The following is a 72,089-nucleotide window of genomic DNA, read 5'->3' as shown; positions in this document are numbered from 1 at the left end:
ATAAAAATAAGCCGAAAAACATTATTTAATTTGTGTTAAATAGTGGAATTTTGACGTTGTTTTTTTTTTTTCTTTTTAAGTGTTGACAAAAAATCATAAAGTGCGTTTCGAAATATAAATTGATAATTACGTGGGATACAGTAAGTATTATTAATTTATAGTAGTCTATAATCTAAAAATAAGTCTATAGGCTCGTTAAATATTTTAATTCTTCTATAATTTCAAGGTTGTTAGATATTTCATACTTTGGACTTTGGCACTTTAACTTACATCTTAAGTGTGTAATTATATTGCGTAAAAAAAGTAAACATACGCATCGAACAAAAAAAAAAAATTATTAAAGAACAGATTTGATTTTGAATAAAGAATATAATAGTCATGTCACACGGTTTTACCAAAATAATTTCCAATTCCTTTGAGAATTCGGGACACTCAAAATTTTACCCGATCTCTAATGTGAACCGAACTTAACCATAATAGTAAAATATTAACGCAATGAGTAACAAATACATTCATTTTACACTAACAATATAAAACTAAATAACCTTTATATTTAAAAAGTTAACAATTGATAACTTTACCTAATTAGGTATTACACGAAATTGTTTTGTAAGCCACTGCATGTTATCTTTAATGTGTAATAAACACATTTGTGATAAGAATTTCATTTAACTTAACAGTATTGAATGAATTTTTGGATGTCTAAGTTATTTGGACGGTTTCCAATTCGTGTTATTTGTGAAGCAATTATGTAATTTTTTATTTTCAATGCCAGAGCATAATAATTATTCTATAGGTCTGTTTCAACGGTTTACATCAAAACTATCTAACTTATGATAGTATCCAAGAGACAAAATTTTATTGTAGGTATTATATTGAATTCTAATTTATTTCTGGGATATTGTTATTTGCTGCCTTTGAATCTAAAAATAGTACTTTATTGTTGTGAAAGAGCCTCTGTCAGCCTATTTAACCTCCAGCTGTTAACCGACGATCGCTCTGGTGTAGTGGTGTGAATAGAGGCCTTAAAAACCGATGGTTAACTTGTTTGACTCCTGCTCGATATGGATTCGTACAAATATTTCTTTCCGGTTTTAATGTCTGGCCTGTGGATCTCCCCACCGTACTTTTAAGCAAGTTAAGTCATCAGTCCCGGTTGTTATCATAAATACCTATTAGCGATTGTTACTCATGGTAGGGAACATATCTGCCGAACCGCAAGGGGGCAGGTGGTGGATTAAGCTCTGATCCGTCTCTTACATGGCAAAGGAGGCTTATGCCCAGCTGTGGGATCTTACAGACTGAAGCAAAGACGTTTTTTTTTTACAAGTAGTTGCCGTATTGGATCCTCATCCGGTGACTGTAAAAATCAAAAGAATCAACCGCATTTAGACACACCGAGAAAAATAATTGTCTATTTAATTTTGTTGATTTCAATTGTTAATATGCTAATGATTGACTATAAAAGATTAACGGGAACATTCTATTTCTAGTCATTCAATTCCAATTAAAATTTCTTTCAGTTGCCCTCAATCAATTATTGAGTAAGATAGGGACATATCTTGTTTGAATTGTGTTTATGGCTTAACTGGGCAAGTATGTTAACCTTGAAAATCAGAGACAATGAAGTTCTCAAGTAATGGTACGTTCCTGTCGTTTGTAAGTTGTTGTAAGCTCCTGTAAATGCTGTGTCAACAGCAGATTTAGGGTTGATTATAATTTGCAATACCATCTGCATTATAATTTATATATTCCAGTAGTGGACTGCGAAAGACTGATGTGATGTGATGAATTGCAGGCGTAGGCTATGTTAACATGACAGTAAGTTTATTGCATCCTAATAATATGTAATCGTGTTTGCTCGCAAACGAACAAAACCGACTTTAATTATTTTGACAAGTAATACAACGTAAGTAGACGATAAAATAGTCAAGTTAATGCGCGTCACCAAAGGTTACTCAATAAGTGGTCATCAGATTCAAATTTAATTTAAATGGGACAACAAGACAAACATTAGCTTTCAGCTCAAGAATCATTAAAATCGATATACCCAGTAAGAACTCATCAGGTATACCGTATAATACAATGTAGGTCGACGAAAAAAAATAGTTAAGTAAAAGGTCGCCCAGAGGTCGGAATTCGACCATAATTAAAAATTTAAATTAAAAAAAAACAAAAGATTGTGAACATAAAGAACCTCTTTTTTTAATTTTCAATTTGACTACAGATTTTGACAATCAACAAAAAGTATAATATGCGTGTGTGTGTCAAATAGTGTAGTGTGTAATTTTTTTTATTGATTTAATGTTTTTATGCTAATTTAAAAAAAAATCTGCATTCCTTCTCTATATAAACTACTAGCTGTGCCCGCGGCTTCGCCCGCGTTGAAATTAGTGTGTCACAAAATTTTCCCAGCAAACTACCAGTGAAACTCTCATCAAAATCGGCTTAGCCGTTCCGTTAACCTTCCTCTTGCCAATGGTGGATGCCTCTCTCCAATGCTGAAACCGCATGAAAATCCGTTCAGTACATTTTGAGCGAATCGATTACATACACTTTTAGGGACTTCGTTTTATAATACACTAACTCTTGCCCGCGATTACGTCCGCGTGGTTATGAAGATATGCATTACTATTAAGATGTTTAACGCAAATTATTTTTTTATTTCAGTCACTTGAAATGATTATCAAACTGAGTAACTTTTTAAAAGGCACAATTTAGTATAATTTAATAGTTATTTTTATAAAACCTCTCTATACACCACATTTTTAGTTTTATTTTCAAGCTGTATATGTTTCATACAAAATATCAACCCCAATTAAACCCACTTAGCGGTGTAATATCGTAAAATCCGTTCTCAGCGGACGTCTGCTATCTATAATCTACCTCCCTGCCAAATTTTATCTTTGTTCAAACTGGATGGATAGACCATCCAGCGGTTTTGAGTTCTCGTGATGAGTGAGTCAGTGACCTTTCTCTTTTATATATATAGATTACGATGCATTATTTGGACACCTTTTCACCATCTATAGAGCTTACATTTTAAATTTCAAGTTTCTTACTTCAAAAACATAGGACTTTCATACAAACTTCCAACCCCCGTTTTACCCCCTTAGGGGTTGAGTTTTGTAAAATCCGTTCTTAACGGATGCCAACGTCTTATAAGGAGCCTATCTGCTAAATTTCAAGTTTGTAGGTGTTATAGTTTCCGAGATTTCGTGATCAGTGAGTCAACCTACCATCCCCCGTTTTAACCCCAAAACGGAGTTAATTTCTAAACATACATTATTTGGATACCTTCTCGCCATCTATAGAGCATACATTTTAAATTTCAAGTCTCTTACTTCAAAAACATAGGACTTTCATAAAAACTTCCAACCCCCGTTTTACCCCCTTAGGGGTCGAATTTCGTAAAATTCGTTGTTAGCGGATGTCTACGCCCTATAAGTAGCCTTTCTGCCAAATTTCAAGTTTGTAGGTATTATAGTTTCGGTGATTTTGTGATGAGTGAGTCAAGCTATCATCCCCCGTTTTAACCCCAAAAGGGAGTTGATTTCTAGAGATACATTATTTGAACATTTTCTCATCATCTATAGAGCATACATTTTAAATTTCAAGTCTCTTACTTCAAAAACATAGGACTTTCATACAAACTTGCAACCCCCGTTTTACCCCCTTAGAGGTCGAGTTTCGTAAAATCCGTTCTTAGCGGATGTCTACGTTCTATAAGAAGCCTACCTGCCAAATTTCAAGTTTGTAGGTGTTATAGTTTCGGAGATTTCGTGATGAGTGAGTGACCTTTCGCTTTTATATATATTATTACTAGCTGTGCCCGCGGCTTCGCCCGCGTTGAAATCAGTCTGTCCCAATGTTTTTCCGGCAAACTTCTAGTGAAACTTTCATCAAGATCGGCTTAGCTATTCCGTAAACCTTCCTCTTGAAGCCCTCTCTCCATTGGTGAAACCGCATGAAAATCTGTTCAGTAGATTTTAAGGGAATCGATCACATACACTTTTGGGGACTTTGTTTTATAATACACTAATTGTTTAACGCAAATTATTTTTTTATTTAAGTGACTTCAAATGCTTATCATACTGATTAACTTTATAAAAGTCACAATTTAGTATAATTTAATAAAAACTTTATAAAACCTCTCTATACACCACACTTTTAGTTTTATTTTTAGGCTGCAGTATAAATAACCTATTAAGCGAACTTATAGGTGTTGTATATGTTTCGTACGAACTATAAGCCCCCATTACATCCTCTTAGCGGTGGAATATCGCAAAATCCGTTCTTAGCGGACGTCTACTAACTATAATCTACCTCCCTACCAAATTTCATCTTTGTCCATCCATGTATAGATTACGATGCATTATTTGGACACCTCGTCACTCATCCATATGTAGATTACGATGCCCCGTTTTTAACCCCAAAAAGGAGCTGATTTACGTGCCCCACGGTTTTATTTTAGTCTACTCTATGCATATGTTTATAATTCCCACGACTGTATCTATTTTATTATTTTTTGGTTTTTAGTACATTTATCTTAAACATTGCAATGTATGTTTAACATAAAACCGTTTAACTTAAAAAGTTTTTTTACCTATTTTTATTGTATGTTACTTTAGAACTTTTGACTGGTCGGACCGACTGAAAGGTGTTGCGTGTCATGTGGTCCCATTTAAATTTAATTGAGATTTGACTTCCTAAGAGTGTCTCCTAGCGAGATCACACCTCGGCTTAGGACAAAGTCGGTGTGGTGGGCGAAGCACGGCCTTCGAGACGCTATTGTTTTTATTATCATTTAGGTATTTAGGCACGCGCCGAAGCCCGGCTGCCCGGCCGGTACCGCCGCAACCGTTATGTCCCTGCATTTTAAATCTGTAATATCTTCGAAAATATTCATTTAAATGACATGCTGTAAAGAGCCATATTGATCTATATTAAATGCACTATGTATTTAAGGTACTTAATTAGATAAGGATTAATGCTGTATTGGTTAAAATCGCTTCGAAAATTAGTCATTTGTCGTAAAAAGTCAATGACAAAAAAATGTTATTGTGGGATATCCATAAGAGATAGACATATACCATAGCGGAGTTTTCTGTAGAACTTTTTAATGTGTACAATACTTAGTACATTATTTTGATAAATCTCGTTGGGTTCAGCCTGCGTTTGCAAGTAAGCGGAAAAAATGTAATTATTTACGACATCACATTAGAAACCTCAAAAATAACAATAAATATAAACCTTAATCTTCAATCACTCTATCTATTAAAAAAAACGGCATCAAAATCCGTTGCGTAGTTTTAAAGATTTAAGCATACATAGGGATATAGGGACAGAGAAAGCGACTTTGTTTTATACTATGTACTTATGTAGCCACGATTTATTTTATATTTAGTATCAACACCCGTGCGAAGCCGAAGCGGGTCGCTAGTTTAATATATAACACATAACCGTGACAAAAGAATCAGTAGAAACAAAACAAATATATGATAAATTTTAAATCAAATGTTTGTTGTGTTGATCACACAGTAACAACTTAACATTTGTGTAATTACAAGTGCTAGTTATTTTTAAATAATGGGTTTTTTATACAACTAGTTCGGTAAACGTACGTCTAACTGGTGATAAGCGATTACTTTACTTTGTATTACTGTTGTAGTTTTCAAATGTAGTCGTTTCTCGCGATTACTTTGTATTACTGTTGTAGTTTTCAAATAAATGTAGTCGTTTCTAAGTTAAACATTTTTGAAAATGGGAATTAATTTAATTCCTTACAGACCACCTATAATAATAATAATAGCCTTTATTTAAACAATCTTATACAATTTTTTTAACATACTATTTTATATATATACATTTGTCTTGCTTTCTAGCATAGCCCTCCTCTAGAGCGTGCGGTTATGTGCTTTTTGTCTCCAAACAGATCCTGCAATACTTTTAAACAGAACAACTATAATGTGGTGTAAATTCCTGGAAAGTACTTTGAAAGTAGACCCTTTTTATATAATTTCAAAAACTGGTCTTCAACTCGTGGGACATCTTTTTGGGTCTTCGAACCGCGTGGAGAGTACGTAAAGCTGTCGGCTCCGGTTGTTACCGTAGAAAGCTGCTAGTAATTGCTACAGGTCGGGTAATTATCCGCAAAAACCTACGGAGCCTGTATGGAGTGATATGAGAAGTGGGATATTATAGGCTCCCATCAAATACAATATTTGTTATTTAAAAAAATACACTAATGCCATTGTGAATTTGCCTACGTTTCATTTTAAACTAGCTTCTGCCCGCGACTTATATGACGAATATGAACAATTCTGTCATACATGATTTTTGCGAAACTGCAGCGCTCGCAGCGGAAGCTCTCAAAAGGAAAAATACCCCGATTTTGAAACCTTCATCATTGGTAGTCCGCTTCTAAAGGTCTTAGCGTGATGATATATAGCCTATAGTCTTCCTCGATAAATGGGCTATCTAACACTGAAAGAATTCTTCAAATCGGACCAATAGTTCCTGAGATTAGGGCGTTCAAACAAACAAACTCTTCAGCTTTATAATATTAATACAGATATCTATTGTGTAATTGTTAATGTATTGTATGTATTCATCAATTATGTATTATAATCATTCTTTGTTTTACATAATGTTAGAACAACAAGCATCCGTTAAATTTATATTTAGCGAATTAGTTCAAGGCGGCTTCTAAATAAATATATTTGTATGCGATTTAGGTCAACATGTTAATAAGATTAGTTTATATATCCTAACTAGAGTGTAAATAATGCAAAGTGCGTAAGATTATTAAATTTTTGTCCGTCAAGCCGCAGATTAAGATTGGATTAAGTTCCAATCCTTCTCCTACATGGAGAAAGAGTTGCAGCTGGAATGTACAGGTCGAATCGTGCTTCGCCCCTGCGTAATAATTGTGTTTGCTCGCAAACGAAAAAAAAACCGACTTCAATTACATCGAAGAGTAATACAACGTAGATCGACGAATAATTGTGTTTGCTCACAAACGAAAAAAAAACCGACTTCAATTACATCGACAAGTAATACAACGTAGATCGACGATAAAATAGTCAAGCAACTACGCGTTATCAAAGATTACTCAAAAAGTAATTATCAGATCTCGATAAAATTTATATGTGACCACATGATAAACATCAGCTTTCGATTAAATTAAAAATTATCAAAATCGGTATACCCAGTAAAAAGTTATTGCGGATTTTCGAGAGTTTCCCTCGATTTCTCTTGGACCCCATCATCAGATCCTGGTTTCCTTATCATGGTACCAAACTAGGAATATCCCCTTTCCAACAAAAAAAGAATTATCAAAATCGGTACATCCAGTAGAAAGTTATGCGGTATAATACAACGTAGGTCGACGAAAAAAGCGTCAAGTAAAAACGCATTATTAGATATAACTCGAAAACTAGTTGTTAGATCTCAAATAAATTAAATGGGACCAAATGACACACACCACCTTACGATCAAAAAAAAAAATGTCGAAATCGGTCCACCCAGTCAAAAGTTCTGAAGTAACATACATAAAAAAATACAGTCGAATTGAGAACCTCCTCCTTTTTTGGAAGTCGGTTAAAAAATGCAGACACCCACTCCACGCTCTGCCGGGTTGTCGAAAAAATTGTCACTTGGTTGTCAAATATTTATAGGTGCAGAAAGTGTATAGTCGATATTTTTAACCGATTTCGAAAAAAGGAAGAGGTTGTAAATTCGAGTGTATTTTTTTATTATTAATTTTTATTTACGTTACATGAGAACTTTTGACTGGGTGGACCGATTTCGATAAATTTTGTTTTGATTAAATTAATAATAATAATATAATAACTAAAATAACTAATAATAAAATAACTTTTAGAGTTATATCTAACAATGCGAATTTACTTGACTATTTCTTCGTCGACCTACGTTGTATTATACAGCATAATTTTTTACTGGGTTTATCGATTTTGTTGATCCTTACTTTAATCGAAAGCGAATGCCTGTCATGTAATCTTATTTAAATTTGATCGAGATCTGATTACTATTTTTTGAGTAAACTTTGATAACGCGTATTTACTTGATTTTTTATTATTATACCTCGTAAATTTTTACTGGGTGCGCCGATTTTGATGTTTCTTTTATAAACCCAAAGCTAATACTTGTCTCGTGGTCTCATTTAAATATGATCGAGACATAATGAGCACTTTTTGAGTAATCTTTGATGAAGCGTATTTATGAGACGGTGCAACGCTTCGACACGCCAACGCCATCTATCCGACTTCGTTAAAACTACTTAAGTGAAGAATTGATCCAAGGATGCATCTACTATAATGTGAGCTGTATTATCCACTAGGACTTTTTGAGTAATCTTTGATAACGCGTATTTACTTGACTATTTTTTCGTCTATGTACGTTGTATTACTTGACAATGTAATTGAAGTCGGTTTGTTTTCGTATGCGAGCAAACGCCTTTATTCACAACTTAAAAAGTACATTTTATTAAATATATTATAAGCCTAAATTAGATATGTACTGTTAGTCATACTGTCTGTCATGTCAAGGCCAATGATCAACTAATGGGCCAAAAGCATGAAAACTAGGTGGGGTGCGAAATCTATTCTGAAAGATGATGAGCATTTGGAAATATTTCGAAACTAGCTGTACCCCGCGGCTCAATACGCGTTTGTTTAATGAAATATGTCTAAAATATATAACCTATAGTCCTTATCGGCAAATGGACTATCCAGTACAAATATGACATTTCAATTCGAATCTGACATACCGCGTTCAAACACTTGAGTTATCTGTGCTAGGGCACAGCAGGAAATTTACTGATCAAAATTCGGAACAGCCCGACTGGGGAAGTCACAATTTCTCATTCCACATACACAATTAAAAAAGTAAAAAAAAAGTAACAAATAAAATGTCTTAATATTATTAATAATGTCACACTAAAATACAGTGTATGTGTGCTGTAGAATCGCAAATCTGACTGATTTTACTATTACTATCTGTTGCTATCTGGTACGGTGAAAGAGCACAATGCTTGCTTTGTGACTTATATTTTTAAAGTTTGTATTATAAAAATATAGGTAAAAAAACTTTTTAAGTTAAACGGTTTTATGTTAAACATACATTGCAATGTTTAAGATAAATGTACTAAAAACCAAAAAATAATAAAATAGATACAGTCGTGGGAATTATAAACATATGCATAGACTAGACTAAAATAAAACCGTGGGGCACGTCAATTGTCTACAATCGTTGATTAAAATGTTTGTTTTGTAATGTTACACTATAATTTGGCAGTTGTTCAACCGACAACGATGGACGTGTGATAAGTAGGGCTAGAATGTGGAAACAAGCTAGCAAGCTTGATTATAAGCGAGTTTTAGGGTTTCATAGTGGTGAGCGAGTAGTACTTTTATCATATGTTTTGTCGATTAAGAGCCATTTCACAAAAATCGGTAACAATCCGCGAAATTGTAATATTTTGACGTCGTTAATCTCAGTGTTGGATGCAATAATGTAATTTATATTCTTGAAATATAATAGAGCAACCTTTGTTGTAGTCCATAGTCAGATCAGAATTTTGATTTATATTATGTGTATAAAATTATTAACCTTTTCATCAGCCTCCTCCCTGGGTAAACGGTCGCAATGTATACTTTGAAGTCCTACTTTTCAATAACCTCTACGTTGAAACCATTTTAAAAAATATCATAATATGTGGAATATAATTTTGTTGTCCACTATCATAGATTTTTATTCCATTTGTATCTCTATTAAACGATAAAAAAATTTTAAAGTTACGAATATTTTCCAAATAAGTACAATTTTAAAAGCGATATTTCTCTTAGAAAACTAAGAAATTTTAACGAACTATCTTCATCAAAGTAAACTTACATCATTAAGGAATACAAAAAAAATAATTAAAAGATGTAATTATTTTTAATACATTTTATATTAAATAATAAAAAGATAGTATATATTGCCACGCATCAAGCCCGGTAAATCAGTCGAGCGCTAGCGCTCTTAGAGGTAAGGTCCACGTCAAATTCTGCGCAGCCGTCTCTTTCGCTCACACGCGCCAAGCGCCTGTTGTTATAGCGGATAAAACGCATTTGATACTTTCATAATAAAATATATGTGGCGACATCTATCGCGCGAAATACGAACGACTACAAACTACGTAATTAGAGAAAAACTGACGTATGCTACATCGCGCTATCAGAGTTTTCAAAGTCATTAAGTATATATACAAGATCCCGACAACAACCGTTGGGCCGGTAGCCCGCCAGGCACAACACCCGTCTGGCCGGAGGATCCTCCCTTTTCCTCACACTACCAAACTGGTGACCCCGACGTGATCACTTCTTGTGCTTCTACTAGTCGTTCTAGACCACGAGAACGACGACGTCTACCTCCACGGCAGAGAAGTCGGTCCAACTCCAGCTACAAAAACTACCCGATATGTTGGTGCCATGCTAAGTTCGGGGAAAGAGCTCACTACTGCGTCAAGCCCTGCGACTACAAAAAGGCGGGAAACTCCACGGGCAGTTAATAATGACGACCGACGATTGCCCGTTATCCATAGGTCGTCTTTTCGTCACCGACCGCATCTCAAATACCAAGTTCCTGGTGGACACTGGCAGTGATCTCTGCGTCTACCCCCATTGTTCTCTTCGGGAACGTCGAGCCAAGACCGGATTCCAACTCAGCGCAGCCAACGGAAGTACCATCGACACATTTGGTTTTATAGAATTAAATTTAAACTTAGGCTTAAGGCGTAGTTTTGCTTGGCGATTTATTGTAGCAAATGTCACCAAACCTATAATAGGCGTTGATTTCCTTAGCCATTATAATTTAATTGTAGATTGTCGGAATAAACGCTTAGTTGATAATACTACAACGCTTTCAACAATTGCTTCTGTTGCTAATGCTGATGTTTTTTCCGTTAAGGTTTCTACAGGCGACACGCGCTTTCATGATGTGTTGAGTAAATTCCCGGAAATAACACGCCCTTCAGGCATACCGGTAATTCCGAAACACAACACGGTACATTACATTAGGACTACTCCAGGACCTCCTATCTCATGTACCCCCCGTAGACTTGCACCTGACAAACTTAAAATTGCTAGGCAAGAATTTGAGCTTATGCTCAGAAATGGCACAGCGCGTCCTTCTGAGAGTCCCTGGGCCTCACCCCTACACCTCGCGCCTAAGAAAGATAACGGCTGGCGTCCTTGCGGTGATTATCGCATGCTTAATGCTCGGACTATCCCTGACCGTTATCCTATTAAGCATATACATGATTTTGCCCACTCTATTTCTGGTTGTACAGTCTTCTCAACAATCGACTTAATGAAGGCCTACAACCAGATTCCTGTTTTTAAGGAGGACATACACAAAACTGCCATCACTACACCCTTTGGTCTGTATGAATTTCCTTATATGACCTTCGGCTTAAGGAACGCAGGTCAGACGTTCCAGAGGTTTGTTGACGAAATGACAAGGGGTCTTGAATTTTGTTACGCCTATTTGGACGACTTTTTGGTATTTTCCAGGAACGAGGCTGAGCACAAGGCCCACCTGCACCAGCTCTTCAGCCGTATGAAGGAATATGGCGTCCTTGTCAACACCTCAAAATGTATTTTCGGAGCATCTGAGGTAACATTTTTAGGTTACCAAATCTCAGCGTCCGGCACCAGGCCCCTGAAATCCAAGGTCCAGGCCATCAATGACTTCCCTGTCCCTAAAACAGTCAAGGAGCTAAGGAGATTTTTAGGTATGCTAAATTTTTATAGGCGGTTCTTACCCCATTCCGCTGCAATCCAAGCTCCTTTAAACGCCTTGCTTACTGGTTGCGTTAAGGCATCTCATCCTGTGGACTTGTCTGGCGACACACTGCTAGCTTTTAACAGGTGTAAGGAGAGTCTTGCTAATGCTGCATTACTCGCACACCCGGATTGTCAGGCCAAACTAGCTCTGGTGACAGACGCATCTGACCTGGCAATGGGTGCAGTTTTACAGCAGTTAAAGGATGACAACTGGCAGCCTCTTGCTTTCTTTTCTCGAAAGTTGAGCCCGTCTCAGCAAAAGTATTCTCCCTACGATCGTGAGCTCTTAGCCATATACGAAAGCATTAAATACTTTCGGCACATGCTAGAGGCAAGGCATTTCGTAGTGTTCACTGACCATAAGCCACTCTGTCATGCTTTCAGCGAACGAAAATCGAATTGTTCGCCTCGTCAGTATCGTCACCTCGATTACATCTCGCAGTTCACAACCGACATTAGACACATTTCTGGTAAAAACAATGTTGTCGCTGATCCACTGTCTCGCGTCGAGGAACTGCAGATACCAGTCGACTTGGACTTACTGGCTGAATCTCAGGCTTCTGATCGAGAGCTGACTCAACTTCTAGGAGGTGAATCTTCGCTCCGCTTAAAAAGGTTGAGAATCCCTGGCTCTAAAGCGGAACTGTACTGTGACATCAGCACCACCTCACCTCGGCCCTTCGTTACTAAGCCTTTTAGGAAACAAATCTTCGACGGTCTCCATAGTCTTAGCCACCCAGGTGCCAACGCTACCGCTAAACTGGTCACTGCGCGATTTGTTTGGCCTGGAGTTCGCAAGGACTGTCGAGAATGGTCTCGAAAATGTTTGGCTTGTCAACGCGCTAAGATCCATCGTCACGTGTCTTCTCCAATGGGCACTTTCGATCTTCCTCGCGCTAGATTTGCATTTATTCACGTGGACATTATCGGCCCTCTCCCTATCTCGCAGGGATATCGTTACTGTCTGACGGCTGTGGATCGTTTCACACGCTGGCCTGAAGCTATGCCTATGGCAGATATTACTGCTGAAACAGTTGGGAAGGCATTAATATCTTGGATATCCAGATTTGGATGTCCAACAGATATTGTCACTGATCGCGGTCGACAGTTTGAATCTTCACTTTTCCAATATCTTGGAAAAATGATTGGATTCAAACACCGCAGAACAACCGCATATCACCCAGCTTGTAACGGCCTAGTAGAACGATTCCATCGACAGTTTAAGGCGGCCCTAATGTGCCACGCTGATTGTAATTGGGTAGATGCGTTACCTTTAGTGCTAATGGGCATTAGGAGTTCATTTAAAGATGACCTGCAAACGTCATCTGCCGAGTTGGTTTATGGTGAGCCGTTGCGTTTGCCTGGAGAATTCTTCCAAACTACGGTTTCTCACTCCACCGATATATCGGATTTTACCACTCGGTTGCGCCGATTTGCAACGAGATTGAAACCTTCACCGGCATCTCATCACAGAAAAGGCAAAATTTTTATTTTTAAAGACCTTACCTCGTCTAGTCACGTATTTTTAAGGGACGATGCATTACGTGGTTCATTGCAGCCTCCATACTCCGGTCCTTACGAAGTACTAGAACGTGGTGATAAAACTTTCAAAATTTTGGTAAAGGGTAAAAGCGTCACTGCATCTATAGACCGCCTGAAGCCGGCCTACATATTAGTTGACCCAACTCCCAACCCTATGTCCACTCCGAACCCCTCTTTTAGCATCAAGCCCGGTTCCTGTCCTGATCTTGTTCCTATTAGGCTGAGTGATGCCCCAGTACAGGATAAAGACAGAAGAACGCGTACAGGCCGCACAGTTCGTTTTCCCGACTATTATCGCCCGTAGGGACGGTCTCTGGGGGGGGAGTGATGTAGCCTACTTAAATATAAATTATTAGCAATAAATTAAATAATATCATATAAATTTACAACATATTATTTATCTTTTATGTATATTAATTATTTATTATATATCTTTAAATATCTATCATATTTCTATATTTAATATAAAATTATTATTAATTAATTATTTACAGACAAACACACCATACTCGTCACATTTTTATTATACGCAAATTTTGAATAAAAAAATATATCGCTTGAATACGACGCGGCGCACGAGCGGCCGGCTCGACGCCCCTCAGTCCGGATCCACACTCCCGCGCGAAGCCCGTGTCGCTTATAACCTATTGCTCTTATTATTAAATATTTTATAGTGCTTATAGCTTACGAACTGTATCATCCTATCAATAACTCTTCTCCTTCTTTGACTATAGTGTTTTCTTGTGCATATTATAATAACTGCTTATTATTATTTGTGTGTATTATTAAAAAACGTTAGTTTAATAAAGACAGGCGATAGTGTGAAAATTGTGATTTATTATTACCATCCCACAACAAACACTATAACTGGTGACCCCGACGTGATGTCTATGGTACTGGTGACCCCTTTCACCACGGAGGGGAGTGATGTGGCGACATCTATCGCGCGAAATACGAACGACTACAAACTACGTAATTAGAGAAAAACTGACGTATGCTACATCGCGCTATCAGAGTTTTCAAAGTCATTAAGTATATATACAAGATCCCGACAACAACCGTTGGGCCGGTAGCCCGCCAGGCACAACACCCGTCTGGCCGGAGGATCCTCCCTTTTCCTCACACTACCAAACTGGTGACCCCGAGCATGAACATCAGCGCAACCTTCATCGTCATCATCACTTCCTCAAGCTTTCGAGCAGCGAGTAGCATCCAGGATCTACGGCTTCAGCCAGCCAGCATTTACGGCTACTATGGGTATCCTGACCACCAGCATGCAGCGGACGCGCATTCCTGGTCATCGCCCACAGCCTTCTCAGCGACTTTGGCACAGCACACTGCACTTCGGCCGGTCAGCAAGCAGAGACGCACTTCTCTCCTGGTCGACGCAGCAGCCAGCCACTACGCAGCACTGCACCACTCCGACTCACTGGAGCATATGCAGCATCACCGCAGACAGTTCCGACTCACCGTGAACTATGCGGCATCTGGTTCCGACTCACTGGAACATTCCACTGGCCCGGCAAGCATCACAAGATAAATGGACGACTTAACCTGCTATCGACCTCCGGTCTCGGAGGGGAGTGATGTGGCGACATCTATCGCGCGAAATACGAACGACTACAAACTACGTAATTAGAGAAAAACTGACGTATGCTACATCGCGCTATCAGAGTTTTCAAAGTCATTAAGTATATATACAAGATCCCGACAACAACCGTTGGGCCGGTAGCCCGCCAGGCACAACACCCGTCTAGCCGGAGGATCCTCCCTTTTCCTCACACTACCAAATATAAATAAAATAAACATATTACGAAAATGACTGTAAAATAATATAATGATAATTTCTGTAAACAAATGTATAATTTAATTTTCTTTTCTCACACTATCAATACAAATAGGCATTTCAATCTGTTTGTCTTGTTATTTGTTAATTAATATCTTTGTCGGTGTCGATGTCATTAAATGCTTTTTTATTCATATCGTAAATATTAGATTCATTCGTAAACTGAAAAAACTAAATCAATTTAAAAAAATTGTTTCATAAAATTGATTTTTTTTATTTTATTTTAAATTTATTGACTGTTGTTATATAACATACTTGAAATTTTTAACAAATTAATTATGTAAAAAACATTTTATACCATAGTTATAATTTTTATTATACATCAGAAAATGATCACGATGGTCTTTTGGTTGTCACACTATACGTACTAGCACAAAGATCGCGCGGCTCGTACGACTCGCGCGATGCGACCAAATTTACCTAAAGTTGCAGAGCGTAAAATTGTGAAATGGCTCTTAAAGACAAACTACGAGCAGTGAAACGATTCCTCGCCAGCCAGCAGTGTGAATATCCAACGATAAACTAGTTGAAACATCTCTTTTATTTACATGGAGTTTATAACTATTGGAATTTCCATGAGCAAGAAAATAGTAAGTAATTTCCTCACCGTCTGCGGGCCAACTGCCTATTTTAACGACGAATTAAACGATTCTTCTATCGCACATTAAGTCGATAATTTGTAGACAATTGACGTGCCCCACGGTTTTATTTTAGTCTAGTCTATGCATATGTTTATAATTCCCACGACTGTATCTATTTTATTATTTTTTGGTTTTTAGTACATTTATCTTAAACATTGCAATGTATGTTTAACATAAAACCGTTTAACTTAAAAAGTTTTTTTACCTATTTTTATTTTCTAGTTTTTAGTTTTTATTTCGCATTCTGTTTAATTCATTTAGTGCTTCATTATTGCAAGGCCCATCTTAAATATTGAGGTTGTATAGTGCACTGTATTCTTCTTGTCAAGCCCTTTTATTTGATACCCATATCGGTGGGATTGATAAAAAATTGTTATCAGACATTTGGTAGCGGCGGCCAGCTTAGATTTCAATTTTGCATAGTAAATTGTATTCTACTTGTTGAGACCTTTCATTTGATACCCATGTTGATGGGATTGATAAAACCTAAGTTATCCGCCATTTTGTAGAGGCCGCCATCTTGGATTTTAATTTTATATAGTACATTGATTATACTGGTTGAGCACTTTCATTTGATACCCATATTGATGGGATCGATAAAACCTACGTTATCCGCCATTTTGTAGCGGCCGCCATCTTGTATTTCAATTTTTTATAGTATATTGTATTCTGCTTGTTGAGCCCTTTCATTTGATACCCATATTGATGGGATTGATAAAACCTACGTTATCCGCCATTTTGTAGCGGCCGCCATCTTGGATTTCAATTTTTTATAGTATATTGTATTCTGCTTGTTGAGCCCTTTCATTTGATACCCATATTGATGGGATTAATAAAACATAAATTATCCGCCATTTTGTAGTGGCGGCCATCTTGAATTTATAATGATAATGAATAAACATAATTGTATTGTCACCAAAATCCAAAGTGTACACAAAATTTCAGATTAATCGGTTGACAGGAAGAGGGTGAAATTTGAATTACTAAATTTGACCCAAGAATAATAAAAAATAAAACAAACGGGGTGAGCTAAATAAAACCGTTTAAAAAATACAGTATGTGTGCTGTAGAATCGTAAATCTTAACTGATTTTACTATTACTATCTGTTGCTATCTGGTACGGTAAATGAGCACAATGCTTGCTTTGTGACTTATATTTTTAAAGTTTGTATTATAAATAATAAAGTGTCAACAAATAATAATCGGTAAGCGATTTAAATAGATTATTGGTTGCCCAGTGGTCGAAATTGGACCATAAATAATTTTAATTATAATTTTGAACATAATTAAGGTTCTGTTGTCAAAGACTATACTTCTGTAATAATAAACAAAAGACTATATATGCATGTGTGTGTTAAATACATAGTAGTGTGTGTGTTATGTTTTTTTAAAATTGATTTAATGTATATTTATGAATAATTAAAAAAAAAATAGCATTCTGCACTCCTTTTATATACAAACTATAAGTATACGAAATTTCATACTCCTCCGTCCGCCTAATTTTCGTAAAAAGGTGTGCAAAGTTTTTGCTTCACGCATTAATGTATATCATCACCACAGCCTATACAGTCCACTGCTGGACACAGAACTCTACAAGTTTACGCCAAAAATAACGTGAACTCATGTGTTAATGTATAGATGTGTTAATAGTAGTAATAGGTACATTATATAATGCTTAAAATGGCTTCTCAGACATAACGTATTTGAATAAACAGAATAACATGTAAAATCAAATAAACATCACGGAACAATAACAGCTCGTAATCATTATAGATAATAATAAATGATGATGATGAACTACATTTGCACCTGTCCTTTATAAGAGTTATTTTTTATAATTAATTTTAAATTTATATTTTAAAAACATCGACCTTACAGATGATCACAGCTAAATAATATTGTTTTTAAGCAATGCTGTGTTCCTGTTGGTGAGTAAGGTGACCAGAGCTCCTGGGGGGAATTCGGGACAGGCTCGGCAACGCGCTTGCGATACTTCTGGTGTTGCAGTCGTGTATACGCTACGGTAATGGCTCACCTGAAGCCTAACGCTTGTTTGCCGACCTAGTTGCATTAAAAAAAAATAATATGTCATTTTTGTTGCAGATGACAGCGTAATGTGACAGGCGCACAAGATGGCGGTAGGAGAGGCGCGAGTGCCGCTCCTACACGATGACAGACAAGTGCATCACGGTAAGACACGCACACGTGGGGAGCAGAACATACTTAATTACCCACGGCTTTATCTATTTTTTTAATAATAATAATTTATTAAAAAAAAAAAAAAACAATACAGTAACTATGATTAATATACCTTCACATACGGTCGTCTGTGGTCGGTTCGTCTCCCAAGGAAAGCAACTAAATGCTTGTGTTTTAGTAAGAACCGGCTGATATATATACCTACAGTTTTTTCGAATAAATTTATAACTGAATATATGGCAGCCAGACTCGGGACAGAAATCGAACTCACACCCCAAGGAGCAGGAAACAGGCTCAACTGCGTCAACGGGCTAGTCTAGATAAATAATATGCGTTACTCCCTTACGGAAATACATAACGCGTTATTTATGAAAGATATGTACTACCATACATTTCTATATAAATTATTTAGCAATATTTAGGCATTGATCTCGACCTCTGAACAATCGAAGCTGTACAATGAACTATCATCATCATCATCATCACTTCAGCCTACCGCAGTCCACTGCTGGACATAGGCCTCCTCAAACTCATATGTTTTGCCCATACTCTCACCGAAGACGCTGCTGCCCGTCTTCGGCCTGTGTATTTGAAAACCAGCGGTTAGATGGGTATCCCGCCATCGGTCGGCTTTTTAAATTCCAAGGTAGTAGTGGAACTGTGTTATCCCTTAGTCGCCTCTTACGACACCCACGGGAAGAGAGGAGGTGGCGATATTCTTTACTGCCGTAACAAAACATCACATGGAAAATGAACTATCAATTTTATGTATTTAAAAAATATTATTAAATAATTTCTTGGGATAGAACACACCAAGAAATATTCTGGAGCAGTTAGTCTGGGAATGTACCTAAATTTTACAAAACATCATAGACATATAACAATAACACTGCTTTCAAGCAGTTTAACAACACCCCTGCGATGCTTCTGGTGTTGCAGACGTCTATGAGCTACGATAATCGCTTACCATCAGGTGAGCCGTACGCTTGTTTGCCGACCTAGTTGTATATAATTCGCCAGTGACTATTAACATCTTCGGAACTGCAAAATTGCATTTTTTTGTTTATTTCATAAAACGTTCCCAAATAACCAAGTCTATCATCAGCTAAAGAGAAATTTTTTATTTTATGCATATATTATTTAATATGTACGATTTTATTTTTGTGTTACCCACACATTAGGAATTCTAAACATTTTTTGAATATCATATCAAAAATTGACCGCTCCAGCGGGATTCGAACCCGCGTCTCCGACTGACCGTGTCGGAGCTCTAGCCAATTAAGCTATGGAACGATATACCCGCTAGAGCGAAATTTTTGATATGATGATTTTTATTTTCGGTTTAAGCGAACCGTGGCGCCGTCTATAGTGAGTTCTTTACAGAGACCCGTAACTATTCAAAGTTTCATATTACAATGAAAATCTTTGACAGGAGACGACACCATGCATGTCCGATGACCGACACGGTCAGTCGGAGACGCGGGTTCGAATCCCGCTGGAGCGGTCAATTTTTGATATGATATTCAAAAAATGTTTAGAATTCCTAATGTGTGGGTAACACAAAAATAAAATCGTACATATTAAAAATAGCATGGTGTCGTCTCCTGTCAAAGATTTTCATTGTAATATGAAACTTTGAATAGTTACGGGTCTCTGTAAAGAACTCACTATAGACGGCGCCACGGTTCGCTTAAACCGAAAATAAAAATCATCATATCAAAAATTTCGCTCTAGTGGGTATATCGTTCCATAGCTTAATTGGCTAGAGCCCCGACACGGTCAGTCGGAGACGCGGGTTCGAATCCCGCTGGAGCGGTCAATTTTTGATATGATATTCAAAAAATATATTATTTAGTTGTGGTACTTCTGACAAATCAGTCCCTATTAGTCTTAATCTGTTAAAAATGTAACAAGTGACTTTTCTCATATTTACACATTAAATACCGGCTAGTAATAATATTCAACATAAATAGCCTGTACAGGATTACTTTAAAATTTCATGATCCTGCTTAAAATAAGTAAAAAGATACACGCAATTTACACTTTGAATCGCTCTCCTGTAAAGTTGCTGTTTTTCACATCCGACGTTTTTAACAGTCATGGGCGAATTGTGTTTGCAGGCAAACGAAGAAAAACAGACTTCAATTATATCGACAAGTAATACAACGTAGGTAGACGAAAAAATAGTCAAGTAAATACACATTATCAAAGATTACTCCAAAAATTGTAATCAGATCTCGATGAAATTTAAATGTGACCACATGATAAACACCGGCTTTTGATTAAATTAAAAATCATCAAAATCGGTACACCCAGTAAAAAGTTATGCGGATTTTCGAGAGTTTCCCCTCGATTTCTCTAGGATCCCATCATCAGATCCTGGTTTCTTTATCATGGTACCAAACTAGGGATATCTCCTTTCCAACAAAAAAAGAATTATTAAAATCGGTTCATAAACGACGGAGTTATCCCTGAACATACATAAAATAATTGTGTTTGCTCGCAAACGAAAAAAAAACCGACTTCAATTACATCGAAGAGTAATACAACGTAGATCGACGAAAAAATAGTAATACTTTGTTCGTATTCCATATAACGCGACATTATAAAATTGTAGAATTATATAATGTTCTACTGTTATTTCTAACATTTTGTTAGCGATTGTAGGCAGAAATTTCATAAAAGGCCCGTCGTCGATTCGCGCGAAGCGCTGACATCGCTTATTACGGCGGGTTTTTTAGTTGAAGCGGATTTATATTGAATTACGGTTTATGTCTTTTTTATTAAAAATATGTAATGTTCATGTTTTCACACAGCTCCGATGCACGACTGGAGTTTACCCCTTCAGATCAACTGTCTAAATAGGCACAAAAAGGCTTACTAGTCTAAGAAATATATTATTACTATATCAAATTGTAAATAAATGAATGCAATAACGCCATCTATCGGAACCTAATTGCGTTATTAGAAAACGTCTGAACGCCATCTCTAACAAGGTCATTCGTTCAGTAGATTTTACTGTTCAATTTTTTCATTCCGGGGCCTTAAATGAAAATCGATTCTTAAGGAGAAAACTCCAAAAACAGTCAAGTAAATACGCCATATCAGATATAGCTCAAAAAGTTCGAGTCAAATCTCAATTATATTTAAATGGGACCACATGACAAGCACCACCTATCGATTAAAAAAAGAATCATCGATATCGGTCCACCCAGTAAAATAGTAATGAGGTTAATATAACGTTGGTCGACGTAAAATAGCCAAGTAAATACCCAGTATTAGCGATAACTCAAAAATTAAAAGCTCAAATATATTTATAACGAATAAACTGCTACTCTCTACTCTAGTGGAATATTGTAATTTGATCGATAGTGAACGAAGTAATTTCATTACATTTTGATAGATGGCGTTGTGGCAAAGTATTGAACATGACCACAGTCGTCTTAACATCGTCATGTAAATACGTGTCATCAAAGATTACTCAAAAATTGCTCATTATATCTCAATCATATTTAAAACGGACGACATGACAAGTATTAGCTTTTGATTTATACAAAAAAGATCAAAATCAGTGCACCCAGTAAAAAGATATAACGTATAATACAACGTAGGGTGACGAAAAAAACCGTCAAGTAAATACGCAATATTAGATATAACTCACAAATTACGAATCAAATCTCAATTAAATTTGAATGGGACCACGTGACGAATAGTAGCTTTTAATTTATATAAGAAACGTCAAAATCGGTGCACCCAGTAAAAAGTTATGAGGTATACAACGTAAGGTGACGAAAATAATGTCAAGTAAATACGCGTTATCAAAGATTAATCAAAAAGTAGTTATCAGATCTCAATAAAATTTATATGTGACCACATGATAAACATCAGCTTTCGATTAATGTAAAAATTATCAAAATCGATACACCCAGTAAAAAGTTATTGCGGATTTTCAAGAGTTTCTCTCGATTTCTCTAGGATCCCATCATCAGATCCTGGTTTCCTTATCATGGTACCAAACTAGGGATATCCCCTTTCTAACAAAAAAAGAATTATCAAAATCGGTACATCCAGTAGAAAGTTATGCGGTATAATACAACGTAGGTCGACGAAAAAAGCGTCAAGTAAAAACACATTATTAGATATAGCTCGAAAAGTAGTTGTTAGATCTCAAATAAATTTAAATGGGACCAATTGGCACACACCACCTTTCGATTAAAACAAAATTTGTCGAAATCGGTCCACACGGGCAAAAGTTCTGATGTAACATACATAAAAAAAAAAAAAAAAAAAAAATACAGTCGAATTGAGAACCTCCTCCTTTTTTGGAAGTCGGTTAAAAATATATATACGGTTGAATTGAGTAACTTCCTCCTTTTTTGAAGTCGGTTAATAAAACAAGAGTAAAACGCAATTAGTTGTAAAAGGTACAAGTATCCGATAAGAAATATGCTTCGTAAAACAAACGCTACCGATAGATAAAAACTCAACGCTAAATCCTGTTGGGTTTATCGTATCTGTAAAGCAATATTATAAATAAAGTACGGACACAGAAACACCGTGATGACACCGTGTCCCGTGATGTTTTTGACTTAGGTAGGGCACAGCGGAAATTGTCCTGCTAAAAATCTGATGCAGCCCGACTGGGGACCTCGACCTTACAGAAGATCACAGATAAATAATACCGCTTTCAAGCTGTGTTTAGTTCCTTTGGTGAGTAAGGTGACCAGAGCAAACAACTGATAGATCGGAACAACTAATAGAAAAACAACTGAAAAGGCTGGAAATGAAAAGATAAAAATTCAACAATTACACAAAGCCAGCGAAATAAATCGAAACAATATCAAACATTATGTACTGTACACTTAAAAGTACTAACACGGTAGTCATTCGAAGTTTTATGCAACATCGTACAAAGAGAGAATTATTTAACTTTTTCTTCAATTTTATGCCTCCGAGGCGCTTGTAAAAAAAACCACAAAAAACAAGGAAGGAGAGGTGCTGTAATGAGATATCATGTGTACTCATTTTTAGTCTGACGCGCCATTTCTTTAACAAAAAAAAAAAAAATAAAAAAAAAATAACCAACAAACACCCTTCAATTTTGTAATCAATTCAATTTTGTAATTGTTACCATTTGTTTAAAATGTTTATTTTTAAATAAATAAAATAAAATAAACACCCTTCAATTTTGACGTCTGTCTGGAATTTATTATACAATAACAGAGAAAATTTTTAAACCTTAAGGGAAATACAAACATGTACAAAAGGCGGTCTTATTGCTAAATAAATTATAGTTTAAAAAAAAAAAACTAAAAAACACGCTTTTATAGCGAATCGAAAACTAAAAAGTAGAAAATAATTTTTAATTACAAAGAGTTTATATTACAGTAGTAGAAGATCGAACAATCAATCATATTTAATTACTTCAAATTATAATTATCATAAAATTTAAGTTATTACGAGAATAATTCAATTCAGAGTAAAAAAACGTGGCGTGCATTTTACTATATTTCATAACTTTTTACTATGTTTTTATAACTACACATAGATAGTTGCAAGTAGAATAATTGTTACATTTAATATATCAAGCACATGAGATTGGGTTGTTATTGTTATTGAATACATTGTCATCGGTCCTTGATACGTGTGCAAATCATTATCAATCATTACAGCCTATACAGTCCACTGCTGGACATAGGTCTCCACAAGTTTACGCCAAAATAACGTGAACTCGTGTGTTTTGCCCATAGTCACCACGCTGGGCAGGCGGGTTGGTGACCGCAGTACTGGCTTTGTCGCATCGAAGACGACGTGTGCAAAGTTTCAAATTAATCAAATTAGTGGAAATTGGTGAAAATTATGCTCAAAGATTCCATTACATACATAAATACAACCCAAGCTAATAAAAGCGTGGTAAAAAGCGATCCGTGGTCTCGCTTCCCGTGGGTGTCGTAAGAGGCGACTAAGGGATAACAAAGTTCCACTACCACCTTGGAACTTAAGAAGCCGACCGATGGCGAAATAACCATCGAACTGCTGGCTATGAAACACACAGGCCGAAAACGGGCAGCAGCGTCTTCGGTGCGACAAAGCCAGCCCTGCGGTCACCAACCCGCCTGCCCAGCGTGGTGACTATGGGCAACACACATGAGTTCACGCATTTTTGGCGCGAACTTGTGGAGGCCTATGTCCAGCAGTGGATTGCAATAGGCTGAAATGATGATGATGATGATGATGAAAAAGCGATCTCTTCCAGACAGCCTGAAGCATAAAAACAGTATTTTTTTTTTAAGTTTTGACACAAGATAGTTTTTATATATTTTTTATGATAATTAAAGCAAGTCGTCTAACTGGTTTGTCCCAGTTGCTATCACGTACACCTGATAACGATCGCTACATTTGTTGAGAAAATAATTACGTAAATGATAAAGGTGCGAGGTATACCGCCTTTTTAGTAATTGAAGCTTCGTTCATTGGCCTTTGATAATGGGTAACTCACGGATATCTTATTGATAAAATTCACCATTCATTTCTATGATCATTCTCCTACACAGAGAAAAAGGCTTATCGTTCTTAGGCTTAGGCGATCGTTACTCATAGTAGGGAATATGTCCGCCAACCCGTATTGGAGCAGCGTGGTGGATTAAACTGTGATCCTTCTCCTACATGGGAAACGAGGCCTATGCCCAGCAGTGGGATGTTACAGGCTGAATCGTATTTTTGATTTTTCCAGGGGATCCGCTCCGTTCCCGCCAGCTCTCCGGGAGCGCGCTGGTCATCACCTCCCTGGTCGCGGGGGCGTCAGCTGGTGCCATCGCCAAAACCGTTATAGCTCCCCTCGACCGAACCAAGATCAACTTTCAGACCTCGTGAGTTTAACATATTTTAAAAAATTGAAGGTTTATAGTTACTTTTAATTTCTAAAAAAATTATAGGAAAGTGAAGAATGGGTATTATTAGGAAAACTATTATAGACATTACAAAAATGATTTAAATAATAATAATAATAATACTCTTTATTGCACACCATTAAAAGATACAAACAAAAGAAGTACAATTAGAGGAAGATGTACAAAGGCGGTCTTATCGCTAGAAGAGCGATTTCTTCCAGACAACCTTTGGGTATAGGACAGCGCATAGAAAAGCGGTTAGGAAGTGTACAAATAATTGTTATCGAAATTAAACCAGTTCGTCGTAGTAAAAGGAAATAGTTAAACAATAACAATTTATAATTGAGGTAGGTGAGGTACAGCAGGAAATAACCCGCACAATTCTGGTACTTTCCGACTGGATATACCGACCTTACAGAAGACCACAGCTAAATAAAACTCCTTTCAAGCAGTGTTGTGTTCCTGTTGGTGAGTAAGGTGACCAGAGCTCCTGGCGGATTGAGGGTAAGGTCGGCAGCGCGCTTGCGATACTTCTGGTGTTGTAGGCGTCTATAGGATATTGCTTACTATCAGATGGGCTGAACGCTTGTTTGCCTACCTAGTCGTATCATACTGTGGTAAAATATTGTGGTAAAATGTAAAATAGGGGATAATTTGCTGGACTGTTTAACTGGAATAATAAATGGGATAAGGAAATAAAAAAAAAAAAAATTAAAAATAGTTTATTTAACTGTAAAGATACACATTGCATAGAAGGAACAGTGATTCCCACAAGGCAAGGCCTGTGTCGCGGGATTCAACAACACAAATAAATAATTACCAGGCGTAGTGCGGCTTAACAAGATAAATAAGTATATGTAATTATGTATAACTAATGATAAATTGAATAACAATATAATATATTTAATTTGCACGTGAATTGGTAAAACATGGCTATAGTGAGCCAGAATTAGAACCATTTTGATAGCAATGATATTGACAGTTAAAAAAAAATTACAGAAATCTCAACCCAAATGTTACAAGTAAAATGAAATGAAATTAGGGAAGGGGAGAGAATTTGTGTGTTGAAGCTAATCGTGTGTTATATCGTTTCTCTCAAATAACATTTAAAAATACTGAAGGTTAGGAGTGAACGACCTCTGCGTCATACGAAAACGACGAGCGTCGGTAAAATTATTAATGTATTTAAAATGATAAGAAAACAAAACAAGCCTGTATGAACCGGTCATCCGACTAAGATATATCTCGCTGTCTTTTATTAGATATTAACTCTCTGTCTTTTATTAGATATTAAATAATTTTCGTTTGGTCGCTATCGGAAAAAAACTATTTACCGACTACTATTACCGACTTTAATACTACTACCACGTAGGTAGAAGAATAATTGTGTTTGCTGGCAAACGAACAAAAACCGACTTCAATTACATCGACAAGTAATTACGTCGTCTACGTTGTGTAGACGAAAAAATTATCAAGTAACTACGCGTTATCAAAGATTACTCCAAAAGTTCCAATCAGATCTCGATGAAATTTAAATGTGACCACATGATAAACATCGGCTTTCGATTAAATTAAATATCATCAAAATCGGTACACCCAGTTTAAAGTGATGCGGATTTTCGAAAGTTTTCCTCGATTTCTCTGGGATCCCATCATCAGATCCCGGTTTTCTTATCATGGTACCAAACTAGGGATATCTCCTTTCCAACAAAAAAATAATTATCAAAATCGGTTCATAAACGACGGAGTTATCCATAGAGAGAACATACATTATATATATATATATATATATATATATATATATATACGGTCGAATTGAGTAACCTCCTCCTTTTTTTGAAGTCGGTTAAAAAAATAGTCAAGTAAATACGCGTTATCGAAGATTACTCAACAAGTACTCGTAAGATCTCAATAAAATTTAAATGGGACTATATGATAAGCGCCAGCTTTCGAATGAAAGAAGCATTTTTTTAAAGTCGGCTAAAAAGTGATAAATACAAAGAAATATGTACAAAGGCGCTCTTATCGTTATGAGCAATTTGAAGCGAGCGAAAACACATGAGTTCACGCTATTTTTGGCGTAAACTTGTGGAGGCCTATGTCCAGTAGTGGACTGTATAGGCTGTGATGATGAAAAGATTTAGGTAGGCATGTGATACTAATGAAAAAATAAATAGTAGGTAATAAATAATTAGGAGCGATCCCCCACCGCGATGTATTTTTTTTTTAGAATTATTAATACTCGTACATGCATAGGTACTTTCAGATTGAGTTCCTTTAATTATTTTTTACTTTTTAAAGGCAACTCAGGTTATTGTGTCGGTTTTTTTTTTTAAATTTTTTATTTAATTTTAATTTTATACTTTTTATAAGTACACTTATTATAATGTAGATTTTGTATCCTTAGCAGAATTACAAAGACTGAAATGTAGTAATTGATACTTTCACTTGACAATTGTATTTCCATGTCCCAATTTTCTGACACCATAACCATAACTTTAAAACAGCTTTTCACCAATTTTCTTATCAAACGAAACTAAGAACACTCTCGATTAAGTCATTAATATTCTTTTTCAGCGCTCTTTTATTTGATACAACATTAGGATACATTCACAGGCATTCTGTTTTCCATCCCCACTTTTAACCCCATTAACTTCAAAAGACTCAACCGATTGTTTTAAATATTAAATTAAATATGTAATATTTTCATTTATTTTTATTATTAATTTTGTAAAGTGCATATGATGCTATTTCATTTGGTACTTGGGTAAATTTACTGACATTCGGATTTCGATCCTCATTTTCTCCCCACCACATATATTTGCAGATATTGGGTGTTTTACCCACTGTTACTCCCAGAGTTTTTTCAGGGCTCGACCGATTTTCATTGAACACATTATTTTGTAATGTGCGCGTGATGCGCTTTCATTTGAGACCCGACTACATTATATTTGCAGACGTTCGGTTATTCTTCCCCACTTTCACCCCCCCCACAAATTTTAAGCGACTCAACCGATTTTCATCAAACATATCTAAAAAACACTCCCCCGTAACTCACCTTTCATACAAAAAAAAAACTAAATTGAAATCGCTTTATCCGTTCGCGAGCTACGGAGTCACAGACAGATAGACAGACAGACACGTCAAATTTATAACACCCCTCTTTTTGCGTCGGGGGTTAAAAAATTAACATTGGGCTAATATAAACGCCTTTAAACATTTCAATCTTTGAATACCCGTTGATTTATTTGTAATGACATAGATTATATAATGGTGTATTCGTGAAATTCCAGCGAGATCCCATACTCATGGCGTGCGGCGGTGAAGTTCCTGGCGCACAGTGCCCGGACGGAGGGGTGGATGGCGCTGTGGAGGGGCAACAGCGCCACCATGGCCAGGATAGTCCCATACGCGGCCATACAGTTTACCGCACACGAGCAGTGGAAAAAGTTGCTGGGGGTCGACACGCCGCAGAGCGCTCAGTTAGTATTTAATAATTGCAATCAGCCTTTAATATCCCACTGCTGGGCATAGGCCTCTATCTCCATGTAGGAGAAGGTTTTGAGCTTAATCCACCACGCTGTTCCACTGTGGGTTGGCGAATATGTTCTCTATTATAAGTAACTAAGGCTTAACGTGCTCTCCGAGGCACGGTGGGGAGACCTACAAGGACAGACTTCATTGATGTTGTGAGGGTGGTTATATTCTTTAATGCCATAACCACACAGCATAATTTAAAAAAATATTTAACAAAACAATATTTGATTTAAATTCGATAAAATATTGAAATAAATTTTCCTTCAAAACGCTTACTATTATCATCACGTCATCACACAATGTGCTGTGTGGCTACGGCACTAAAGAATTTAGCCACCCCCTCTCTTCCCGTGGGTGTCGTAAGAGGCGACTAAGGGATAACAAGATTCCACAACCACCTTGGGACTTAAGAAGCCGACCGATGGCGGGATAACCATCCAACTGCTGGCTTTGAAATACACAGGCCGAAGACGGGCAGCAGCGTCTTCGGTGCGACAAAGCCAGCCCTGCGGTCACCAACCCGCCTGCCCAGTGTGGTGACTGTGGGCAAAACACATAAGTTCACGTTATTTTTGGCGTAAACTTGTGGAGGCCTATGTCCAGCAGTGGACTGTATAGGATGTAATGAATTGAATTGAATGATTACACAATATATGAGATAAAAGATTGTCGCGAGATTTAAGTACTGTATTACTCAGTTTGGAAATTTTCAAAATTAAAATTAATCAGATCAAGTTATTTTATTTACTTAGAGCATACATTGCAAGTTTAATAAAAGCTCTTATAATTGTGTTTGCAGGCAAACGAAAAAAAACCGCCTTCAATTATATCGACAAGTATTACAACGTAGGTAGACAAAGAATTGTAGAGTAAATACGCATTATCAAAGATTCAAAGGTTGTAATCAGATCTCGTTGAAATTAAAATGTGACCACATGATAAACATCGGCTTTCGATTAAATTAAAAATCATCAAAATCGGTACACTCACTAAAAAGTTATGCGGATTTTCAAGGGTTTCCCCTCGATTTCTCTGGGATTCCATCATCAGATCCTGGTTTCCTTATCACGGTACTACACCTGGGGTATGTCCTTTCCAACAAAAAAAGAATTATTAAAATCAGTTCATAAACGATGAAGTTATCCCCGAACATAGATAAAATATATATACATATATATACGGTCGAATTGAGTAACCTCCTTTTTTGAAGTCGGTTAAAAATGTATTCCATCATTTTGAAAAAAAGATAATACTCTCCAAACTGCTGACTATAACCCTTCAGCCTCCCCGGGAGATCTGGTCATCTTACTCACCAACAGGAACACAACACTGCTTGAAAACAGTATTATTTAGCCGTGATCTTCTGTAAAGTCGAGGTACTTCCCAAGTAGGGCTCGTCCAGGTTTTGAGCAGAATGTTTTCTGCTGTGTCCTACCTAATGTGGTGGGCTTGAAACGCATACATTCAATATGAATTTTCTGGATCCTGTCAGCTAGTTAAGGGAATAATCAACCCCCCACAGGGAGTCTTCCATCCGGTTGCTGTTAGCAGGGTCGCTGGCGGGCGTGACGTCACAAAGCGCAACATACCCGCTCGACCTAGCTCGGGCTCGTATGGCGGTCGCGGACTACCGCTCCCTGCGAGCGATGTTCAAGCGGGTAGTGAGGGAGGAGGGCTTTTTAACGCTTTACAGGTAGGTCCAAGTTACTATTTGACTATCCGGTCATTGAAGTAAAACTTCTTTACGGACGCATGACTTGGGGATTAAGCTGGAGGATGCGTGACGAGAGCGTTACGAAAAGTGTGATCGTGCGAGGCGAATGGAAGTTGAGAGGGAGATATAAGTTAGTGAAGATAGAAAGAGAGAGAGTTACGTTTCGTATATTACTCCAGGAGTTAAGAATACACGTTTTTTTTTAAATAAGGTTCAATTGAAGTATTTATTTATTCATAAGTCAACACCAACAAGTAGTACAACAACAAATACAAAGTTAATAAAGTAAACATCGGTATCTAGATAATTATCTACTTTTTTTACAGGTGTTCCTAAATTACTAAGAATATATAGTATCTTCTTTAGTATAAAATATTCTCTTGCGATTGTAGAAATATTAGATTTCGAGTGGACTGTATGACTGTATGTTGACGCTCTTGCTGGTAGATAGTGGGAGGTTGACTTGATGGCGCTTTATAAATGCAAAACGACAACAATGTATAAAAGAGATAGCGAGATAGACATGACGGAATGGTGTTACCATCTAAAAAAATTAAATAGCTACCCTATTAAGTACTAATTACATATTGTTTTTTGTTGGTGTTTCCAACAACGATGTACATTTTAGTTTTTTTTTTTTTTTGTTTTTGGTAAATATTATTTATTTATTTATTTCAGAGGCTACCCCGCCACAGTTATGGGCGTCATTCCATACGCGGGCGTTTCTTTCTTCACCTATGACTCTCTGAGGCATTGGTATATGGGTGAGTCTATCATCATTCATTTTTTTTACATAGTGTTCGACTCCTAATTGCAGTCCTTCAAATGGGGGGGTTCTGTAGGTGATAGATCACGTCCGAGTAAAAAATTCCTAGACCTTTTTTTACACTCAACTGTCTTAATATACGAGCCAACTGCCGGGCATATGCATCTTTCTCCATATAGGATAAGGATCCGAGCTTAATCGACCACGCTGCTCCACTGTGGTTTGGCGGATTTTATTCATATATTCAAGTTAAAATTAGTTTTTAGAAGTTTTTAAAGTTAGTGGACGACACTTGATGTCAATCCATTTTTTTCATTAATTAATTTTTTGTTCGCTTATTTTTATATACCTAAGTTTGCCTGGTAGGCTTGATGAGGATTGCAAAAAACCGGGATCATCACTTCAGCCTAGCGCAGTCCACTGCTAGACATAGGCCTCCACAAGCCCGTCTTCGGTCTGTGTATTTCAAAGCTAGCGGAAAACCGGAATGTCTAGTCCAAACTTGGAAGCCTATGTCCAGCAGTGGACTGCAATAGGCTGAATTGACTCACTGAGTGACTTGCTGAGCCGACAGAGGTTCTGGTTTACGAACTGCTGAATGTTTTAATATTATATATTTACATAAAAGTATGTAGTTTAAATAATAGTTACGTTTTGTGTGCTTGTACAATTTTCTGCGCATTTTATTTGTTAAGTTTTCATTTTGTAAAAACCTTAAAATATAAAAATATAAAAAAAGCCGAATTGGCCTAGGTTCAGGGCCGCATTAAGAGATTTTTCCCGAGGTAACGCAGGGGCGTTACTCCTTTTTCGAATTAATTTTTCGAGTAACTATTTTTTTTAAGTCAAGAATTATAAAAAAAAAATGTATGAACATAAATATAAAAAGTGGAACTATGGTACATAAATATAAATTTTTATGTTTTAAAATTAAAGTTTGTTTAAAATGTAAAAATGTTAATATTAAGTACATTACACCCCTTCTTTGTTAAGGTCCCTGGCCCCATTTTTTATTGAGGTTAGAAGCCCTAAGCTAATTCGAAATATAAAAGTTACTACACAACTATCGTCTTACTTACAATAACTATCGACTCGCCCCGGCTTCGTGCGGTACTTAATGATATGTCATTGATGTGATTGGTGTCATAATGGCGACAGAAACGCGAAGGATTTGTTCTGATTAGAGTGTAAGACGCACTCCCTTGTTCTTAGACTTTGCGAGCGCGCAGCCGAGCGGCATCGTCAACGTGGTGTTCGGGGGCGCGGCGGGAGCGCTGGCGCAGAGCGCGTCCTACCCGCTGGACATCGTGCGGCGCCGCATGCAGACCGCGGCGCGCCGGGCCGACCGCTCCTACCCCTACCCCACCATACTCGCCACGCTCGCCGCCGTCTACAGGTACGTCCTACCCGCTGGACATCGTGCGGCGCCGCATGCAGACCGCGGCGCGCCGGGCCGACCGCTCCTACCCCTACCCCACCATACTCGCCACGCTCGCCGCCGTCTACAGGTACGTCCTACCCGCTGGACATCGTGCGGCGCCGCATGCAGACCGCGGCGCGCCGGGCCGACCGCTCCTACCCCTACCCCACCATACTCGCCACGCTCGCCGCCGTCTACAGGTACGTCCTACCCGCTGGACATCGTGCGGCGCCGCATGCAGACCGCGGCGCGCCGGGCCGACCGCTCCTACCCCTACCCCACCATACTCGCCACGCTCGCCGCCGTCTACAGGTACGTCCTACCCGCTGGACATCGTGCGGCGCCGCATGCAGACCGCGGCGCGCCGGGCCGACCGCTCCTACCCCTACCCCACCATACTCGCCACGCTCGCCGCCGTCTACAGGTACGTCCTACCCGCTGGACATCGTGCGGCGCCGCATGCAGACCGCGGCGCGCCGGGCCGACCGCTCCTACCCCTACCCCACCATACTCGCCACGCTCGCCGCCGTCTACAGGTACGTCCTACCCGCTGGACATCGTGCGGCGCCGCATGCAGACCGCGGCGCGCCGGGCCGACCGCTCCTACCCCTACCCCACCATACTCGCCACGCTCGCCGCCGTCTACAGGTACGTCCTACCCGCTGGACATCGTGCGGCGCCGCATGCAGACCGCGGCGCGCCGGGCCGACCGCTCCTACCCCTACCCCACCATACTCGCCACGCTCGCCGCCGTCTACAGGTACGTCCTACCCGCTGGACATCGTGCGGCGCCGCATGCAGACCGCGGCGCGCCGGGCCGACCGCTCCTACCCCTACCCCACCATACTCGCCACGCTCGCCGCCGTCTACAGGTACGTCCTACCCGCTGGACATCGTGCGGCGCCGCATGCAGACCGCGGCGCGCCGGGCCGACCGCTCCTACCCCTACCCCACCATACTCGCCACGCTCGCCGCCGTCTACAGGTACGTCCTACCCGCTGGACATCGTGCGGCGCCGCATGCAGACCGCGGCGCGCCGGGCCGACCGCTCCTACCCCTACCCCACCATACTCGCCACGCTCGCCGCCGTCTACAGGTACGTCCTACCCGCTGGACATCGTGCGGCGCCGCATGCAGACCGCGGCGCGCCGGGCCGACCGCTCCTACCCCTACCCCACCATACTCGCCACGCTCGCCGCCGTCTACAGGTACGTCCTACCCGCTGGACATCGTGCGGCGCCGCATGCAGACCGCGGCGCGCCGGGCCGACCGCTCCTACCCCTACCCCACCATACTCGCCACGCTCGCCGCCGTCTACAGGTACGTCCTACCCGCTGGACATCGTGCGGCGCCGCATGCAGACCGCGGCGCGCCGGGCCGACCGCTCCTACCCCTACCCCACCATACTCGCCACGCTCGCCGCCGTCTACAGGTACGTCCTACCCGCTGGACATCGTGCGGCGCCGCATGCAGACCGCGGCGCGCCGGGCCGACCGCTCCTACCCCTACCCCACCATACTCGCCACGCTCGCCGCCGTCTACAGGTACGTCCTACCCGCTGGACATCGTGCGGCGCCGCATGCAGACCGCGGCGCGCCGGGCCGACCGCTCCTACCCCTACCCCACCATACTCGCCACGCTCGCCGCCGTCTACAGGTACGTCCTACCCGCTGGACATCGTGCGGCGCCGAATGCAGACCGCGGCGCGCCGGGCCGACCGCTCCTACCCCTACCCCACCATACTCGCCACGCTCGCCGCCGTCTACAGGTACGTCCTACCCGCTGGACATCGTGCGGCGCCGCATGCAGACCGCGGCGCGCCGGGCCGACCGCTCCTACCCCTACCCCACCATACTCGCCACGCTCGCCGCCGTCTACAGGTACGTCCTACCCGCTGGACATCGTGCGGCGCCGCATGCAGACCGCGGCGCGCCGGGCCGACCGCTCCTACCCCTACCCCACCATACTCGCCACGCTCGCCGCCGTCTACAGGTACGTCCTACCCGCTGGACATCGTGCGGCGCCGCATGCAGACCGCGGCGCGCCGGGCCGACCGCTCCTACCCCTACCCCACCATACTCGCCACGCTCGCCGCCGTCTACAGGTACGTCCTACCCGCTGGACATCGTGCGGCGCCGCATGCAGACCGCGGCGCGCCGGGCCGACCGCTCCTACCCCTACCCCACCATACTCGCCACGCTCGCCGCCGTCTACAGGTACGTCCTACCCGCTGGACATCGTGCGGCGCCGCATGCAGACCGCGGCGCGCCGGGCCGACCGCTCCTACCCCTACCCCACCATACTCGCCACGCTCGCCGCCGTCTACAGGTACGTCCTACCCGCTGGACATCGTGCGGCGCCGCATGCAGACCGCGGCGCGCCGGGCCGACCGCTCCTACCCCTACCCCACCATACTCGCCACGCTCGCCGCCGTCTACAGGTACGTCCTACCCGCTGGACATCGTGCGGCGCCGCATGCAGACCGCGGCGCGCCGGGCCGACCGCTCCTACCCCTACCCCACCATACTCGCCACGCTCGCCGCCGTCTACAGGTACGTCCTACCCGCTGGACATCGTGCGGCGCCGCATGCAGACCGCGGCGCGCCGGGCCGACCGCTCCTACCCCTACCCCACCATACTCGCCACGCTCGCCGCCGTCTACAGGTACGTCCTACCCGCTGGACATCGTGCGGCGCCGCATGCAGACCGCGGCGCGCCGGGCCGACCGCTCCTACCCCTACCCCACCATACTCGCCACGCTCGCCGCCGTCTACAGGTACGTCCTACCCGCTGGACATCGTGCGGCGCCGCATGCAGACCGCGGCGCGCCGGGCCGACCGCTCCTACCCCTACCCCACCATACTCGCCACGCTCGCCGCCGTCTACAGGTACGTCCTACCCGCTGGACATCGTGCGGCGCCGCATGCAGACCGCGGCGCGCCGGGCCGACCGCTCCTACCCCTACCCCACCATACTCGCCACGCTCGCCGCCGTCTACAGGTACGTCCTACCCGCTGGACATCGTGCGGCGCCGCATGCAGACCGCGGCGCGCCGGGCCGACCGCTCCTACCCCTACCCCACCATACTCGCCACGCTCGCCGCCGTCTACAGGTACGTCCTACCCGCTGGACATCGTGCGGCGCCGCATGCAGACCGCGGCGCGCCGGGCCGACCGCTCCTACCCCTACCCCACCATACTCGCCACGCTCGCCGCCGTCTACAGGTACGTCCTACCCGCTGGACATCGTGCGGCGCCGCATGCAGACCGCGGCGCGCCGGGCCGACCGCTCCTACCCCTACCCCACCATACTCGCCACGCTCGCCGCCGTCTACAGGTACGTCCTACCCGCTGGACATCGTGCGGCGCCGCATGCAGACCGCGGCGCGCCGGGCCGACCGCTCCTACCCCTACCCCACCATACTCGCCACGCTCGCCGCCGTCTACAGGTACGTCCTACCCGCTGGACATCGTGCGGCGCCGCATGCAGACCGCGGCGCGCCGGGCCGACCGCTCCTACCCCTACCCCACCATACTCGCCACGCTCGCCGCCGTCTACAGGTACGTCCTACCCGCTGGACATCGTGCGGCGCCGCATGCAGACCGCGGCGCGCCGGGCCGACCGCTCCTACCCCTACCCCACCATACTCGCCACGCTCGCCGCCGTCTACAGGTACGTCCTACCCGCTGGACATCGTGCGGCGCCGCATGCAGACCGCGGCGCGCCGGGCCGACCGCTCCTACCCCTACCCCACCATACTCGCCACGCTCGCCGCCGTCTACAGGTACGTCCTACCCGCTGGACATCGTGCGGCGCCGCATGCAGACCGCGGCGCGCCGGGCCGACCGCTCCTACCCCTACCCCACCATACTCGCCACGCTCGCCGCCGTCTACAGGTACGTCCTACCCGCTGGACATCGTGCGGCGCCGCATGCAGACCGCGGCGCGCCGGGCCGACCGCTCCTACCCCTACCCCACCATACTCGCCACGCTCGCCGCCGTCTACAGGTACGTCCTACCCGCTGGACATCGTGCGGCGCCGCATGCAGACCGCGGCGCGCCGGGCCGACCGCTCCTACCCCTACCCCACCATACTCGCCACGCTCGCCGCCGTCTACAGGTACGTCCTACCCGCTGGACATCGTGCGGCGCCGCATGCAGACCGCGGCGCGCCGGGCCGACCGCTCCTACCCCTACCCCACCATACTCGCCACGCTCGCCGCCGTCTACAGGTACGTCCTACCCGCTGGACATCGTGCGGCGCCGCATGCAGACCGCGGCGCGCCGGGCCGACCGCTCCTACCCCTACCCCACCATACTCGCCACGCTCGCCGCCGTCTACAGGTACGTCCTACCCGCTGGACATCGTGCGGCGCCGCATGCAGACCGCGGCGCGCCGGGCCGACCGCTCCTACCCCTACCCCACCATACTCGCCACGCTCGCCGCCGTCTACAGGTACGTCCTACCCGCTGGACATCGTGCGGCGCCGCATGCAGACCGCGGCGCGCCGGGCCGACCGCTCCTACCCCTACCCCACCATACTCGCCACGCTCGCCGCCGTCTACAGGTACGTCCTACCCGCTGGACATCGTGCGGCGCCGCATGCAGACCGCGGCGCGCCGGGCCGACCGCTCCTACCCCTACCCCACCATACTCGCCACGCTCGCCGCCGTCTACAGGTACGTCCTATTATAATAAAACACAGTGGTGGCTTGACGAAGACTAAATTTATTTTAATTTTATCATAGACATAGACACAGTACAGAGTACAAAAAATAATTTTATATTTAGTAAGCGGCGCTAGTGTTGCTAGAATTATTTTGTTATAATAACCTGTCTAAATAACACCCTGACCTAACAAAATAATCTAACACAGATATAATTACAACTTATTTATTTATGAAATTTCTACTATACCAAGCATTTTTAAAAACTTATAATGTTTAGTTGCACTCAAACTTTTTGTAAATATGTCTGCTGGCATTTCCAAAGTTGATACATATTTTATATCTATTTTTTTTTCAGCTATACACGCTCTAACAAAATGATGTCTTGTGTCAATATGTTTGGTGCGCTTATTATGTAACATTGGATTTGTTGCTAACTTAATAGAACTCTGGTTGTCACTAAACAAACATATTGGCACATTCTCACACAATACAGTTATTTCATTTAATATATTACTCAAATATATTGCCTCCTTGCATGATTCAGATAGGGCCATATATTCGGCTTCCGTGCTAGATAATGCTACAGTTTTTTGTTTTTTTGCTTCATAAGAAATAACTGATCCTGCCAAAATGAAACAAAACCCAGTAAATGACCGTCTATCCATCGTACAAGAGGCCCAATCAGCATCAACATATCCATATAGATTACATTCTGTCTTCCTGTATAATAAACCATAATTTTTTGTTTTTTTTTAGGTATCTTAACAAACGTTTCAGATGTTTCCAATGAATTTTATTAAAACAATTATTATATTGACTTAAGAAACTCACACTATAAGAAATATCTGGCCTTGTGAGCACAGACAAGTACATCAAACTTCCAATTAATTGTTGATATGGATAATTTTTCTCATATTTATTATTTACATCTTTTTCTAGTTTTAAATTAATTTCCATTGGTGTATTTGAATAACAACAATTCAACATGTTAAATTTCTTTAAAATAGCCTCAACGAATTGCTGTTGATCAACTGTAATACTATTATTATTAACATTAACACGCATTCCAAGACATTGTTTAATTTGACCTAAGTCTTTTATTCTGAAATTTGTTACTAATACATCTAACATTTCTTCATACATATTCTGACAGTTATAAAAAACAAAAAAATCATCTACAAACAGTGCTACATAGATTTTTGTATTTTTATTATTTTTTATGAAGAGACATGGTTCATGTAATGATTTTTTAAACTTTAGCTTTAGCAAACATTCTTCTACTTGAGTATACCATGCTCTAGCCGATTGCTTAAGGCCATAAATACATTTTTTTAATTTAAGAACTTTGTTATTACAATTTTCAATATCTGAACATTCTGGTATTTCCATATATACTGTCTCTTTAAGGAGACCATTAAGAAATGCAGTAGGTACATCTAGATGATTAATTTTTAAACCTAGTTCAACACTGATAGCTAACATTAGTCTCAAGGTAGAATATCTCAAAACTGGAGAAAAAGTTTCATTAAAGTCAATACCTTTTTGCTGTGTAAATCCTTTTGCCACTAGTCTGGCCCTATAACGAACTTCACCTTCACTGTTATATTTCTTTTTAAACACCCATTTGTTTTTCACAACCGTACCATCTTGCGGCCTATCCACTACTTCCCAAGAGTCACTGTCACGAAAAGATTTAAGTTCATCTTTTATTGCACACTGCCACTGATCTTTTTCAGATCCACTCATTGCTTCATCGAGAGAAATCTGTCCACCTGACATATCTACACACATGTTCACATTACTATGGTAATAATCTGGTTTGCGCCTAACACGTTTTTCTGGTAGATTGACGTCACACTGCCTAGAGGCGATATTCCTTGCTTCTGGTGACATTGACAATGTGTCAACGAAACTGTCATCTGATTCGCTTGATGAAATATCAGGGATATATGTCTTATCATTCTGATTTTCATTATCTGAACTATTCAAAGAATCCTTGTCGGCTGACTCATCAGGTTGTCTCTGCTCTTCAATCAAAATAGATGTTGTGGGATTGTCATGTATTTTCTCCATTATAACAACATCTCTGGCAACAATAACACTTCGTGAAGTTGGATCATATAAGCGATAGCCCTTGACATTCTCTGAATATCCAACTAGGTACATCTTTTTTGCTTTTTTATCCCATTTTTTTCTTTTCTCTTTTGGTATATGGACCATTGCTGGACTACCGAAAATCCTTAGATGACTTATATCCGGCTTCTTGCCCGTCCACATTTCATAAGGAGTAGTATTCTGGTCTAAGCTGGCCGCTGGTGATCGGTTCTTAATATATACAGCTGTGTTTACAGCCTCCGCCCAAAGGAATTTCTCAAATTGAGCATCATAGAGGAGACAGCGTGCCTTCTCAACTATGGATCTATTGTTTCTCTCGCATAGTCCATTTTGTTCTGGTGTATAACTATTGGTTTTCTGATGAAGTATTCCACACTGCTTTAGATAATTAGTCATCTTTGCTGAACAAAATTCTGTTCCGTTGTCAGATCTTAATATTTTTATTTTCTTTGACTGTTGATTTTCAACATATTCTTTGTATTGTTTGAAATACATAAATGTTTCATCCTTAGATCGCAGAAAATATACTATGCACATTTTACTGAAGTCGTCCACAAATAACAGGTAATATCTTGCTTTACCCAGGGATACATTTTCCATTGGCCCACATAAATCTGTGTGAACCAATTCTAGGACCTCCTGACTTCTGCTGGTGCTTGTTGGGAACGGAAGTCTTGTTTGTTTGCCTTCACAGCAGACTACGCAACTGGACTTTCCAGTATCACATGTATCGTCAACATTGATACCTTCAGCTGCTCCATTCTTTAATTTTCTTAAATCACTAGCGTTGATATGGCCTAATCGCCTATGCCAAGTAATATTTGAAATTTTTACTGCTGCTGCTAAATGTTGTTCAGACTTCACAACTCTTAATCGGTATACACCATTTTCTAAGTGAGCTTCGCCAATACATTCGTTTTCTGAATTGTAAATTAAGCATCCATGTTGATTAAATATTACTCTATTGCCACTCGCAATTATCCTACTCACCGATAATAGGTTCGTGGTGAGGTTAGGTACACACAAAACGTTTTTTACATCAATCGTAATCTCTTTATCACCAACACATGTCGTGATCTGTATGTCTCCGGAGCACAAAACTTGCACTGCGGTTTGATTGGCAACGATTATTTCTTTAGTCTTGGGTTGATAGCAAACGTTTGATAGTAAATTCACGTTTGAAACAATGTGTGTGCTTGCGCCGGAATCCAAGTGCCAATCTGACTGATTGAATTCTTTTGTCAGAAAAACTGCACTAAACGCATTTGACTTCGTTTTTTCTGTAATACGACACTGATTTTTAAAATGTCCAATCTGTTTACATTTATAACAACGAATAAGTTTCTTTCGCTGCGCCATGTTGATTTCACTGTTACTTGTATTAACGGGTGGTGGCGCGAGCGTTCTGTTCTCTCTGACATTTGCGTATTTGGCAGTAGTGCCAACATTACGCTTAGTATAACTATTAGCGGCAAATGCACCTTCCGACTTAACCTCAAAATCTGTACTCATGTCTAATAACTTAGTTTTTATGGAGTCCGCACTGATGTTTATCCCTGAATGTTCGATAGCCATAATCATTGGTCCATATTTCTCTGGCAATCCAGCTAACATGAGTGACCCAATCCACTGGTCGTTTATCTCGAAGCCGGTGCCTTTTAGTTTTTGACCGGTTTCTATGATCTGGCTGACATAGCTAGTCATGGTCTCGCAGTTTTCTAGGCGTATATTAATAAGGTTCCTCAGCAAACTGATTCTTCGTGAATATCCTGAGTCGTCAAACATATTTTTCAACGTCTTCCATAAGTCATATGTTGTTGTAGCTTGTTTAATATGCACGTAGAGAGTTGCGTCGATTGTCAGTATTAGCTTTGCTTTCGCCTTTAAATCTTCTGCTATCTGAGTCGGAGTAGCTGATGACGGTAAAACTGCCTTAATGGCGTCCGCCATTCCCTCTAACACGAGCACATTTTCTGCCGCGAAACACCAGTCGTCGTAATTCTCGCGACCTTTCAGTTTCGGGATATTTGCCAAGTAATTGGTAGACATAATTCAAAATTATCACTAACTGAATTATTAATTACTTTTTTCACTGGGACTGGGCCCATAACCTATTATAATAAAACACAGTGGTGGCTTGACGAAGACTAAATTTATTTTAATTTTATCATAGACATAGACACAGTACAGAGTACAAAAAATAATTTTATATTTAGTAAGCGGCGCTAGTGTTGCTAGAATTATTTTGTTATAATAACCTGTCTAAATAACACGTCCTACCCGCTGGACATCGTGCGGCGCCGCATGCAGACCGCGGCGCGCCGGGCCGACCGCTCCTACCCCTACCCCACCATACTCGCCACGCTCGCCGCCGTCTACAGGTACGTCCTACCCGCTGGACATCGTGCGGCGCCGCATGCAGACCGCGGCGCGCCGGGCCGACCGCTCCTACCCCTACCCCACCATACTCGCCACGCTCGCCGCCGTCTACAGGTACGTCCTACCCGCTGGACATCGTGCGGCGCCGCATGCAGACCGCGGCGCGCCGGGCCGACCGCTCCTACCCCTACCCCACCATACTCGCCACGCTCGCCGCCGTCTACAGGTACGTCCTACCCGCTGGACATCGTGCGGCGCCGCATGCAGACCGCGGCGCGCCGGGCCGACCGCTCCTACCCCTACCCCACCATACTCGCCACGCTCGCCGCCGTCTACAGGTACGTCCTACCCGCTGGACATCGTGCGGCGCCGCATGCAGACCGCGGCGCGCCGGGCCGACCGCTCCTACCCCTACCCCACCATACTCGCCACGCTCGCCGCCGTCTACAGGTACGTCCTACCCGCTGGACATCGTGCGGCGCCGCATGCAGACCGCGGCGCGCCGGGCCGACCGCTCCTACCCCTACCCCACCATACTCGCCACGCTCGCCGCCGTCTACAGGTACGTCCTACCCGCTGGACATCGTGCGGCGCCGCATGCAGACCGCGGCGCGCCGGGCCGACCGCTCCTACCCCTACCCCACCATACTCGCCACGCTCGCCGCCGTCTACAGGTACGTCCTACCCGCTGGACATCGTGCGGCGCCGCATGCAGACCGCGGCGCGCCGGGCCGACCGCTCCTACCCCTACCCCACCATACTCGCCACGCTCGCCGCCGTCTACAGGTACGTCCTACCCGCTGGACATCGTGCGGCGCCGCATGCAGACCGCGGCGCGCCGGGCCGACCGCTCCTACCCCTACCCCACCATACTCGCCACGCTCGCCGCCGTCTACAGGTACGTCCTACCCGCTGGACATCGTGCGGCGCCGCATGCAGACCGCGGCGCGCCGGGCCGACCGCTCCTACCCCTACCCCACCATACTCGCCACGCTCGCCGCCGTCTACAGGTACGTCCTACCCGCTGGACATCGTGCGGCGCCGCATGCAGACCGCGGCGCGCCGGGCCGACCGCTCCTACCCCTACCCCACCATACTCGCCACGCTCGCCGCCGTCTACAGGTACGTCCTACCCGCTGGACATCGTGCGGCGATTATGCTTTACCCACCAGATAATACACGACTTGGGCTGCTATTTGTACATAGATAATACTTTCGAGTGAACTTATGTCTAGCGATAGTGGGACGACAAGCGTAACATACTTTAGCACTTTTTCGAATATCATATCAAAAATTGTTCGCTCCAGCGGGGTTCGAACCCGCGTCTCCGACTGACCGTGTCGACGCTCTAGCCAATTAAGCTATGGAACGATGTAGCCGCTAGAGCGAAATTTTTGATATGATGATTTTTATATTCGGTTTAAGCGAACCGTGGCGCCGTCTATAGTGAGCTCTTTACGGAAACCCGAACCAGAATGAAAAATTTTGACAGGATATTTTTAATATCTACGATTTTATTTTTGTGTTCCCCATACATTAGGACTGACCGTGTCCTCCGACACGGTCAGTTGGACACGCGGGTTCGATCCCCGCTGGAGCGGTCAATTTTTGATATGATATTCAAAAATGTTTAAAATTCCTAATGTGTGGGTAACACAAAAATAAAATCGTAGATATAACTTAGTACTCCAACGATAATTGTTTCTGTCTAGAGGTACCTTTGAACCGCTCTACTCAGCTTCACGTCCCTTATATAGGGCTATTCAACCAACATTTCACCATTACTCTCTATAAATTATTATATATATATATTTTTTTGTTTTATCAATTATTTATTATTTTCCAAAGGACGGAAGGCTGGCGCGGTTTCTACAAAGGGCTGAGCATGAATTGGATAAAGGGCCCCATAGCTGTCGGCATATCCTTCGCGACATACGACGCTATCAAGTCAACTCTACGAGACATCGCGCTCACCATCACTTGATGTGTGTTGCGGTAATCGTTGATTACCGACGTCATCCGTAATTGTGTGCAATTTTATTAATGTTACCGCTGATACGTCAATCTAGATATAGGTTAAGATATCGAGAGTTAATTTTCAAAAATGAAATGTACAAAGATGGACGGAATTGTGGAGAAGTGGTCTTGATTGTTTTTGAAAATCAACTACTGAATTATTTGTCGATTGCTGAACGTGGAAATCATGTTTATGTATTAAAATGAAAATAATAAGTGATGTACGTAGCTATGTAAATACATATATATAATTAAAAGTCAGTCAAATATTTATTAAGAAAATGAGTGATTCTATGACGAAATTAAATACAGTCAAGATATATTATCTTGTCAAAAAGTGCAATGTGCAACAGCTCATTCAATCCTAAATGACGTCTAGAAAAAATTTGGGTAGGATAGATTTTTTAGCACGCAAAAAAAATCTAATTTATGGTTGTAATTAAACTTTTTGTACGTTCTTGGTAGAAGTAGACATAAACACAAAACGAAGGTTTTCTTTACAATACGTTCTTACAATGATTAATTTTCGAGTTTTTTTAAATTTCTTAAATGTCAATAGTTACGGAGTTCTTCCTTTTTTTTCAACTTAATTTGTTAATAACCTTTGCAATTTTTATTCGTGGTGGAAATTTCTTCAGATCCATTTTCCTAGACGTCATTCTGGATCGGATGTGCTATGACTAATATGTTTGGCGGCTTTGTCTCTATTTTACACGTTTTAAAACTCGTTGACTAGACTTAGCGTTTTTTAGAAGTGGTCCCCTCATACAGTACGCATGAATCACCAAATAGAAGCCCTTATATTATTAAATACGTCCCTGGATATCCCGTTATGCATATTGAAATAATCTTAAAAACGTTGGTGTCATTGACCCTTTATTCTGATATATTGTCGTTATATATGTCCGTAAATGATTTCGGTAAAATGATAATCTCATGTATAGCCTTTTTAGACATTATGTAAAAAAAAAAATTGACAGATTCCAACAATACTCCCGACTTGATAAGGAACGATACATAACCCGTAAGACAATTCGTGCAACTCGAAATACCATACAGTATGACATTTGATGAGTATATTTTATCAAATTACTACCAAACGGCTACCAAATTTGATTGCTTACATACCGACAGCAGCGCCACCTACCGGGTCCAATTAAAATAGAAACTACCCTATCTCCCAAGTTTGATCAGATTACAGATGCTTGCAAAATCTGATAAAAATTGGTTCAGTAGCTTCGGAGTTTATCGCTAACATACATCGTGACACGGAATTTTTGTATATATAGACCTAGTGGCTAGGCTGTGTAAGTCCGGGTAAGTACGTAAGTGAGGTAGCGTATATCGGGGTATTACTGTTTTTTCTTTTAATACCCCCGGATAGAAACATTATTATTTTTGTCGAAGTTGAAATTCGATTAGACGAAAATGTGTCACGGTAAAGAAACGAACAATAAAATGTATGAAAGAGAATGAAATAGAATGAAATAGAATACATTCATCATTATCATCATTACAGCCTAAACAGTCCACTGCTGGACATAGGCCTCCACAAGTTTACGCCAAAAATAACGTGAACTCATGTGTTTTGCCCATAGTCACCGCGCTGGGCAGGCGAGTTGGTGACCGCAGTACGGGCTTTGTCGCACCGAAGACGCTGCTGCCCTTCTTCATTACATAGTATTATATATTCTCAAGTTTCTCACTTCGTTTTTTAGTTTTACTTCTGCCTAATCCTATCTGCTAAGGTAACAAGTAATTGATTTTAAGCTAACGCGATCACTTTTCATATTTAAATTTATATCTGTTCGCGTCCTTATCACGCTTATTGTTTTGTCAATCGTCATGATCACGGTGAGACAATAAACGCAGAAAACATCCGAACGCGTATAAATTTAAATATGAACGGTAATTAATAATATTTTTTATCTGTTATGTGCAATTGTTTTTTAGTATTACGCACAATAATGGGATCTTTTCAAATATATATTATTTAGTTAGAACATATTATACTGACTTGTAAGAAATTATTAATATATATATATATATATATATATATATATATATATATACTCAACAAGTAGGCTTCAAAGGCACTTGAATCGTCATTTTACAAATTATACTTATATTTGTTTATTAAGTTCGGCTGCAAGTTGTAAAATTACTGAACTAAAAAGGAAACAACTTTTTATAAAGTATTATAAAACTTTTATAAATACAATTTATCCAAATTGTATTAGACATTCTCTTCGGCTTTTTTCTACATCTTTCAACTTGTGGAGCGGCTTAAAAATAGTTATACAACCATTAAATTATCATAAATATATGATTAATTCAGCCTGTAATCCCACTGCTGGGCACATAACTCTTTCTCCATGTAGGTGAATCGGTGCTTCACCTCTACTGTTCAGTCGACTGCGAATTGGCGGATGTCATAAATCTAATAATTATTTTATTATTTTATATTTTTAATTTTGACGTGACGTCTTAAATTGGTTTGCCGGGTGACACTTCAAGAAACTGCGTTACGCTCCGCTCACGTTATGCGCTCACAATGAGAGCGAGTGAGAGGCACGCGTCCCTTCCACTCGGGCATGGTTAGCCCGCCTAAGAGCGAGAGAGACAGACATAAAAAGTGAATGAAATTCAGTGCGAGATTCTTTGTATAAATTAATGTTTTAAATATAATTCTTTGTATAAATAAATGTTTTAAATTGTTACTATTATTTCATCCTTCTTCCTACTATACGAATGAATATTCACATTAAAATTATTTTACCACTCAAAGTCGTTGTCACGTAAAACTTTCGCCCGTATACCGACTTTACAGGCAACCAATTTTTTTAATCTACATTTCAAATTAAAATAGAACCTTTTTGTATATATATTATTATTAAATAATAAAATCTGACTGTTCGTAATAATTGACAATAAATGTTTAATAGAATATTTTTATTAATTTTATAATAGTCTTGCAAATTTGAAACGTTAATAGAAAATTTATAACTGATTTTTTTTTTTTGGGAAATAAGCACATTTAATGATTATTAAATACAATAAGCAAAATAAATAGTTTATAAAAAGTGATTAAATGTTCTTTAAAATATAAATAATTATACATTTGTATAAATAATGTTAGTCGAAAAATAAAAATAGCTTTATTTAAATAGGCTTCAAAAGCACTTTGGAATCGTCATTTTTGAAATTAAAATTTTAATTATTTTTAAATTTTAATTATTTAATATTTCTTTTTTTTATGATAAATAATCTTAGTTATCAAAAAAAACGAAACTTTATAATTTTAATATATACATAAAAAAAAACACTTAAATATATTTCAAAATGATATATACAATATTGCAATTACAATTTATTTATTAAAAAAAAAAGATAAATTCACCCAAAATAATTTAATCTAATCAATTATAAATGTTTTCAAAACAAGGCGCGTTCGTTTTATATTTAGTTTAAAATGTATAAACATGTATTGTCTGTTGTTATTATGAATAAAATGTTTGTATTGTTTGAAAGAGTTTTATTTATACCACTATAAATCCTTTTTATGTTATCTTGATAGATTCGTAGAGAATGACTACTTTTATAAAGTTGTAATGTGTAAGACTTATGCCATTCGAAAAATAATAATTGTGTTTGCAGGAAAACGAAGAAAATCCGACTTCAATTATATCGACAAGTAATACAACGTAGGTAGACGAAAAAATAGTCAAGTAAATACGCATTATAAAAGATTACTCCAAAAGTTGTAATCAGATCTCGATGAAATTTAAATGTGACCACATGATAAACATCGGCTTTCGATTAAATTAAAAATCATTAAAATCGGTACACCCACTAAAAAGTTATGCGAATTTTCGAGAGGTTCTCTCGATTTCTCTGGGATCTCATCATCAGATCCTGGTTTCCTTATCATGGTACCAAACTAGGGACATCTCCTTTCAAACAAAATAAAGAATTATCAAAATCGGTTCATAAACGACGGAGTTATCTCCGAACATACATAAAAAAATATATATGTATATACGGTCGAATTAAGTAACCTTCTCCTTTATTTGAAGTCGGTTAAAAACTAAGGATTTTTTTAATGTATCAAAAAAAGTCTGTCAAAATGTTTGAGGATCTTAAGGTTGTTGAAATGAAAAAAAAAAAGATGTAAATGAACAAGATCCACTTAGATGTTATTATATTATTTTTTGATTGTTACTAATTATTATTTCCGTTTCCCTTTTTCTCTTTAAAAACATGATTATTTACCCGTTAATTTTCATACTCCAATAAACGTTCGGTCTTTAGCTTTTGCGATAGTTTTTATTTTTTAAATCTATACATATAATAAAATGGTAGGAAAGTCAAAACTGTACATTGAATATTTTTTTAAAAGAATACTTGGTGTGTGATCTACAATCGATACCGAAGCCAAAAATATAGTTTTTAGAATTTTTGTGTGTTTGTCTGTATGTATGTCCGGGATAAACTCAAAAAGTACCGCATGGATTTACTTCAAATTTGGCACGAATATTATTAAGAAGTCGGGTCAACATATAGGCTACATATTGTCATGCCATCACCTACCGGGAACGAGCAGTGAACTTTATTTCCTCAACGCATTCTGTAACAACGTGTAATCTAACGACGCATATTTGAATGTTGTTGTTATTATGTGAATAACCATGTTATATAAGCTAGCTTCACACTATAAAAATCACGCAATATAAGTAACTAAGCCGATAAACATAATTAAATGAATATATGTAGACAAGACAATTTTAAAGCAGCGCCATCTATGAGATTTTCTGTAGATATGAAAAGTAAAGAAGAAACGGGTAAATGAATGTTATTTTAAAAGGTATAACCGTAGGTATTTTTGATGCTGTATAGCGTTCACGCAGACGACGTCGCGGGCAGCAGCTAGTTCTTCTAATACAAAGGATTCAAATAGTCAAAGACAACGAATTAATTCTTAAATCACTTTATTATTCACAAAATTGCTTCTTGACCTTAGAAATATTAATATTGCACATTTCATATGAATCCGTTTTTTTTTTTACAAAAAATTAAATTTAAATAATGAAATATAAATAATAAAATTACTTACAGAGATCATCCTTAGATATAATTTTTGCTAGAGGAAAAATATATAACCGTTTTTAGAAGCGAAATAATAAATCAGGAGCTAATTTTCAAAACTGGACATCTTAAGAAATTTAATATTTTTAAACCAAACTAACTGGCACGGCGAATTTAGTGCCGCCATATTTTTATTTTTTTCGCCATTATTTTTTTCGTGTAAATATTGTTTTTTTTTTTAATTTTCAGTTTAAATCGTTAGAAAGTTATGCGCATACATACTTTTTGACGATTTTTATTTTTATTTTTAAACTTGTTTTTACCGGATGCTTCTACTGAGGATTGGAATCAATTTGATTATTTTTAAACCAATTATAATATAATGTAAATTACATAGTAAATTTTTAGTTTGTACCAGTCGATTAGGTACAAACGAGTTTTCTTCCAAATGTAATAGATGGAACTGTGAAAAACTTGATTAGTTTTGAAAATGATCTCCCGAATTGTCTTTAGGACAGAATGTTAATTTTTTATAATACAAAAATTATACAAAACGTCATAAATTTTTGAACAGTACGATTTTTAATACAAAATATTTTAAAATTTTAAAATTACAAAAAAATTCTCGAATTAAATATTTATAATTTGACAAACAAATATTAAATTTTAAATAAAATAGTCAAATGTTTTTATTAATTTTGGTAACTGCTTTTTTTAGTTATTATCATAGAATTCTAAATAACCTACATAATATAACTAACTTTTAAAATTTATATTAGGATATGTATTGTATTCTAAACTGTTTCACCGGTTGTAGATAACGCTATTTGACGAATAACGGTATCCGACAGATAAAAGTTGTTGGTAAATCATTCTTTTTAATATTTCTATTTGCAAATATGAATAAAGCTGTAGTTTTTTTAATTAATGAGAAATAAGTCCTAACGGCCTATTTTACCTTCTACTGTTAAAGTCTCCTCGTAACTTATTTGCCGGATAGACTATCAACAACCGGCAAAACCGTACCCTTAGTAAATAATTGTTTAGTAATTAGGATTCATAATGAGCGTCCGGGTAGTAGCGTCGCTGGTAGTCACTGGTGCTGGGGAGGGTTGTAGTGGATGCTGGGGGGGCGCTGCCGGGTATGTAGGGGGGGTAGTAGAGCTGGGATATGACGTCATAGGTGGGGGGACGAGCCATACTGAACAGGGCCTCTGGGTCACAGACGAATTTGTATACGTAGCGTTCACCTGTAAATAAATTAAAATATGGCAATTAGTATGGTGGTAAGTTAGGGTGGGGGATATAATCAATTATATATTTGTATAGTAGTTCGTGACGGCCTTTGTTCCTTCACTGACGGCGTGCTTAGCGAGCTCGCCGGGCAGGAGCAGCCTCACGGAGGTGATCGTAGATCTCTTGTTGTAGTGAGCGAGACGCGAAGCTTCGGCGGCGATGCGTTCGAAGATGTCGTTGTATAGTAGATAGTACACTTCCACTACCACCTTGGAACTTTAAAAGCCGACCGGTGGCGAGATAACCATCCAACTGCTGGCTTTGAAATACACAGGCTAAAGATGGGCAGCAGCGTCTTCGGTGCGACAAAGCCAGCCCTGCGGTCACCAACCCGCCTGCCCAGCGTGGTGACTATGGGCAAAACACATGAGTTCACGCATTTTTGGCGCGAACTTGTGGAGGCCTATGCCCAGCAGTGGACTGTATAGGCTGTAATGATGATGATCGTCGGTGCGACAAAGCCAGCCCTGCGGTTACCAACCCGCCTGCCCAGCGTGGTGACTATGGGCAAAACACATGAGTTCACGCCATTTTTTGCGCGAACTTGTGGAGGCCTATGTCCAGCGGTGGACTGCGATAGGCTGAAGTGATGACGATGATGATGAAGTGATATTGAAAGCCAAGAAAATCTAAATAACTGATAGAGATGAGTAAGTTATGGCAGCAAAATTAATAAACAATTTTAGAAGCATGCGCGTCAGCTACAAAACGCGATTGGTTGGTGTTTATGTCTTTGTTAACCATCTTCCGAAAAAGGAGGACATTCTCAATTCGATTGTATTTTTTTATGTATGTTGCTTTTGGACTTTTGACTGGATGGACTAATTTCGATGATTTTTTTAATCGAAAGGTATCATGTAGTCCAATTTAAATTTAATTGAGATCTGACTAGTACTTTTCGAGTTATATCTAACTAGCGACCCGCCCCGGTTTCGCACGGGTGCAATGCTGATACTAAATATACTACAGAATGTCTTTATTTATAGTGTGAGGCTAGCTTAAAGCATGGTTATTAACATAATAACAACAAAATTCAAATATGCGTCGTTAGATTACACGTTGTTACAGAACGCGTTGAAGAAATAAAGGTTCACTGCTCGTTCCCGATAGGTGATATCGTGATAATATGTATCCTATATGTTGACCCAACTTCTTAATAATATTTGTGCCAAATTTGAACTAAATCCATGCAGTACTTTTTGAGTTTATCTCGGACATACATACAGACAAACAGACAAAAATTCTAAAAACTATATTTTTGGCTTCGGTGTCGATTGTAGATCACACACCAAGAATTCTTTTTAAAAAAATATTCAATGTACAGTTTTGACTTTCCTACCATTTTATTATATGTATAGATAATGCGTATTTACTTGACTATTTTTTCGTTTAAGTAAAAAGTCGTCGTAAGAAGTTTTATCAAAAGGTTTTCTTAAATTATTCATGAAAACAATCTGACGCTTGCTTTTCGTATCGTTAAAATATAGGAGTAAATTAAGGAGTAAACTCTAAAACTACCTACCGGCGACTTTCTGCATGATACCCTTCTCATAGTAGTATCGAAGCGAACGTGAAAGCTTATCGTAGTTCATGGCTGGTCGGTTCTTCTGAGCGCCCCATCGTCGGGCCACCTGAGGACAATGATTAAATAATTGATTATAATTATCGAATGTTTTAACATGTGACTGAAAATAAAGTTGCCCATTGTCCAAGTGGTGAAGAAAAATTAACGGGAAGTTTGAGATTTAATAGTCTGTGCGTGGGTTCTGTCAAAGTAGTACCTCCTCTGGTTCGTGTAATTTGAACTCCAGTCCTCTCCCCGTCCAGGCGACACATCTAGCGCCCTCAGCTAGGAGGGATACAAGGAATTGCCACAGCTGGAGAGCGCCTCTGCGCCCTCCTGTTGTTCCTGGGGAAGAAATGTCATGAAATTAGGATTAAGAGGATCAATATGTTTGAGATGACGGAAGTTATGTGTACGTTTCAGCTTGTAACATCCCACCGTTAGGCATAGGCATTCTATCTCCTCGTAAAGGAAGAAGAAGGATCGGAGGATATTCATCACGCGGATCCACTGCGGGTTTCCGGATATATTCCCTACTATGAGTAACGATCGTTATCAGGTGTACATGATAACAACTGGGATCGACTGCTTAACGTGTTCTCCAAGGCACGTTGGGGAGACCCACAAAGACTGCAAAGACCCAGACCACGGTAAACACCTGTATGGCCAATACAAATGTTTGTCATGTGCGGGGATCGAACCCGCAATCGGCAGCGCAACAGGTACAATCCATGGCTGTAACCGTTGCGCCAACGCGGCGTCCATACTAAAGTAAATATAAAATATTTTTTATCCATTAAATAGATGGGGAAAGTTCGTCTCTAGTTTGGATCTTAGACCAACATCATATGTGGGTACCTCCGTGCGTGGTTGTCACGTGTTGGTGAGGAGACGCAGCATCAGTCCTTGATGTGCCCAGGCTGCAGTGGGAACTGCTTACTGAAAATATAAAATAAAACAAAAGTTTATTGACTATCAAGAAAGTTGAAATAAGGAATTATATGTGTACAAAATATATTAGTGGTCTTAAAAAAATCGGAATTCAATTCACATCGAGAAGTTATAAAATGGGATCACATTATCAGGGGAAACTTAAAGTATCAGATAGTGATCTTAAATGAAACTACAAAATAAGTACTAGCTTTTTTTTACTAGTTCGGCAAACAAGCGTACGGCTCACCTGGTGTTAAGCGATTACCGTAGCCTATAGACGTCTGCAACACTAGAAGCATCGCAAGCGCGTTGCCAACCCTACACCCAATCCCAGGAGCTCTGATCACCTTGCTCAACATAGGGACACAACACTGATTGAAAGCAGTATTATTTAGCTGTGGTCTTCTGTAAGGTCGACGTACTTCCCCAATCGGGCTGCTCCAGATTTTGAGCAGGATATTACTTACTATAAGGTGAGCCATACGCTTGTTTGCCGACCTAGTTGTATAAAAAGAAATACCAATCCTGTCTCCCCAGGGTTCAGCGCTGCTTGAGACTGCTTCCTCCCTCGTATTTGACGATTCCGGTTCTTCAGAGCACTTTCCATAGTTACTGCATCTAAAAATATTATAGTAAATAATAAATTATATAAGCTTAAAAGGATTATTGAATGTTGAACATCTTGTGGTTTCTCAGCGAACCGTTAATAAATAAAAAAATATAGACGTGAATTACCAATGTGTCGGGGATCCAGAAACACACAATCATAATAAATAATAAATGATTATCTTATAACACACGCACGGTCGTCTGTTCCTATGATAAGCAATTTAATGCTTGTGTTACAGGTAACAGACGACTGTTATAACTATATTCTTTTATAAATATACATAGAAATAATACATATATAAATATATTAATACAAACATGACACCTAGACTCAGGCGGGAATCGAACCTGCAAGCCATGGCACAGAGAGCAGGGCCACTAAAAACTGCACTGCCAGTTACGGGTTAGTCAACACAATTACGAGCATAGACGCCCAGATCTGTACAGCCCATAAAAATGTTCACCGTGAGCGGGGATGGATTCCGCAAACGCCAGCGCAGTGTATTATGATCTTTGACCGCTAAGCCAACAGGTCTTCTGAATGCATCTCATTAATTCAAAGTATTGTACAACGATATATTTATGCAGATGCGGAGTTTCTCGTCGGTTCTTCTCTGCAGAATCTACATTCCAAAACTGTGGTAGCTTCACTTTTAACGATAACTAGTGGTCGCCTAGCGGTCAAAATTCGACCATAATTCATTTAAATTATAAGTTTGAGAATTGTTAAGGTTCTGTTGTCAAAGACTACTTCTGTAATAATAAACAAAAGAGTATATATGTGTGGGTGTGTGAAATACACGGTAGTGTGTGTAGTTAATTATTTTTTTATTCATAATAAAAAAATAAAAAAAGTGCGGTCGTAACATCGTACAAAGTACACATGTCAGAAATGAAATTTCTTTGGCAAACAAATTTTTAAGTCTCGCTTATATTTATACAAATCTAAAGGTTTAGATTTCCGTTCCAGCGCCATCTAGTTAGCAATGCAACCCTTGTAGTTTCTACAGTACACGCTAGGTGGCGATGTTGTACGACAAAAACATTGCACATCTTCGTGACGCTAATTATTTATTATATTATTATTGCATTTTATTATTATAAAATTATTAACTATTTATCAATTAATATTATTATTATTGCATTTCATCCGTAAAAATTTTACCCTTTTTACTCAAAAAATATTAGCATTCATAGCACACCTTCTCGATATAAACTATAAGTGTGCGAAATTAATGGCTGTGTGGCTACGGCACTAAAGAATTTAGTCACCCCCTCTCTTCCCGTGGGTGTCGTAAGAGGCGACTAAGGGATGACAAGGTTCCACAACCACCTTGGAACTTAAGAAGCCGACCGATGGCGGGATAACCATCCAAATGCTGGCGTTGAAATACACAGGCCGAAGACGGGCAGCAGCGTTTTCGGTGCGACAAAGCCAGTACTGCGGTCACCAACCCGCCTGCCCAGCGTGGTGACTATGGGCAAAACACATGAGTTCACGTTATTTTAGGCGTAAACTTGTGGAGGCCTATGTCCAGCAGTGGACTGTATAGGCTGTAATGATAATGATGTGCGAAATTTGATACTCCTCCGTCCAAAATTTGAATTTGTAAGATGAACCTATTTTGATTTGATTCGATGTAATAGCTGTTCTTACCTTTGCATATAGTCTCTGTACTCTGCTCTGTCCTCACCTTCGCCTTTACATCTGCAAATTAATTTACGAATATCTACACACGACCTTGTTATACAAGATGCGAAGATTACTCAATGGGAAAATCCATATCTCCGATATGGTATGTGACATGTTTTCGAAATTTAACTGTCCTAATCTACTTATACAAATAAATAGAATTGGAGTGTCTGATGTAATATTAAAATAACCGCTTTTTACTAATTGCATATGGATGTATAAACTGTACATTTACTAAAATAACATTTTTTACAATTTTTATCTGTCTGTCTGTCTGTTTGTTTCAGCTAATCTTTGAAACGGATGGACAGATTTTGGCGGAACTTTCACTGGAAGATAGCCGATATAATAAGGAGTAGCTTATGAAAAAGGTACCATCTCCGCTGTGTACCGAATGCGGCATCATTGAAGATGCAGTTCACATTATGGTGGAATGTGTCCGAAATGAGGATATTAGAAATGATATTCTGCAAATAACTGAAAATTTTAAAGAACTTGGAGGAGATTTTGGCGTATCCTCTCTCAAAACCGGCTAAACTGTTGTACAAAATTGTAAATATTGGTATGCGACGACGACCTCATTAATTTCATGTATGCAAATGTGTGATGTTCCTATGAAGTGTCGTAGTCCTTATGGACTAAAACTCCTTAAATAAAGAAGAAAAAAAAGGAGTAGCTTAGCTACTTTTAACTTTTTTTTTAATTTTATAACTGTGAACTGAACAATAATTATTTTGGTAAATTCCACGCGGACGAAGTCGCGGGCACAGCAAGTAATATTATAGATGCGATATTTTGTGAGAATGGATGTATTTTGGTTACTCTTTCACGCCTCTTAGACCGATTTTAATGAAACTTACGTAATGGTACGTAGGTAGCTGAAGATTTAGCATAATCCATATAATTTTTAACCCGAAATTCCCATGTCGAAAATCACACGGGCGAAACCGCGTGGTGAAGTTAGTTTATAATAAAATTGTAACAGTAATAATTCTGTAAAGTACATAGATATATACCTACTTATTGAAAATTATTTGAGAGTTTTTTGTCTCGCTCGTCTGTCCCTACGGTAAGCAACTTAATGCTTGTGTTACGGTAAGTAATGTTTTTTTGATGAATATATATATAGGAATAATACATATATAAATAAATATATACATATAAATAAATATATACATTACACCCAGATATGAATTGAGATATTAAAATTTAACAACGAGAGATAGATCTATCTGGATTCCTTTTTTTTTGGAATCCCCGTTTCAAACACACAATAGTTGACTATAACTTCACATATAATCATGGTTTTTTTTTGGAACTTTCAGCAGGGTTCCGTACTTTCATGTTGAGAGTAAAGCACAGATAGAGACGCCCTATGTAATAAGCCATAACTTATTTTTGTTATTAAATCATTACATAGTCATTTATCATGCATTTAGTCATAAGGAAATTCTAGATATTAACGTCGAATTTTTTTTCCAAAGCACTGACAGATAATAAATTTTTCGATGTTATGAATATAAAATCTTTTTATTAATGACTAGCTAACCCCGCAAACGTTGTTTTGCCTATGTCTCTCCTAAAAGTGTAGCTTTCTGTTAGTGAAAGATTTTTCGTGATCGGATCAGTATTTTTGAAGATTACCCACTACAGACTAACAAAGTTAGAAACTTTAACTCTTTATCATATTACATAGTATAGAGTATAGATAGGCTATGAGATATCACCTAAAAATTACGTTTTTGTAGTCAATGCGAAAGCTCGCAAAGGACGAAACAAGTTTGTTACACTTTAACACAATAACTATTAAACATATTGTAATGAAACTAGTTACGTATATATTTGGAGATCTACGATAACATACAGGATGCTTTTGATCCCGTCGTTCCCACGGGATCGGGGATTAATTTAATATCATATTTGGATTAAAATAATCACTAACCAAGAATTAGGAATATTGTAATACTCACGATGTTTGATGCGTGTCTGTGTGTGTGTGTTCGAGCGCGTGCCTGTGTGTGTACACGGGCGTGTGTGTGTGCGCTTGTGCTTGCAGCTGCGTGTGCTCGTAGCCCTCCCGGCGAGGATCTGGTGGTTCCCTAGAAGAAACATTATTGATATTAATAATAATAATAATAAGATTTATTTATTTTCTCACCACAATATTGCTTACAGGACATTAGATAGGTACATAATAACATGAGCACTAATATTGTGGGAGACTGGTGCCTAAGCTAGACTCGAGGCCTGTGTTTCAGGACACCAGGTCTCCGCCCTTAAAAAAGTACATTTCAATTCTAATCATACGCGCATTAACAATTTTGTTGTAAACAATATTATATGAGATAGTAACTTTGTATATCTAAGGTTAGTATAGTTTATGTTATTCGTGGTAAGATATGGGTTAGGTGGTGTGTGTGTGTGTGTGTGTGTGTGTGTGTGTGTGTGTGTGTGTGTGTGTGGGTGTGGGTGCTAGTATGTTAGAAGTACTCTAAGTAAGGGCAGAAAGAATCGCTTCCGTGTCATCATAGTTCAATTTCTGTAACCAGTCAGTTAATTTCCGTTTACACCTATTTTATTATTATTTATAAGTTATAACGTAATGATGTTTTTGTTTGTAGACTCAAGAGTATGGAGGAGTATGAAAGGAGAATTTCTGACGGATAATAATATCTCTGGAGTAATAAAGAAAAAAAAACGAGTGTGCTTTAGACCACACAATTGAAGTAAAACTTCTTTATGCACGCTTGCCTTCGGGAGTAAGCTGGTGAATACGTGACCAGAGAGTTACGAAAAGCGTGATCAAGCGAGGCGAACGGATAAATAAATAAATATCTACACAATACACACACGGTCGTCTGTTCTTAAAGTAAGCAACTTATTGCTTGTGTTATAGGTAACAGTCGACTAGTATAGCTACATTTTTTTTTCGATAAACATATCTACATATAAATAATACATATATAAATAAATATTACACCCAGACTCGGGGTGGGAATCGAACCCACAACTCCCGGAGCAGAAAGCAGGGTCACTACAAACTGCGCCAACGGGCTAGTCAATAAATAATAATAAAAATATCCACCGACTCGTTGTATAGCAGCGTGGCGTATTAAGCTCTATCCCTTCTCTAACACGGATACCATACATTTTTTGGTAGAAATTTCCAAACTATATGCGGTTACCCATATGTGGCTTATTAACATGAGACGCAAATGAAGTGCCAACCCCAGACTTACAGAAAATTACAGTCAAATGATATTGCAACGTCCATTGGCTGTGGTGAGTGGTGACCGCTCACCACCAGCTAACTGTAACCCTGTGTTTGCCAGCATGGAGATATACGTTACTTTTCTACTTGTACCTGTGATAGGGCAGAGCCCAGGGCAGGAAGGGTGGCTGACTCATGTCATCACCAGCGTCGCCTCAAGCGGCGGTCGCGATCATCCTTATCTGAAACAAGTTTTAACTGTCTTTGTGTAACTTTTTACTGGGTATACCGATTTTGATAATTTTTAATTTAATCGAAAGCTGATGATTTTCGAAAAAAAATGTAGCTATAGCAGTCGGCTGTTACCTATAACACAAGCATTAAGTTGCTTATTATCGTGATAATTATGTTTGCTCGCAAACGAAAAAAAAACCGACTTCAATTACATCGACAAGTAATACAACGTAGATCGACGAAAAAATAGTCAAGCAACTACGCGTTATCAATGATTACTCAAAAAGTAGTTATCAGATCTCGATAAAATTTATATGTAACCACATGATAAACATCAGCTTTCGATTAAATTAAAAATTATCGAAATCGGTACACCCAGTAAAAAGTTATTACGGATTTTCGAGAGTTTCCCTTGATTTCTCTGAGATCCCATCATCAGATCCTGGTTTCCTTATCACGGTACCAAATTAGGGATATCCCCTTTCCAACAAAAAAATAATTATCAAAATCAGTACATCCAGTAGAAAGTTATGCGGTATAATACAACGTAGATCGACGAAAAAAGCGTCAAGTAAAAACGCATTATTGGATATAACTAGAAAAGTAGTTTTTGATCTCAAATAAATTTAAATGGGACCAATTGGCACACACCACCTTTCGATTAAAACAAAATTTGTCGAAATCGGTCTACCCGGTCAAAAGTTCTGATGTAACATACATAAAAAAAAAAAAAAAATACAGTCGAATTGAGAACCTCCTCCTTTTTTGGAAGTCGGTTAAAAATACACAGAACTCGATCAAATTTAAACGGGACCACATGACAAGTATCAGCCTTAAAAAAGTTACGACGTAGCAGTCGAACTGAGAATCTCCTCTCATTTTTAAGAAGTTATGATTATTTACATTTTTAACCGACTTCCAAAAAAGGAGGAGGTTCTCAATTCGACTGTATTTTTTTTTTTTTTTTTTTTATGTATGTTACATCAGAACTTTTGACCGGGTGGACCGATTTCGACAAATTTTCTTTTAATCGAAAGGTGGTGTGTGCCAATTGGTCCCATTTAAATTTATTTGAGATCTAACAACTACTTTTCGAGTTATATCTAATAATGCGTTTTTACTTGACGCTTTTTTCGTCGACCTACGTTGTATTATACCGCATAACTTTCTACTGGATGTATCGATTTTGATAATTCTTTTTTTGTTGGAAAGAGGATATCCCTAGTTTGGTACCGTGATAAGGAAACCAGGGTCTGATGATGGGATCCCAGAGGAATCGAGGGAAACTCTCGAAAATCCGTAATAACTTTTTACTGGGTGTACTGATTTTGATTATTTTTAATTTAATCGAAAGCTGATGTTTATCATGTGGTGACATATAAATTTTATCGAGATCTGATAACTACTTTTTGAGTAATCTTTGATAACGCGTAGTTGCTTGACTATTTTTTCGTCGATCTACGTTGTATTACTTGTCGATGTAATTGAAGTCGGTTTTTTTTCGTTTGCGAGCAAACACAATTATAAACGTTTTACTATTCATGATACAGGAGAACTAGGACGACGTTTAGTAATAATTGTGTTTGCAGGCAAACGCAGAAACACAGACTTCAATTATATCGACAAGTAATACAACGTAGGTAGACAAAAAAATGTCAAGTGAATACACATTATCAAAGATTACTCCAAAAGTAGTTATCAGATCTCGATGAAATTTAAATATGGTGATACACATCGGCTTTCGATTAAATGATAAACATCGGCTTTCGATTAAATTAAAAATCATCAAAATCGGTACACCCAATAAAAAGTTATGCGTATTTTCGAGAGTTTCCCGCGATTTCTCTGGGATCCCATCACCAGTCCCTGGTTTCCTTGGATCATGAGACCATCCTTGAGATATCTCCTTTCTAACGAAAAAAGAGTCACCAAAATCGGTACATAAACGAAGAAGTTATCCCCGAACAAACATAAAAAATATATATCGTATATATATATTTTCGAATTGAGTAACCTCCTTGTTTTTTAAGTCGGTTAGAAAACACACAAAATCAAAATCAAAAGTAACTTTATTCAAATAGGCTTCAAAAGCACTTTCGAATCGATATTTTACAAACTAAAATTTTAAAGTGATTATTATTTTTAAAAGTAAAGCTACCACCGATTCGGAATGTAGATTCCGCAGAGAAGAATCGGCAAGAAACTCTGCAGTTACTCTTTTGAAAAATAATATATAAACTGTGTTTTAGTACAAAATTAGTAATATCTTGCAAAGTCGACATAAAATAGCCTTCAAGATTAGTCAACGAAACTTATAAATAAAACCAATTACTTCCCCTATAATGTCTTACCAATCTCGTAGGACTAAGTTAGGTTCGCCGCCGCGGCGTCGCTGCTTCCGGTAAACGGAAATGACGCAGATATTAGATAAAGCCTTCGATCTGTTCGTGAGATTTGATGAGGACCGCATTTGTTTATATTTTGATCTGTGACTGCGGTACCCTAATTTTAAGTCTTAAAGAATCAAATGATTGTGTGTTATTGATGTAATTGCCTCCACAATATCTAATACTATTAAACGAGCAATTCTTGTATATATAACGGCTCCAACGATTTTCATGAAATTTAGTATGCAGGGGGTTTTGGGGGCGATAAATCGATATAGCTAGGATAGATTTTTAGAAAATGTCGTTTTATCCCTGTTTTTAGGCAATGAAAAAATAGCTACAATATCGTTAGAATACGAAGGTAAATTTCGCAATTCTTAATAAAGTTGGTCAGGTGAGAAATCGGTCGGTCGGATTCGACCGAGAAGACCACGATTCAAATCCCCATAATGTCTCCAGATCGATTATTTTTTTCCCCTTTTTTTCTAATTGCACACATGATTTTTTAATTAAATAACCAGTTCATATCGGAAAATATTATTCATATTTTATCAATATGTAATTCGTATTTAAATATGATTTCCAAAAAACACGATTTACTAAAAATATCGAGCTAAGCTCGGTCACCCAGGTACTGTTATTTTTAAAGTGAAATCCTAATGCACGCAGGTCTTGGAGAGTAAGCTGGTGGACGCGCGACGAGAGCGTTACGAAAAGTGTAATCGGACGAGGCGAATGGAGCAAGAGACAGAGGTGCGAGCACATATTTTCTTTCTCTTTTTCTTTCATAATCAGTTACGTTTCGTACGAGTATATTTAAAGAAGTTTTACTTCAGTCGTGTGGTCTAAAGCACACTCGTCTTATCCTCCAAAATCATTGGAAATCAGCGTGGAACTTAGCATTGTTTTTAAGCAGTATTGTGCTCCTGTTGGTGAGTAAGGTGACCAGAGCTCCTGGGGGGATTGGGGATTGGGACGGCAACGCGCTTGCGATGCTTCTGGTGTCGCAGGCGTCTATAAGCTACGGTAATCTCTTACCATCAGGTGAGCCGTACGCTTGTTTGCCGAACTAGTGATATAAAAAAAAAAATTGCATTGGCCTCCTGCATTACGGCATAAGCTGAATTAACTGCTGACTTTTTTAACCGATGTGAAAAGATTGGGTTCTGACTTCGACTGTATCTCTAATAATGAGCATCTTACTATAATTGTCGATCTTAACTAAAGTCTGCATTATTTCATACTTACACTTCAGCCTGTAATATCCCACAACTAGGCACAGTTGGGCATAGGCCTCTTTCGCCGCGTAAGAGAAGGATCAGCGCGTAATTCATCAAGTTCCTCCAATGCGGGTTGGTGGATATATTCCCTAATATGAGTAACGATCGCTATCAGGTGTACATGATAAGAACCGGGACCGACGGCTTAACGTGCTCTCCGAGGCACGGTGGGGAGGCCCACGAGGATCGCACAAACACAAACTGTATGGCCAATACAAATGTTTGTAATGTGCGGGGATCGAACCCGCAACCGCCAGTGCAACAGTCACAAACCAGTGCTTTGACCGCAGCGCCAACGCGGCGTCATACACACTTAGGCTACGTCCATAATATTCATCCATAATATCCGTAATTATTTTTAATTTACATAATTCTTTATTTATTACTTTTATCATTTATTTATTAATTATATCAGCCACACTTAACTTCGAGATAAAGTTTGTTACCACCAGAATAGTATAAAAGATATACAAACATGGAAAATTCGCAGTAACACAAACCTAAAAAAGGTTTTCCCTCAACATCATAATAAACCTCGTCAAGTAAGCGAGTTACCGCCGAACGGGAAGCGCCGATCATTTCCGACGTAATATTCGATTTCTGTGAAGATAAATTAATTTCTCAAGTAATAGAGAGGTCTCGAATATGAAGAAAATAGTAAAAAAATCTGTTGCACTACAGTGCATTCTGGTTATTGCACTTTACTCCTTACGAAAATTGAGATCAGAGTGCCTAGTGCGAGTTTTGCTTAATCCGTCTCACAATAACGGGCGTAAACTTTAACTTCATTTTGTATGGGAAATTCGGGACTTCAACCTAGTTCTCGCGTTTGTCGCTAGATGGCTCTGTATCGATTGTATCGTATTCTATCATTATTGTATCGTCTTGGCTGCACTGTTTACATTCCCATACAAAATAATCTTCACGTTTGCGTTTCTGTCATGTTTCTGTAAATAAAACTCGCACTAGGCACTACTCTTTGAGTAATCTTCGATAACGCGTATTTACTTGACTATTATTTCGTCTACCGTTGTATTACTTGTCGATGTAATTGAAGTCACATTTATTTTGGTTCTGAGCAAACACAATTATTTAACCAGGTCGAGGTACTACCCCAGCCGGGCTGCTCCATATTTTAAGCAGGATATTTCTTGCTGTGCCCTGATTGAGTTAAAATCTTGTTGGGACCTCCAAATCAGTACTATTTTTAACCGACTTCCAAAAAAGGAGGAGGTTCTCAATTCGACTGTATTTTTTTTTTTTTTTTTTTTTTTTTTATGTATGTTACATCAGAACTTTTGACCAGGTACACCGATTTCAACAAATTTTGTTTTAATCGAAAGGTGGTGTGTGCCGATTGGTCCCATTTAAATTTATTTGAGATCTAACAACTACTTTTCGAATTATATCTAATAATGCGTTTTTACTTGACGCTTTTTTCGTCGACCTACGTTGTATTATACGTTATATCTTTTTACTGGGTGCACTGATTTTGATCTTTTTTGTATAAATCAAAAGCTAATACTTGTCATGTCGTCCGTTTTAAATATGATTGAGATATAATGAGCAATTTTTGAGTAATCTTTGATGACACGTATTTACATGACGATGTTAAGACGACTGTGGTCATGTTCAATACTTTGCCACAACGCCATCTATCAAAATGTTATGAAATTACTTCGTTCACTATCGATCAAATTACAATATTCCACTAGAGTAGAGAGTAGCAGTTTATTCGTTATAAATATATTTGAGCTTTTAATTTTTGAATTATCGCTAATACTGGGTATTTACTTGGCTATTTTACGTCGACCAACGTTATATTAACCTCATTACTATTTTACTGGGTGGACCGATATCGATGATTCTTTTTTTAATCGATAGGTGGTGCTTGTCATGTGGTCCCATTTAAATATAATTGAGATTTGACTCGAACTTTTTGAACTATATCTGATATGGCGTATTTACTTGACTGTTTTTGGAGTTTTCTCCTTAAGAATCGATTTTCATTTAAGGCCCCGGAATGAAAAAATTGAACAGTAAAATCTACTGAACGAATGACCTTGTTAGAGATGGCGTTCAGACGTTTTCTAATAACGCAATTAGGTTCCGATAGACGGCGTTATTGCATTCATTTATTTACAATTTGATATAGTAATAATATATTTCTTAGACTAGTAAGCCTTTTTGTGCCTATTTAGACAGTTGATCTGAAGGGGTAAACTCCAGTCGTGCATCGGAGCTGTGTGAAAACATGAACATTGCATATTTTTAATAAAAAAGACATAAACCGTAATTCAATATAAATCCGCTTCAACTAAAAAACCCGCCGTAATAAGCGATGTCAGCGCTTCGCGCGAATCGACGACGGGCCTTTTATGAAATTTCTGCCTACAATCGCTAACAAAATGTTAGAAATAACAGTAGGACATTATATAATTCTACAATTTTATAATGTCGCGTTATATGGAATACGAACAAAGTATTACTATTTTTTCGTCGATCTACGTTGTATTACTCTTCGATGTAATTGAAGTCGGTTTTTTTTTCGTTTGCGAGCAAACACAATTATTCTTGAAAGAGTCACAAAAATACATCCTGACAAACTTAGTATTTATTAATTATTAATTAATTATTTATGCCGAAGACGGGCAGCAGCGTCTTCGGTGCGGCAAAGCCAGCCCTGCGGTCACCAACCCGCCTGCCCAGCGTGGTGACTATGGGCAACACACATGAGTTCACGCATTTTTAGCACGAACTTGTGGAGGCCTATGTCCAGCAGTGGACTGAAATAGGCTGGAATGATGATGATGATGAATTAATTGTTTAATTTTTTAATATTAGGTAAACAAAAAGATATACATAATAAAAAATATTTCAAAATCAAAATAGTTTTATTAAAACAGGCTTCAAAAACTGTAATAAATTTAAGTTTTGATTATGGTTCAAAGTGCCACCGTTCCGGAATGTTGCGAGCAGAGAAGAACCGGCAAGAAACTCCTTAGATACTCTTTTGAAAAAAAAAACATTGTTTCAGTACAATACATTTAAGTATTGGTCGGTCGCCCCGCCACCTCCGAGGGTCACAGCGGGAGTCCATTGATCGCCACGTCATTACCGTCACATTAGATAATAACGGACATAATAAGGACACGCTACGTCATTATTAGGGTTCCTTGAAGATAGGCATTTGAAGACATGTTAAGGAACTTCATTTCGAACTTACGTTCAATGTATGAGACTTTAAATTTATTTATATATCGATATGTAAATGTTACTTCATTAGGTTGTCTAATGTCCGGTTATTCTGTGAAAATTACCGAACCGATCGGAATAATACTTATACCATAAGATGCAGCGCGTTTCGGAAAAGGCCTTAGTATATGGTATGTTGGTGATTAGTTGATTACTTATGGTGTAAATAATTGTGTTTGCAGACAAACGAAAAAAAAAACCGACTTCAATTACATCGACAAGTAATATAACGTAGATCGACGAAAAAATAGTCAAGTAACTACGCGTTATCAAAGATTACTCAAAAAGTAATTATCAGATCTCGATAAAATTTATATGTAACCACATGATGAACATCAGCTTTTCATTAGATTAAAAATTATCAAAATCGACACACCCAGTAAAAAGTTATTGCGGATTTTCGAGAGTTTCCCTCGATTTCTCTGGGATCCCATCATCAGATCCTGGTTTCCTTATCATGGTACTAAACTAGAGATATCCCCTTTCTAACAAAAAAAAGAATTATCCAAATCGGTATATCCAGTAGAAAGTTATGCGGTATAATACAATGTAGGTCGACGAAAAAAGTGTCAAGTAAAAACGCATTATTAGATATAGCTCGAAAAGTAGTTGTTAGATCTCAAATTTTCTTTTAATCGAAAGGTGGTGTGTGCCAATTGGTCTAATTTAAATTTATTTGAGATCTAACAACTACTTTTCGAGCTATATCTATTAATGCGTTTTTACTTGACGCTTTTTTCGTCGACCTACGTTGTATTATACCGCATAACTTTTTACTGGGTGTACCGATTTTGATCATTTTTAATTTCATCGAAAGCTGACATTTATCGTGTGGTCACATTTAAATTTCGTCGAGATCTGATTACAAATTTTGGAGTAATCTTTGATAATGCGTATTTACTTGACTATTCTTTCGTCTACCTACGTTGTATTAGTTGTCGATGTAACTGAAGTCGGTTTTTTTCGTTTGCGAGCAAACACAATTATATTTATATAGATAGATAAAAATATCGCGTTCATCTAAATAAAATATAGACTATTGGGTCCAGTAGGTTCGAAAATTAGCTCGGACAATACCGTGTGACGAGATTTTTGTATATATATATATATTTATACACACTACAGTTGAAGTGAAGCTTTATTAATTACTAGCTGTACCCCGTGGTTTTACACGCGCTTGAGAAACAAATAATTATTTACTCACAAAATAAAAAACCCGACTTTAATTACATCGACAAATAATACAATGTAAGTAGACGAAAAAATGGTCAAGCAAATACGCGTTATCAAAATTTATTAAAAAAATAGTCAGATATCTTGATTAAATTTAAATCGGACCCGAATTTTTAATGGGACACGAGAATTTCACAACATTCAAACACACATTAGCTCCGCCATGTCGGGCTAGTTATATGTATAATTATTACGAAGTTACCACCGATTCAGAATGTAGATTCTGTTGCAAACCGGCAAGAAATTTCCTAAAATACAGATGATAAAAATAGATACTTATAAGAAACCTAATTGAAACATAACACACTGTTACCGGAACACATTGACACTCGGTGTGACGAGAATAATGAGCAGGAACCATTTGTATACAATACGAGGTGGTTAAATTGTAAATCTATACCAGATTGCCGGTTCGAATACTTGATTTATAAATTTCTTTATTTAATAACCGCTCTGGTGTAGTGTTGTGGGGTTCGATTCCCGCCTGAGTCTAGGTGTAATATTATATACTTATATTGTATATATTTTTTATGTATGTTCGGGGATAACTTCGTCGTTTATGAACCGATTTTGATAATTCTTTTTTATTGAGTATTACCATGATAAGGAAACCAGGATCTGATGATGGGATCCCAGAGAAATCGAGGGAAACCATCGAAAATCGTAGTGACGACTAGTGCGTTTGTTAATTTTTTTCGTCTAACTACGTTGTATTACTTGTCGATGTAATTGAAATCGGTTTTTTTCGTAACTCAACCATTATTAATCAGCCGTATGTACTGAATGAAAGACAGCGTTACTGAACCAGAGCGTATCATTTTTGATAACTAATACCCAGACCCTCGTTCTCCGATGTCGGCTAAACATTCAATCAATACAAATTTTAAATATTTGTATATTCTGCAACGCCGCGTCGACGTGACGTGCGTTCAAATGTTATAGGAAATTGCTGCCATTGTACTTTTAAAATTCTATCAAAAAATGAGCGGAAGGTGAAAAATGAGATTATATAAAGCCGCGCTTGAGGCTCACTTTTTATTTAAAAATATTTGCTCGAATTTTGAGGTTATCTTTTGAAATCTGCTGTTAGTTTTATCGAGAGTTCAGTGGCAGTCAAGGATAAAATAATAATGAAAAAACTTTATCGGTTTTTATTGCGGTTTATTAAGTTTTTTAAATGTCCCACGTATCGGATACTTTACAGCAACCATGGTCACGAGGACTGATTCGTTATGAGTGAAATTCGCCTAAATATAAAAAACAATATAAAGAAATAATATTCAAATTACAAAAAATATGTGTAATGAGTTCTTTAGGAACGATTGGCGTAATATTTAATACGAGCGTACGGCTCACCTGATGGTAAGCGATTACCGTAGCTTATAGACGCCTGCAACACCAGAAGCATGGCTAGTAACTCTCGCTCCCCACCCCAGGAGCTCTGGTCACCTTACTCACCAACAGGAACACAATACTGCTTGAAAGCAGTATTATTTAGCTGTGATCTTCTGTAAGGTCGAGGTACTACCCAGTCGGACTGCTCCAGATTTTGAGCAGGATAGCAGCTGTGTCCTCCCTCAGTTAATACTAATTACATTTACTTAAAACTCTCTTTATTTTTTCATTATCTATATTCGATTGTTGTGATTTTTATTAATTTAATTGCAATTTACGATAAAAAGATTGTATTATTTCATTAAAACTTATAATTATTTTTAATTTTACTATTAAATATTGTAAGAATCTGGCAACCAAATTAAATGTCATTTAAACCAATGGGAATCGATTACAGTGGGAGTATGTTAAGTGGGGATAATTTGTTGATAAGCTAGAGGAAGGAACGGAGGATTCATTCTGGTTGCTGGATTTGAAGCGAGCACTAGTTCTGTCATTGGTTACTTAATCATATCTTGTATATTCAGTCAATTTAATTACTTATTCATATACTGTATATCCAATCAATTGTATTAAAAAAATTAGTCAGTCAGAAAAAGTGTTTAATTTCATCACACGATGTATACACGAAACTATTTTTCTTTCAAAAGAGTAACTGCGGAGTTTCTTGCTGATTCTTCTCTGCAGAATCTACATTCCGAATCGGTGGTAGCTTCGCTTTAACTATACAGTCGACTCTCGTTAATTCAAACCTGCGATAATTCGAACCTCTCATAATTCTAAGTTATCACGAGTTCCCTACAAAATCTCTTGATATTTCGAACTGAATCTATACATTTTTATACACTTGGTAATTCGAACGAAAAAAAAAAAAAAAAAAACGTTGCTACGTAACAAAACGAGACGTTAATTCGAACTCATCGGCGTCAAACATTCGATAATTCGAAGTTGCAGAGAGGAAAAAACAGAAAGCTAGTAAGTAGTACATTTTGAGAGAAGTTCAAACTTGTAAATGCATGTATCATCGTACACGAGTCTTTGTTTTTACTATGATTAGTTTGACACACACTTCCGCACGAATTGGTTTGTTTAGTTATGTTTCAGTTACTGTTACTCTTTCGTTGTATACAGATGAAAAGTTTGTGTTAGTTATGAGTCCTAAAAAGTATAAATGCTTGACGATTGCTGAAAAGAAGAAGTTAATCGAGAAAGTAGAGGGAGGTGAGGAGAAAGGTGACTTTTGTCATGGTTAAAGAATAGCAGTTAATAAATTTGTATGTAATAATTGACCAACACTTAATAATTCGAAGTTTTATTTATTTTCTCTAAAAGTTTCGAACCATTTGATATTTCGAACACTCGATAATTCGTAATATTTTTCGAGTCCCTGAGTTTCGAATTAACGAGAGTCGACTGTAATTAGTTAATATAATTTTAATTTGTAAAATGACGAATAAAACAGCTTTGGAAGCCTAATTGAATCTTTTTAGCCGACTTCAAGAAAAAGGAGGAGGTTACTCAATTCGACCGTATAGCTATATATATATTTTTTTTATGTATGTTCGGGGATAATGCCGTCGTTTATGGACCAATTTCGATAATTCTTTTTTTGTTGGAAAGGAGATATCCCTAGTTTGGTACCATGATAAGGAAACCAGGATCTGATGATGTGATCACAGAGAAATCGAGGGAAACTCTTGAAAATCCGCAATAACTTTTTACTGGGTATACCGATTGTGATAATTTTTAATTTAATCGAAAGTCGATGTTTATTATGTGTAAATAATATAAATTTTATTGAGATCTGATAACTACTTTTTGAGTAATCTTTGATAACGCGTAGTTACTTGACTATTTTTTCGTCGATCTACGTTGTATTACTCGTCGATGTAATTGAAGTCGGTTTTTTTTTCGTTTGCAAGCAAACACAATTATTGAAGTTATACTTTTGGCGCGTTAGGGAACAATGATGAATGATGAGAGTAGATTTTAAAAGTCCGACATCCTCAAGTTAGTTAGTCAACGAAGAAGTTAGCAACGTGAAGTAGCTAGCCAATGAAGTGTAACTTCTTACGTGCGTACATATGTACACACACACTTTTAAATTTCATTTTGACATTACAGCATTAGAAATCGCTATGTCCGCGTTCAACTTAAGTATATATTCTGTGTGAATTTTTAGTTGGTTTTCGTAATTTTCTAATATGTATAAACTCTAATTGTGTATTATTATAACTGTAAATGCACCTTAAATAAATAAATAAAATAAATAAAAAATAAATATTGATTCAACAGAACACACAAAATAGTATCAAAGCTGCGTTCACTTGGATTAATTCTATAAACAATCTGTATAAATCTGTTTGTTTAAAAGATCAACAAAGCATCTCGTGTATTATTAAACTGCAGGGTGTTGGGGGTGTTGGGGGATGGGCGTGGCCGGAACCGGAAGAGATCTCATATTGAATAGACTCGTACTGTTTGTGTTACAACTTTATGAAATATGTTTTGGCGCGAGCGAAAATAAAATGGAAATTGTTTGTTTAGATAAAGGTTAGAAATATGTTAAATTAGTAAAATGTTTTAGTATTTTTAGTAAAAGTTATTTCAAAATCAACATTATTTCGATAACACGTCTTTAAAAACACGTAAATCTTATCAAAATTAATTTCATATTTGTAATAATCGTGTTTACTCAAACGACAAAACTACATCGACAAGTGATACTCGTCAGATATCGATAAAATTTAAATGAAAAAAGAACCACCAAAACCGGTACATTAAAAAAAACAGTGGAATTGAGGACCTATTTTTTTGAAGATGGTTAAAAATTGAATGTTTTTTGGGAAATGCTTAATATGTAAATTATAATTATAATTGTGTTTGCTCACAAACGAAAAAAAAAACAACTTAAATTAACGTAGGTAGACGAAAAAAATTAACAAACGTCACTAAGATTTTCGAGGATGGCCGTTGGAGTAGACGGGTCCTAGAGTGGAGACCGCGTCTTGGCAAACGCAGTGTGGGACGTCCTCCGGCCCATTGGACCGACGATCTACGTAAGATTGCCGGTGTAGGCTGGATGAGGATTGCGGAAGACCGGGATGTGTGGCGCGAACTTGGGGAGGTCTATGTCCAGCAGTGGACTGCGATAGGCTGAAGTGATGATATCATCAGATTCTGGTTTTTTTATCATGGTACCACACTTGAAATATTTTCTTTCCAACAAAAAAAGAATTTTCAAAATCGGTTCATAAATGACGAAGTTATCCCCGAACATACATAATATATATATATACATTTATATATGGTCGAATTGAGTAACCTCCTCTTTTTTTGAAGTCGATTAAAAAATAAATTCAGATATAAAAATGTATTTAGTAAAAGTTGGTTAAAAAAATCTATGCTAATAAATTTTCTTTTTACTTTTCTTTATTTGTATTATCTGTAAAGCTTAGTTGATTTCATCTTATAACTTTCTATTAAGTACTAGCTGACCCGGCGAACTTCGTATCGCCTAACACAAACTTTATCGTATGGTATTAAAGTTCAAATTGACTTTTAAGTATTATCACAAATCTTTTGTATGGGAGTATAGAAAAGTGTTGTTTTTAGACTTTTTCAGGAAATTTAATTTTTTTTTTAGAATTTTTCTCTCCGTAAGAACCATCCTCGTACTTCAAGAAATATTTAAAAAAAAGAATTAGCGAAATCGGTCCAACCGTTCTCGAGTTTTGCGCTTAGCAACACATTAAGCGACTCATTTTTATATTATAGATGAGTGTGTTAAGGAGGAGTGAGTCCTTCTGGCACGGGAGCTTATTACACTCAAACGATGAAGTCAAACTTTTGTTATTATTGTAATGTGTTGGTTATTGATGAAATAAACATTTATTTATTATTATAAATGGAGTTGGTTTTTTTGTTCGGTTAAAATGCAAAAACTACTGAACCGATCGGAATAATACTTTACCATAAAATGCAGCGTGTTTCGGAGAAGGTTTTAGTATATGATATGTTGGAGATTACTTACAGTAAAAAAAATGGACGAACAGAGATCGCTGGTTAGAATAATATCGATAGGATATCTTCAGAAGTAGGAAAGTCTTAGAGATCTGGAGTCTTACACATCTAGTTATGTGATCTTCACCCGTCTGCTTCATGCATAAAAATTCATAAAAATTGCACGTCTTCGGCCTGTGTATTTCAAAGCCAGCAGTTGGATGGTTATTCCGCCATCGGTCGGCTTTGTAAGTTCCAAGGTAGTAGTGGAACTGTGTTATCCTTTAGTCGCCTCTTACGACACCCACGGGAAGAGAGGAGGTTATA

The 72,089-nt window shown here is 38.9% G+C and overlaps 2 protein-coding genes across 2 annotated transcripts; one reads left to right on the top strand and one right to left on the bottom strand.

The window, feature by feature from the left end:
- Positions 1-41,581: 41,581 nt before the first annotated feature.
- LOC123666149 (proteoglycan 4-like) lies at positions 41,582-43,805 on the top strand. The gene is made up of 2 exons (XM_045600356.1): positions 41,582-42,691; positions 43,418-43,805. The coding sequence occupies exons 1-2, from the start codon at positions 41,607-41,609 to the stop codon at positions 43,551-43,553; spliced, it is 1,221 nt and encodes a 406-aa protein (XP_045456312.1). The 5' UTR covers positions 41,582-41,606; the 3' UTR covers positions 43,554-43,805.
- Positions 43,806-49,720: 5,915 nt separating this feature from the next.
- On the bottom strand, positions 49,721-58,173 carry LOC123665837 (ETV5-related protein Ets96B-like). The gene is made up of 8 exons (XM_045600071.1): positions 58,130-58,173; positions 56,736-56,864; positions 54,730-54,780; positions 52,984-53,081; positions 52,389-52,469; positions 51,748-51,866; positions 51,489-51,597; positions 49,721-49,920 (listed from the first exon to the last, which is right to left on the bottom strand). Exons 1-8 carry the CDS (start codon positions 58,171-58,173, stop codon positions 49,721-49,723), a joined length of 831 nt encoding a protein of 276 aa, XP_045456027.1.
- Positions 58,174-72,089: the final 13,916 nt, after the last annotated feature.

Source organism: Melitaea cinxia, chromosome 25, assembly GCF_905220565.1.
Source record: "Melitaea cinxia chromosome 25, ilMelCinx1.1, whole genome shotgun sequence".
In the NCBI taxonomy this organism is placed as follows: Eukaryota; Metazoa; Arthropoda; class Insecta; order Lepidoptera; family Nymphalidae; genus Melitaea; species Melitaea cinxia.
Note: the sequence above shows the minus strand (reverse complement) of the source record. Positions and strands in the feature narration are given on the sequence as shown.

What these genes read in the sequence shown, in the direction of transcription:
- LOC123666149 (XM_045600356.1), top strand. Translation starts at nt 41,607, where the DNA reads ATGCAGACCGCGGCGCGCCGGGCCGACCGCTCCTACCCCTACCCCACC. An exon ending in ACGCTCGCCGCCGTCTACAG is followed by an intron (nt 42,692 to 43,417) that starts GTACGTCCTACC and finishes TATTTTCCAAAG; the next exon opens with GACGGAAGGCTGGCGCGGTT.
- LOC123665837 (XM_045600071.1), bottom strand. Translation starts at nt 58,173, where the DNA reads ATGAGTCAGCCACCCTTCCTGCCCTGGGCTCTGCCCTATCACAG. An exon ending in ACAGACACGCATCAAACATC is followed by an intron (nt 54,781 to 56,735) that starts GTGAGTATTACA and finishes ATTAATTTGCAG; the next exon opens with ATGTAAAGGCGAAGGTGAGG. An exon ending in ACCCTGGGGAGACAGGATTG is followed by an intron (nt 52,470 to 52,983) that starts GTATTTCTTTTT and finishes TTATATTTTCAG; the next exon opens with TAAGCAGTTCCCACTGCAGC.